This window comes from Mirounga angustirostris, unplaced genomic scaffold (genome assembly GCF_029215605.1).
Source record: "Mirounga angustirostris isolate CCGP_5_RB_7025 unplaced genomic scaffold, mMirAng1.0.hap1 SCAF_11, whole genome shotgun sequence".
Taxonomy (NCBI): Eukaryota; Metazoa; Chordata; class Mammalia; order Carnivora; family Phocidae; genus Mirounga; species Mirounga angustirostris.
In genome coordinates this window covers 63,916,404-63,988,492 of record NW_026991719.1, presented here as the reverse complement: position 1 = coordinate 63,988,492, position 72,089 = coordinate 63,916,404, and positions in this window count along the sequence as shown.

Here is a 72,089-nt window from a genome sequence, read left to right as displayed (position 1 = left end):
CAAAATTCAATTGCAAAGAGAAGTTTGAAAGCAGCAAAAAAAAAAAGCAACTCATCACATCACATCAAGAGAGCTTTCATAAGACTACTAGCTGATTTCTCAACCTAAAACTTGCAAGATAGGAGAGCGTAGGATGATATATTTAAAGTGCTAAAAAAAATAATCTGCCAACCAAAAATACTTCATCAGGTAAAATAGTTCTTAAAAAGTAAAAAAATATAAAGACATTCACAGACAAACAAAATATGAAGGAGTTCTTTACCACTACACATGCCTTACAAGAAATATAAAAGGGAGTTCTTCAAATTTAAACAAAAGAACTCTATGAAACAGCATAAAAAGAAATGAAAGTATGAAACTCACTGGTAAATGTTAATATATAATGAAATTTAGAAAATGTTGTATGGTGGTTTGTAAAACACTTAACTCTAGCATCAGAGTTAATGATATTAAAATAATTAGTTACAATAATTTGTTAACAAATACACAATATAAAAAGATGGAAATTGTGACATTAATAATATAAAATTTGAGGAGGGAGTAAAATAAAGTTTTTGTATACAATTTAAGTTATAATTAGCTTTAAATAGACTGTTAAAACTATAAGATGTTATGTAGGCCTCGTGGTTAAAGAACAAATAAAAAATGTACAGTAGATACCAAAAAGATAATTAGAAGGGAATCAAAGAATTACACAATGGAAAATTATCAGTCACAATAAAAGACAACAAGAGAGGGAGAGAGACAAAAGGTAATTACAAAATAGCCAGAAAACAATAAAATGATGTTAGCAAGTCCTAATATATCAATGATAAATTTAAATGTAAGTGAATCAAATTCTCCAAAGAGTATAGGGTGGCTAAATTGATTAAAAAGTAAAAGACAGAACTGTATATTGCCTACAAGAGACTCACTTCAATTTCAAGGACACACATCAACTCACACTGAAGAAATGGAAAACATTCTGTTCAAATGGAAACAAAGAGAGCAGCTATAGCTATACTTATGTCATATAAAACAAACTGTAAGTAGGGAGCTGGAATAAACAAAGTAGGTCATTGTATAAAGAAAAATAGATTAATTTATCGAGGATATAACAATTATAAATATATATGCATCTAACATATTAACACTTAAATATATAAAGAAATACTAACAGAACTGAAGGGAGAAATAGCAGGGAGTCCGCTTCTCCCACTCTCTCTGCCCCTCCCCCTGCTCATGCTCTCTCTCTGTGTCTCTTTCTATCTCTCTCAAATAAATAAATAAATTCTTAAAAAAAAAGAAATTGTATCAAGTATCTTTTCAATCATAATGGTATAGAACTAGAAATCAATAGCAAGGTAAATATAAGAAAATTCAAAAATATATGAAAATTAAACAAAGCGCTCATGACCAACCAATGGGCCAAGGAAGAAGTCAAAAGAGAAACATCTTAAGACAAAAATAGAAACACAAAATGTCTATGGGATTCAGTAAAATAAGTTCTAAGAGGGAAATTTATAGTGATAAAAGCTTATGGTAATAAAAAAGACAGATTTTATATATATATATTTTATTTATATATATATTATATATATAAACTGTTAGAACTAATACATTAATTCACTAAGGTTGCAGGATACAAAATGAACATTCAAAAATAGTTGCATTTCTCCACACTCACAACAAACTATCAAAAGAGTAAATGAAGAAAATAGTCCCATAGCATTAAAAGCAATAAAATACTTAGGAATAAGTTTAGCCAAGGAAGTGATGGATCTGTACACTAAAAACTATAAAATATTGGTGAAAGAAATTAAGTTAAAACAAGTAAATGAAAATATATTCCATGTATATGGATTGTAAGAATTAGTGTTGTTAAAATGCCCATAATACTCATGGTTATCTACAGATTCAATGCAATCTTTATCAAAAATCCTATGACATTTTTCACAGAAATAGAAAAACAATCCTACAGTTCATATGGGACCACAAAAATCCCTGAATTGTCAAAGAAATTTTGTGCAAAAGAAGAAAAGCTGGAGACATAACATTACCTAATTTCAAAATACATTACAAAGCTACAGTAATCAAAACATTAAGGTACTGCTATAAAAACAGTCATGTAGATTAATGAGCAGAATGGGCCCAGAAATAATCTACATATCTACAGTCAAATTATCTTTGACAAGGATGTCAAGAACACACAATGTGGAAATGGTAGCAGGAAAACTGGATATCCATGTACAGAAGAAAGAAATTGAAACTTTATCTCATACTATAAACAAAAATAAACTCAAAATGGATTAAAAACATAAAGGTGTATCCTGAAATGGTAAAAGTTGTACAGATAAAGCTTCTTATTTGTCTGGGCAATGATTTTGTGGATATAATCCCAAAAGTACAAGCAACAAATGCCAAAATAGACAAGTGGGTATGCATACAAGTAAAAAGCTTATGCACAGCAAAGGAAGAAATCAACAAGATGAAAAGACAACCTACAGAAAGGAGAAAATATTTGCAAACAATACATTTGATAGGGGATTAATAACTTAAAAAATGTATAAATAACACCTACAGCTCAGTAGCACTAAGACAAACAACCCACTTAAAAATATATGTAAAGGACCTGAATAGATATTTCTCCAAAGAAGACCTACAAATGGGCAACAGATATGTTAAAGACATGCTCATTTTACTAATGATCATGGAAATGCAAAGCAAAACCAAAATTAAATATCACCTCACATCTGTTAGAATAGCTTATCATCAAGAAGACAAAAGATACATGTTGAAGAGGATATAGAGAAAGAGAAACTTTGGTGCACCATTGGTGGGAATATAAGTTGGTACAGTCATTATGACAAAAAGTATGGAGTTTCCTCCAAAAACTAAAAATAGAACTATCAGCAAACCTACTTCTGGGTATATCCAAATAAAGTAAAATCAGTATCTCAGAGACATATACATCGTCATGCTTACTACAGTGTTATTCACAGTAGCCAAGATATGGAAATAATCTGAGTGCCTTTCAATGAATAAATGGATAAAAACATTAATATATATAATTTATCTCTAAAGAAACAAGCCCTAAGATCAAAAGTGAACACCCTGGTTTATCCACTGGGGATACTGGAACTATGCTAAAGCTTACATGAGGTATTTCCCTGGTTTATCCACTGGGGATACTGAAAAACAAATTGGGTGAAATATGGTCTGAGCAGTCAGCAAAAGATAAACAATATGAACAGAAGGCAGCTAACGGAGAAATATGAAATGGATATTGCTGTGTACCACACCATACACGAAAAAGGTGTAGTGGGAAAGAAGGGCCATGGCAGGCCTACAGGCTCAAAGAAGAATGAACCAGAGGATGAGGAGGAAGAGGAGAAAGAAGATGAAGATGATGAGGAAAAGGAGGAAAATGAAGAATAAATTGCTATCCTGTAATGATGTGTGTGGAGTGTGTGTGTGTGCTCAAGCAATTGTTTTGCTAAGAATGTGAATTCAAATGCAGCTCAATATTAGCTTCAGTAAAAAAGCTGTACAGATTTTGGTATAGCTGATAAGATTCTTTGTAGAGAAAATAACTTTTTAAAAAATGAGGTGCTACTACATACAGTTAGATTTTAAAGCTTTGATATTGAATGTTTCTAAATATCTAATGATTTTCTTAATTTCTTGACTTGTGTATTGTAGCACAGCAAACTTGTAAGAATTAGTATCAATAGTAAATTTGGGGCTTTTTTAGAATGCTGCGTTTTTAAAAAAATTTACAGCAAAATTATGTATATTAAAAAGAAAAGAAACAGGAAATGCCTGCCATTTGTGACATTATGGATAAATCTGGATGACATTATAATAAATGAAATAAGCCAGACACAAAAAGACAAATACTGCATAGTCACACTTTGATGTGGAATCTAAATAAGCTGAGCTCATAAAAGCAGATAGTAGAATGGTGTTTCCAGGGGCTGGATGTTGGGGGGAAATGAAGAGCTGCTGGTCAAAAGATAAAAAGTTTTAGTTATGCAGATTAATAATTTATGGAGATCTAATGTGCAGCATGTTGATTATAGTTAATACTGTACTGTATATTTCAGGTTTGTTTCAAAGTATAGTTCAAGTGTCTCATTATAAAAAATGTAACCATGTGTGATGATAGATATGTTAATTAGCTTGATTTGTGATCATTTCACAATGTACACATATAGCAAAACATCATGTTGTATACCTTAAACATATACAAGTTTTATTTGTCAATTATACCACAATAAAGCTGGAAAAATGAATTAAATTAATAATCAAAGAAAAATAAGAAATAGGTTTAAATCACAGTTCTGCCTCTTAGTAGTTCTATAAATTTGTGTGAGATTCTTAGACTTCCTGGGCCTCAGTTTCTTCCAATATAAATAAAGGTAATAATAGTACATTTCTTACAAGAAAATTGAGAAAATGAAATGAAATACCTCATGTAAGCTTTAGCATAGTCCAGGAACGTGGTAAATACACATTCTTTGCTAATAATAATTATATTATATAATTCATTAAACAAATATTTATTGAGCATCTCTTATTTACCAGGTACTGTGCTAAGCAGACTAAAATAAGACTTTCATGAAGTACACAACCTTGTGAAACAGATAGAAATTTATTTACCTAATAATCCCAAATATGAAAAGTGTAATTGTGGCAAGTAAGATGAAGAATAGATGCATTGTGCTCTGAGTTTTTAAATTGGGAGAATGACTGAGGGAGGGCTTCTTTAAGTAGCACAGTGCTAATGAGAATAAAAAAGATAGTTTTAATTGAAATAGATTTTGAAAAAAAAAGATCCATAGATTGACATTTTGGTGGATATAGTATATAAGATAGAGGGAGGTGTCAAAGATTACTTCCAGGTTCCTGGAGTAAGCAATGGGAAAATAATGGAGAATAGATTGAGGGACAAGTTGAACAAATGGACAGCAAATATTTAGCTTGGAAAATTTTCAGTTTGACTTACCTGAGATACATGAGATGCAGATATTAAGTAGGAAGTTTAATATTACATTCTGGAGTTTATGAACTGAAAGTACAGATTTTAAGAGTAAAGAGCATATAGACAGCACTTAAAGTTGCAAGACAGAATGGAATTTCTATGGAGAATTTCTATGGGTAGAAATTTACCTACCCAGTAAAGAAGCAAAGAACACTCAGAATGAAGTCCCAAAAAAACCCAGCATTTAAAGACCAGATATAAAATGTAAAAATCCTGGGGCATCTGGGTGGCTCAGTTGTTAAGTGTCTGCCTTTGGCTCAGGTCATGATCCTAGGGTCCTGGGATCGAGCCCTTCATTGGGCTCTCTGCTTGGTGGGAAGCCTACTTCTCCTTCTCCCTCTCCCACTCCCCCTGCTTGTATTCCCTCTCTCGCTGTGTCCTCTCTGTCAAATAAATAAATCAAATCTTAAAAAAAAAAAAGAAAATATAAAAATCCTGAGATAAAGTGGATGAAGTTAGAAGGACTTGCACCCAAATGTTTATAGAGGCATTATCTACAATAGCCCAATTATTGAAACAACCCAAATATCCACTAAGTGAGGAATGGATAAAGGAGAGGTGGTCTATCATCTATCTATCTATCTATCTATCTATCTATCTATCTATCTATCTATCTATGTACTATTCCCAGATATATATCTTGGAATATTACTCAGCCATAAAAAGGAATGAAATCTTGCCATTTGCAATTACATGGATGGAGCTAGAGTATATTATGCTAAGTAAATTAAGTCAGTCAGAGCAAGGCAAATATCATATGATTTCACTCACTTGTGGAATTTAAGAAACAAAACAAATGAACATGGGGGGATGGGAAAGGACAGAGGCAAGCCAAGAAACAGGCAGACTCTTAACTATAGAGAACAAACTAGTGATTACTGGAGGGGAGGTGGGTAGCATCAGTGGGTTAAATAAGTGATGGGTGTTTTGAGGGCACTTGTGATGAGCCCTGGGTGCTATATGTAAGTGATGTATCATTAAATTCTACACCTGAATCTAATATTGCACTGTATTTTAACCAACTGGATTTTAAATAAAAATGTGAAAAATAAAATACCAATACTACCAAAAGCTATCTATATATTCAATGCAATCCAAATCAAATTTCTAACTAAATTTTGTAGGAAAGTAAGAAAAAGTATTCTTTTTTTTTAAGATTTTATTTATTTATTTGAGAGAGAGAATGAGATAGAGAGAGAGAGCATGAGAGGGGAGAGGGTCAGAGGGAGAAGCAGGCTCCCCGCTGAGCAGGGAGCCCAATGTGGCACTCGATCCTGGGACTCCAGGACCATGACCCAAGCCAGAGGCAGTGGCTTAACCAACTGAGCCACCCAGGTGCCCCAGGAAAGAGTATTCTAAAATGTATATGGAACCACACAAGTTTCCAAATAGCCAAAAAAAAAAAAAAAAAAAAAAACCCTCAAAAAGAAGAATAAAAGAAGAGGTGTCACACTTCCTTATCAAATGATACCATAAATCTAGGGAGAGTAGTTAAGGTGTTGGAGGACTACAGGTACCCGAAGCTTGCCTCATCCTTCAAACACAGCTAGATAATTATCAAATCATTCTGAACACCCAAGGAATCAATGTGAGGACTGAGAGAACAAAACTGCAAATGTACAAGTGGAAAAGCTACTACCTTCTGGAAGGGAGGAGGTGCAGAGAGTTAATTTGGGTGAGATAAGAACTGTGGGTTCTGTGGAGGGAAGGGACATTTGCTTACAGAGACTACCACCAGGTATAAGCAGATGAACACAAAATCAGAGGTTTTAGAGGTCTGCCACTTCCGGGGTCATACCTGGCTTAAAGGTGCTCCAGGTGGGGAAGGAGGGCTGAGGCCCAGAAACGGATGGGGTAATCTGAGGATCCCCTGGGTCACAAGAGGAATGGTTAGAGCCAACGTGCTGCACTGTTCCCAGGCACAGGAGTAGGGACTCAGGCTTAGGGCAGTGAGCCTGGGTGCTGGTTCTCTGCTCCACCTTGCCATAAACTCTGACCCACTAGACAGTTGTGTGACCACTTTCTGGGTGCAGTATGGCAAATGGCAAAAGCACATCAAGAATATCAGCAAAACACCTTGTACACACCAAGTCTACTGATCACAGAGTGTTGCAAAGCTTCTGTTCTAAGAGAAATAGGATATACCTTCCTTTTTATTTTTATTTATTTTATTATTTATTTATTGTATTATTTTTTATTATTATTTTTAAAATTTTCATGTATACATTTTTTTATTTTCTATTTTAATATATTTCATTTAATATTTGTATCTAGCTTCTTTTAATAAGCAGACTAAAACACACCCAGTATCTAGTTTTTTGTTTGTTTTGTTTTTTGTTTTTTCTCTACAAAATGACAAGACAAAGGAATTCTACCCATAAGAAAGAACAAGAAGTAGAACTAACGTCCAGGAATTTAATCAATAGACATATATAAGTAAGATGACTGAACTAGAATTTAAAACAACAATTATAACGATATTAGCTGGTCTTGAAAAAGAAAGTCCTTAACCTACAAGGGAAGACAGATCATGTTTTCAGCAGATCCATCCACAGAAACTTGACAGGCCAGAAGTGAACAGCAGGATGTATATGACATGATGAATGGGAAAAAATATGCAGCCAAGAATACTATATCTGGCAAGGCTCTCATTCAGAATAAGAGAGATAGAGTATCCCAGACAAATGAACATTAAAGGAGTTTGTGACCATTAAACCAGCCCTGCAAGAAATATTAAGGGGCACTCTTTGAATGGGGAAAAAAAGACCAAAAGCAACAAAGACTAGAGAGGAACAGAGAACATGACCAGAAGCACCAACTCTAAAGGTAACAAATTGGCACTAAATTCATATCCTTCAACAATCACTCTGAATGTAAATAGACTAAATGCTCCAATCAAAAGACATAAGGTATCAGAATGGACTAAAAAAAAAAAAAAAAAAGATCTGTCAATATGCTGCCTACAAGAGATTCATTTTAGACCTAAATACACTTACAGATTGAAGGTGAGGAGATGGAGAATGAACTGTCATGCAACTGGACATCAAAAGAAAGCTGGAGTTGCCATACTTATATCAGACAAACTAGATTTTAAACCAAAGGCAGTAACAAGAGATGAAGAAGGGCATTATATCATAATTAAGGGGTCTATCCATAAAGAAGATCTTAATAATTGCAAATATTTGTGCCCCCAACTTGGGAACACACAAATATATAAACAATAACATACATAAAAGAACTCTGATAATAATACAATAGTAGTAGGGGACTTTAACATCCCACTCACAACAATGGACAGACCATCTAAGCAGATGATCAACAAGGAAACAATGGCTGTGAATGACACACTGGACCAGATGGACTTAACAGATATATTCAGAACATTCTATCCTAAAACAGCAGAATACACATTCTTTTCAAATGTGCATGGAACATTCTCCAGAATAGATCACATACTGGATCACAAATCAGGCCTCAACTGATACAGAAAATTGAGCTCATATCATGCATATTTTCAGACCACAATGCTATGAAATGTTAAGTCAACCACAAGGAAATAATTGGACAGACCGCAAATATATAGAGGTTAAAGAACATCCTACTAAAGAATGAATGGGTCTGCCAGAAAATTAAAGAAGAATTAAAAAAAATACATGGAAGCAAATGAAAATGAAAACACAACAGTCTCAAATGTTTGGGATGCTGCAAAGGCAGTCTTAAGAGGGAAGTATATAGCAATACAAGCATTCTTCAAGAAGCAAGAAAAGTCTCAAATACACAACCTAAACTTATATGTAAAGAAGCTGAAAAAAGAAGAGGAAATAAAGCTTAAATCCAACAGGAGAAGGGATTAATAGAGATGAGAGCAGAAATCAATGATATAGAAATCAAAAAGAGTAGAAAAAATGAGTGAAACTAAGAGATGATTCTTTGAAAGAATTAACAAAGCTGACAAACCCCAAGCCAGACTTATCAAAAAGAGGAGAAAGGACCCAATTAAATAAAATCATGAATGAAAGAGGAGAGATCACAAACTAACAACAAAGAAATACAATTATAATAGAATATTATGAGCAATTATATGCCAATAAATTAGGCAATTTGCAAGAAATGGATAAATTCCTAGAAACATATAAATGACCAAAACTGAAGCAGGAAGAAATAGAAAATCTGAACAGACCGATAACCAGCAAAGAAATTGAAGCAGTAATCAAAGATCTCCCAACAAATAAGAGTCCAGAGTCAGATGGCTTCCCAGGGAAATTCACAAAACATATTAAGAAGAGTTAATGTCTATTTTTCTCAAACTGTCCCAAAAAATAAAAATGGAAGGAAAACATCCAAACTCCTTCTATGAGGCCATAATTACCTTGATTCCAAAACCAAAGATCCCACTAAAAAGAATTACAGACCAATATTTCTGATGAACTTGGATGCAAACATTCTCAACAAGATACTACCTAATTGAATCCAACAGTACATTAAAAGGATGATTCACCACAATCTATTCCTGAGCTGTAGGGTTGGTTCAATATCCACAAATCAATCAAGGTGATACACCACATTAATAAGAGAAAGGATAAGAACCATATGATCCTCTCAATAGATGCAGAAAGAGCATTTGACAAAATACAGCATCCTTTCTTGATAAAAACCCTCCATAAGGTAGGGATAGAGGGAACATATCTCATTATCATAAAACCATATATGGAAGACCCACAGCTAATATCATCCTCAATGGAGAAAAACTGAGAGCTTTTCTCCTAAGGTCAGGAACATGACAGAGATGTCCACTCTCATTCAAAATAGTAGTGGAAGTCTTAGCCTCAGCAATCAGACAACAAAAAGAAATAAAAGACTTCCAGATCAGCAAGGAAGAAGTAAAACTTTCACTCTTCATAGAGGACATGTTACTTTAGGCAGAAAACATGAAAGAATCTACCAAAAAGTTGCTAAAACTGATAGAGGAATTCTGCAATGTCGCAGGATATAAAATCAATGCAAAGAAGTCTGTTGCATTTCTATACATAAATAATGAGGCAGCAGAAAAAGAAATCAAGGAATGGATCCCATTTACAGTTGCACCAAAAACCAAAAGATACCTAGGAATAAACTTAACCAAAGAGGTAAAAGATCTGTACTGTGAAAACTATAGAACACTTATGAAAGAAATTGAGGAAGATGCAAAGAAATGGAAAAACTTTCCATGCTTGTGGATTGCAAGAACAAATATTGTTAAAATGTCTATACTTCCCAAAGCATTGTACACATTCAATGCTATCCCTATCAAAATAACACCAGTAATTTCCACAGAGCTAGAACAAACAACTCTAAAATTTGTATAGAACTAGAAAAGACCCCAAATAGCCAAAATAATGTTGAAAAGAAAACCAAAGCTGGAAGCATCACAATTCCAGACTCCAAGCTCTATTACAAAGCTGTAATCATCAAGACAGTACAGTACTGGCACAAAAGCAGACACATAGATCAATGGAATAGAATAGAGAACCAGAAATGGACCCTTAACTCTATGGGCAACTAATCTTTGACAAAGTGGGACAGATTATCCAATGGAAAAAAAGACAGCCTCTTCAACAAACGGTACTGGGAAAATTGGACAACAATTTGCAGAAGAATGAAACTGGAGCACTTTCTTATACCATAAACAAAAATAAATTCAAAATTGATGAAAGACCTAAATGTGAGACAGGACAGTATCAAAATTCTAGAGGAGACCACAGGCAGCAACCTCTTTGACCTAGGCCATAGCAACTTCTTACTAGACACGTCTCTGAAGGCAAGGGAAACAAAAGCAAAAATGAACTATTGGGACTTCATCAAGGTAAAAAGCTTCTGTACAACAAAGGAAACAATCAATAAAACTAAAAGAAAACCTTCAGAATGAGAGAATATATTTGCAAGGGCTAGTATCCAAAATCTATAAAGAACTTATTAAACTCAACACTGAAAAAAATCTAAAAATCCAGTTAAGAAGTGGGCAGAAGTCATGAATAGGTATTTCTCTAAAGAAGGCATGCATTGTGTAAGACTGTTGAATCACAGACCTGTACCTCTGAAACAAATAATACATTATATGTTAAAAAAAAAAAAAGAAGAAGAAGAAGATAGTAGGAAGGGAAAAATGAAGGGGGGGGGAATCGGAAGTGGAGATGAACCATGAGAGACTATGGACTCTGAGAAACAAACTGAGGGTTTTAGAGGGGAGGGGCGTGGGGGGATATGTTAACCTGGTGGTGGGTATTAAAGAGGGCACATACTGCATGGAGCCTGGGTGTTATACACAAACAATGAATCATGGAACACCAAAAAAAAAAAAAAAGCATACAAATGGCTAACATACACATGAAAAAATGCTCAACATCACTCACTTCAGGGAAATACAAATCAAAACTACAGTGAGATACCACCTCACTCCTGTTAGATTGGCTAAAATTAACAACTTAGGAGGGGCGCCTGGGTCACCCAGTTGGTTAAGTCTCTGTGCCTTGATTTCAGCTCAGGGCATGATTTCAGGGTTGTGATTTTGAGCCCTGTGTCAGGCTCTGTGCTCAGCATAGAGTCTGCTTGAGATTCTCTCTCTCTTCCTCTCCCTCTGCCCCACCCCTGCTTGTATACTCTAAATAAATAAATAAATATCTTTAAAAAATTAAATTACAACTCAGGACATAACAGGTGTTGGTAAGGATGCAGAGAAAAGGGAATCCTCTTACACTGTTGGTGGGAGTGCCAACTAGTGCAGCCACTCTGGAAAACAGTATGGAGGTTCCTCAAAAAGTTAAAATAGTACTACCTTACACTGCAACACTTGCACTACTAGGTATTTATCCAAAGGATTCAAAAATAGTGATTCAGTGGGACACATGCACCCCAAAGTTTATGGCAGCACTATCCACAATAGCCAAAACATGGAAAGAACCCAAATGTCCATCAACTGATAAATGGATAAAGAAGTGAGATAGATGATAGAGAGATAGATAGGTAGATGATAGATAGATAGATAGATAGATAGATAGATAGATAGATAGATAGATAGATATAGATATAGATATAATGGAATATTACTCAGCTATCAAAAAGAATGAAATCTTGCCTTTTGCAACAACATGGATGGAACTAGAGTGTATTATGCTAAGCAAAATAAGTCAGTCAGAGAAAGACAAACACCATATGATTTCACTCATATGTGGAATTTAAGAAGCAAAACAGATGAACATAGGGGAAGAGAAGGAAAAATAAGATAAAGTTAGAGAGGAAGGCAAACCATAAGAGATTCCTAACTATAGGGAACAAACTGAGGGTTGCTGGAGGGGTGGCAGATGGTGGGATGGGATAATGGGGTGATGGGCATTAAGGAGGGCACTTGAAGTAATGAGCACTGGATGATCTATGCAACTGAGGAATCACTAAATTTTACCCCTGAAACTAATACTACACTATATGCGAACTATCTTGAATTTAAATAAAATCTTGAAAGAAAAAAAATAAAGCATTCTTACAATTAAACAACAAAATGATAATTCAGTTTAAAAAGATATACAAAGGATATAAATAGACCTTCTCTAATTAAGATAAACAAATGGTCAATAAGCACATGAAAATACATTCAATTTTATTTCTCATTAGGGAAATGCAAATGAAAACCAAAATGAGATACTACTTCACACCCACTGGGATAGCCATGTTAAAAAATAAATTAAAAATGATGAGTATTGGTAATAATGTAGAGAAATTAGAATCCTCTTGCCTTGTTGGTGGAAATGTATTATGATGCCAAGTTCTATGGAAATATTTTGGTGGTTCATCATGAAGTTAAACTTAGAAATACCATATGACCCAGCAATTCCATTCCTAGATATATACCCCCAAAACTGAAAACAATTATTAACACAAAAAACTAGACATGAACATTTATAGCAACACTATTCATAATAGTTAAGGTAGAAACAAACTCATTTATAAACTGATAAATAAACATAATGTGTGTAGCCATACAATGGCATATTGTTCAACCATAAAAAAGAACCATGTACTGACATCAGCTAAAACATGGATGAACTTTGAAGGAGGGGGGTTAAGGGGGCAGAGTAGTAGGAGGAACCCAAGGCTTGCCTCATCCCTTGAACACAGCTAGATAAATATTATATCATTCTGAACACCCAAGAAATTGACCTGAGGACTGACAGAACAAACTGCACAACTAGAGGGAGAGAAGAGGCCACATCGTGGAAGTTAGGAGGTGTGGAGACATAATTTGGGGGAGAAACAGTATGGATGTTCCTCAAAAAGTTAAAAATAGAACTACCCTATGACCCAGCAATTGCAGTACTAAGTATTTACTGAAAGGATACAAAAGTACAGATTCAAAGGGACACATGCACATGTTTATAGCAGCATTATCAACAGGAGCCAAATTATGGAAAAAGCCCAAATGTCCATCAACTGATGAATGGATAAAGATGTGATATGGAGATATATATATATATATATATATATATATATATATATATACACACACACCACATGTGGTATATATATAATGGAATATTACTCAGCCATCAAAAGGAATGAAATCTTGCCATTTGCAACCAACAGAGACTGAGCTAGAGTGTATTATGCTAAGTGAAATGAGTCAGTTAGAGAAAGACAAATACCTTATGATTTCACTCATATGTGGCATTTAAAAACCAAAACGTGATCATAGGGGAAAGGAAAAAAAAGCAAGGGAGTCAAACCATAAGAGACTCTTAATTCTAGACAACAGACTGAGGGTTGCTAGAGGGAATGTGGGCAGGGGGATGGGTTAAATGGATGATGGGTATTAAGGAGGGCACTTGTGATGAGAATTGGGTGTTATATGTAAATGATGAATCACTAAAGTCTACTCATGAAACCAATATTATACTAAATGTTAACTAACTAGAATTTAAATAAAAATTTAAACCTTAAAACAGAATTTAAAAATAAAATAAAAATAAAACATTGGTGAACTTTGAGAACATAATGGTAAGTGAAAGAAGCCAGAAAATAAAGGTCACTTATTATATGATTCCATTTCTATGAAATGCAAATCCATAGACACAGAAAGCAAAATAATGTTTTTCTGAAGCTGTGGAGAGGGTGGAATGAGAAGTGATCGCTTAAAATTTACAGAGATTCTGTTTCAGGTAGTTGAAATAGTTTTGACCTGATAGTGATGATGTTGTATTTAATTGTACTGCATTGTAAATGGATTTAAGACCATAGACTTATAAATTCTAAAATGGTTAAAATGGTAAATTTCATGTTATGTGTATTTTACTATAAGAAAGAATAAAGAAAGGATTGTTTTAGTACCAGTGGCCCCTTCATATTTTCCTCCCTGTGTCTATAGGATTAGCTGATCCCAGAGAACAGAACTTTAAGAAACAGACAACAGTCTGATATATTTTATGGAAAAAAAAAGACTTTGAACACTTCAATGTGTCAAAATTCTGTGATGACAGGTCTGTTGGCAACCCTTAATGGAAAAGAAAGGAACATCACTAGGAACCTGTGGTATATGATGGGACAAGGTCCCCAAAACAGGAAAGAGGGATATCTGAAAAAGAGGAGTGACTAAAGATGAACTCAACTCCTCTATTTTGCCAAGAACTAGTCTTGACAGGATGAAATTCTGATTTTTTTTTTACCATTTCCTGAAAAACTCTCAAATACTGTTCAACTCAAAAAGTTAGACATAGGCATTTTAAATTAGCCTTGAGATTTAGACACCTGCACCTAGAGGCTTAAGAATTCTGAAAAGAGTAAAGGAAAGAGGTTTTTTTCCCCCCACAAATAATTCTGTCATTAAACCATCCATTAGGCCTAGTACTTTTCCTCTATTAGATATTGATGCTATTTTGACAGAGCCTTTATGAATAACTATACTGTGATTCACATCATTTTAATTATTATATACATAGTGAGAATCCCACTGTAATTCACATTATTTTAATTAATATATACATAGTGGTGAGTGCATACAAAAACCCTTTCCTCTGCTAATATTTTAGTTTTGCTTTTCATGTGTCTTTCAACAAGCCAGGCCACTGATTATAGAATCCAATTCCTAAATCATATTTGACTTGAGAGCTACCCTGGAAAATTCCAGTATCCTGATGTCAGCTGGACCTCTCCTTTAGGGTTTTGGCCTCTGATTCAGACTCATTGGACTTTCATTTCTTATTGCATATTTTCACATGTGAAGGCAAAGAAGGCAGCAGGAGTATAAAGAATATATCAACAACAACAAATAATGAGGCAGTTAAGCCTAAGATAAATGAGATGTAGCAATAATTGAAGTTGCAGGAGGAAAAAAGAATGAAATAATATGAAAACAAGTTCATGAAATTATGATTCCTTAAATAAGGTGAATGTAAGAAAAAAGCCATAAAATACAGTTAGAAATTCAGATCTTTGGTAACAATGATTTATAAAACTTCCATAGCAAATCAGGCCCTACATGCCACATTATAGTGGGGTACTATTACCGATGGGCTGAAGATGAGTTAACATAAGGTGATTCAAGGGATATGAAGAAGTACCTCACCAATCTTTCCTAAAAATTCCTTCCTGTAATTTTCACATGCACTCTTAGCAAATTATGATTTTCTTTAAATAGTGATCTTTTGTAGAATTATCTTCTATAATGTAAGTATCTCAAAAGATACTTGCATAAGATGGCAAACTATCAGTGGTGTGCTGAAGACAGCTCTTACAGGTGCAAGAGATCCCATTGTATGCATACCTTACCAATTCCCCCTTCAGTGACTTTTCTTTGGTAGCTTTAAATCACTCAAAGTGGGAGTATATACACCATAGAAATCCACAAATAAATCACACTTATTTAGAAGTAGGCTCAATCATTTTAAGTTCATACCTGCAATTTCAAAAATTGTCTTATGTTATTTTGCCTTCATAAAAATACACTCTTACAGAAAAATAAACGTTGTTTTGTGTATTGTTTCATACACATCTATTCCAATGACTTGAATGTATTGTGTATGTTTGCCAAAAGAGACAAGAAAATGTGGAGAATGATCTTAGTGTGGGGTACACAAAATTATTATATAGGTTACAAGTGGGTTATGCTGTAACAGGCCTTAGAATAGGTGGGTTCTTACAGAGTATAATTTCAAAAACACAGGGAGATTAGTGAATCAAAAAAAAAAAATTCTGACATATCCACAACTTCTCCCCTCATTTACTATGGTTTTTAAAGGTCCAGAAACTCCCCTTCCACTATGAGAGATTAGGGTTACCTGGAATGCAGACATAAGGTCTCACATTCACAAATATTTCCTCTAAACAAGGATTAGAAAAAAAAAATCAGAAAGCAAAGAGGGGACATCTGGAAAAAAAGAACAACTAGAACCATCAAAGCTAAAACTTATCTTTTTTTCTTTCAGGAAGATGGTAAAGACAAAAATAAAAATTCAGAAAGAATGCAACTTGATACCTATCTTTTAGACATGGAAGAACATTAGGGTCATTACATTTGCAAATATAATTGGAATCTTTTTTTTTTTTTTTCATAGCAGCTTGCCTCTACATTATTCTACACTCAAAAGTTCCATTGCTGAGATCAATGGGCTCATTGCCTAAGTTTAATCACTTGGCATTTTTTGAGCCAAACCAAAGCCTCAAAGTAAATATTTCCTACATAGATCATTCAGGCCACAAATGAAAATGCAAGGAATAGCAGCAGGGAAAATATTGCTTTTAAAGTTCCTTGCAAACCATACTGCATGAATTAGTGACTAAAGAATGCAGCTGGCAGGAAACACAAAAAGAGGGGAAATGGTATGGAGAAGCATTTTAAGATTTTCACCAGTTTCATTTTGTTACAACTTCAAACCCCAAAAGTTGTCATGTTTCTTCACATGCTAACAAAGCTAAATTTCTGCTGCTTCCCAGACTGTAAATTTCTCTTCAATATGTTTCCAGGAACCACAGAGAGGAAGAACAACTAGCAGATAGCCCCTCAGGTTCCTTACTGCAGAGGGAAGAAATCTGCAGTAACTAATTAACTTCTAGCATATGTTGGGGTGAAACATGAGTAGGGACAATAGTTTCAGTAAATAAGTAATTTTTTTTCTGAATTAATTGCTCCAAAATGGCAGGTAATTGTTCAGAACACATTAATGCAGACATTTTTTTTGAAAGATTTTATTTATTTTTTTGACAGAGAGAGAGAGACAGGAGAGAGGGAACACAAGCAGGGGGAGTGGGAGGAGAAGCAGGCTCCCTGCTGGGCAGGGAGCCCAATGTGGGGCTCGATCCTAGGACCCTGGTTTCATGACCTGAGCTGAAGGCAGACACTCAATGACTGAGCCACCCAGGCACCCCAAACATTTGTGTTTTAAAAGCTATTCCCTTGGGGTGCCTGGGTGGCTCAGTCATTGAGTGTCTGCCTTTGGCTCAGGTCATGATCCCAGGGTCCTGGGATCAAGTCCCACATCAGACTCCCTGCTCAGCAGGAAGCCTGGTTCTCCCTCTTCCACTCCCCCTGCTTGTATTCCCTCTCTCCTGTCTCTCTCTCTCTGTCAAAAAAATGAATAAAATCTTTTTAAAAAAATAAAAACTACTCCTTTCTCTTTTCTCAGCTGATTCAGGCTGGACCTTCGGCTATGGGAGAATAAGCCCCATTCAGCTAAATTTATAGTCATTTCTTCCAAGCACACTTTATAATTGCTCAGAACTGAAACAAAGAGTTCTGACTCTCCTTGCCACTTCATCTGATAAATGTGCACTTTGTTTTTTGAGGAATATTTTTCTTTTTATCCATTATGGAAGCTGCAATCAAATGAGAAGCCAGGGGGTAATGCTGCTCAAATAGCCATTTTATTTTATTTTATTTTATTTTATTTTATTTTATATGTTATGTTAATCACCATACATCATTAGTTTTTGATGTAGTGTTCCATGACTCATTGTTTGTGTATAACACCTAGGTTCCATGCAGTATGTGCCCTCTTTAATACCCATCACCAGGCTAACCCATCCCCCCAACCCCCTCCCCTCTAACACCCTCAGTTTGTTTCTCAGAGTCCATAGTCTCTCATGGTTTGTCTCCTCCACCAATTTCCCCCCCTTCATTTCTCCCTTCTTACTATCTTCTTTTTTTTAACATATAATGTATTATTTGTTTCAGAGGTAAAGATAGGTGATTCAACAGTCTTACACAATTCACAGCGCTCACCATAGCAAATACTTTCCCCAATGTCTATCATGCAGCCACCCCATCCCTCCCACCCCCCACCACTCCAACAACCTTCAGTTTGTTTCCTGAGATTAAGAATTCCTCATATCAGTGAGATCATATGATAGATGTCTTTCTCTGATTGACTTATTTTGCTCAGCCTAATACCCTCCAGTTCCATCCACGTCATTGAAAACGGCAAGATTTCATTCCTTTTGATGGCTGCATAATATTCCATTGTATATATATACCACTTCTTCTCTATCCATTCATCTGTCAATGGACATCTTGGCTCTTTCCATAGTTTGGCTATTGTGGACATTGCTGCTATAAACATCGGGGTGCGCTTACCCCTTCAGATCCCTACATTTGTATCTTTGGGATAAATACCCAGTAGTGCAATTGCTGGGTCATAGAGCAGCTCTATTTTCAACTTTTTGAGGAACCTCCATACTGTTTTCCAGAGTGGCTGCACCAGCTTGCATTCCCACCAACAATGTGGGAGGGTTTCCCTTTCTCCACAACCCCGCCAACATCTGTCTTTTCCTGACTTGTTAATTTTAGCCATTCTGACTGGTGTGAGGTGGTATCTCATTGAGGTTTTGATTTGGATTTCCCTGATGCTGAGCAATGTTGATTGAGCACTTTTTCGTGTATCTGTTGGCCATTTGGATTTCTTCTTTGGAAAAATGTCTGTTCATGTCTTCTGCCCATTTCTTGATTGGATCATTTGCTCTTTGGGTGTTAAGTTTGGTAATTTCTTTATAGATTTTGGATACTAGCCCTTTATCTGATATGTCATTTGCAAATATCTTCTCCCATTCTGCCAGTTGTCTTTTGGTTTTGTTGACTGTTTCTTTTGCTGTGCCAAAGCTTTTTATCTTGATGAAGTCCCAATAGTTCATTTTTGCCCTTGCTTCCTTTGCCTTTGGCGATGTTTCTAGGAAGAAGTTGCTACAGCTGAGGTCGAAGAGGTTGCTGCCTGTGTTCTCCTTTAGGATTTTGATGGACTTTTGTCTCACATTTAGGTCTTTCAACAATTTTAGGTCTATTTTTCTGTGTGGTGTAAGGAAATGGTCCAGTTTCATTCTTCTGCATGTGCCTGTCCAATTTTCCCAGCACCATTTATTGAAGAGACTGTCTTTTTTCCATTAGACATTCTTTCCTGCTTTGTCGAAGATTAGTTGACCATAGAGTTGAGGGTCCATTTCTGGGCTCTCTATTCTGTTCCATTGATCTATGTGTCTGTTTTTGTGCCAGTACCATACTGTCTTGATGATTTCAGCTTTGTAATAGAGCTTGAAGTCCGGAATTGTGATGCCACCAGCTTTGCTTTTCTTTTGCAACATTCCTCTGGCTACTCGGGGTCTTTTCTGGTTCCATAGAAATTTTAGGATTATTTGTTCCATTTCTTTGAAAAAAGTGGATGGTATTTTGATAGGGATTGCATTGAATGTGTAGATTGCTCTAGGTAGCATTGACATCTTCACAATATTTGTTCTTCCAATCCATGAGCATGGAACATTTTTTCATTTCTTTGTGTCTTCCTCAATTTCTTTCATGAGTATTCTATAGTTTTCTGAGTACAGATTCTTTGCCATTTGGTTAGATTTACTCCTAGGTATCTTATGGTTTTGGGTGCAATTGTAAATGGGATCGACTCTTTAATTTCTCTTTCTTCTGTCTTGTCGGTGTATAGGAATGCCACTGATTCGATACTTTATGTGGAAAACCCAGAACTCTCCACCACAAAACTGCTAGAACTCATACAGGAATTCAGTAAAGTGGCAGGATATAAAATCAAATAGCCTTTCATTCAACATCTAGTCAAAGAGTCATTCTGGTCCTATTGCAAATAAAAGTATTGATTTGATAAACTTCAAGAGAGAAACACTAACTTGCAAATTCCAGATGAACCTGGTCACCAGTTCATTCAAATTTTCAATCACATTTATTGAGCAATTATTATGTACCAGGAAACTGTATTAGACACACATGACACAAAGATAATGCTGGATGGTAAAGTACAAATTATCTTTCTATAGGCAATTTACAATATGTGTCTATATTTTTGTCACTGGCATTCTTAGGAGATATTTAAGAAATATAAAACTTATAAATCAAGTATATGAATCCTACAAATCACTATTAGGATCAACTGTCATAAACTCACACCTGAGAAATAAAGTTATAATACAAAACTAACACAACTGCAGGTGTAGTAAAATTGTAATAAAGGAAAACACACACACAAAAAAAAAAACATCTGATATCAGTGATTTAGTAATAACAAAAGAAAGCCTGTCAGATGATATTTTGGACTCAGTACACAACAGAGTTGGCTTACTTGTTTCCACCATCTGCTATCAGCAGTTCTCACTGGAAACTGATGCTCAAAATAATGACTCCAAGGTCCTGAAAAATCAGCAACAATTCAATCATGGTCACCAGACTATCTTGAATAAGTTAAGTAATATATTCATGCATTTTTTGAAGTTTTCAAGTAAAAAAAAGGATTTTAGTTAACTTTTAGTTAAATGTAAATCTAAACGAACTTTAACAGAACCACCATAACCTCCAAGTATGTTGGCTAAACATGGCACTTTAGTGGTATGATTAAATGTCAGTCTGAAGGACCTCTTGTATAATCACTACCACCACTCAAGTTCATCTTCCTTAAGAGTAATAAAGGACATTTTTAACTTTTAATGCTTCTGGGCCCTGCTCCTGGGCTCCCAGGGAAACTATACTTTAACATTTACCAAGGTCAAAATGACTCAGGAAAAACTCAAAGCATGGGCTTTATTTCTGCCCAAACACACATTGTACATCTGCTTCATTAAAGCAAATAATCAAAAAGGAGCATTCTGAACACAAAGGATAAGAAAAAGTAAGAAACTTCCCTGGTTCCCATAAAATTGAAATCACACAACCTTGCATATACTAGAAACCTAAGATAAGGTCTGCAACTTTTTGAAATGTTCTTTATCTAATAATTTATAAATTTTATGTAAAAATGTATATAAACCTGGGACACCTGGGTGGCTCAGTTGGTTAAGCATCTGCCTTCGGCTCAGGTAATGACCCCAGGGTCCTGGGATCGAGTCCTGCAACGGGCTCCCTGCTCCTTGGGAACCTGCTTCTCCCTCTCCCTGCTGCTCCCCTTGCTTGTACTCTCTCTCTGTGTCAAATAAATAAATAAATTCTTTAAAATATATATATAACCCTACACCAAATATTCCCTTACCAGAGCATTCTCCTTTCTGTTTTATTTTTCTTTCAAATTTTTATTTAAATTTAATTAAATTCTAGTTAGTTAACATACAGTGTAATGTTAGTTTCAGGAGTAGAATTTAGTGATTCATCACTTGCATACAACACCCAGCGTTCATCACAAGTGCCCTCCTTAATACCCATCACCTATTTGACCCATCACCCCACCCATAAAATCTTTGTTTAAATCTCTGTTTTATGGTTTGCCTCTCTTTCCTCCACTCTATGTTCATTTGATTTGTTTTGTTTTGTAAATTCCACATATAAGCAAAATCATATGGTATTTGTTTGAAAGGGATGACCTTTTAAATCATTGAACATTCAGTAACATTACAATAAAAATTAATTAACCTGATTTGTTAAGTATCATCTTATAGACCCTAAGGGAATGTGACATTAAAGAATTAAAGAGCTCTGGCTCATAAAAAGATATCCAGAGCCTAAGGCATTGGCCAGAGAAGGAAGGCCCAGGCTGGTCCCTATGTGTAAACCTTGGGAAGCAGTATCAGGATCGGATGGTGTAGTAGGCTAGTCCAGAGCACAGGATGCTAATGCAGGTTAAACTGTTGTGGGAAAGGAGGAGCTGTATCAGACTAGCAGTATAAAGTTGTCATGAGAGTAGAGCTTAAATGTTCTCACCCTAACAACAACATATTGTACACCTGAAATTTACACAATGTTATATGTCAATTGTATCTCACTAAAGCTGGGGGAAAAGTCTGAAGATATCAAATACAGTTATCATACAGATAAAACGTCACTTTTATACATTGCTGATGGAGTTAAAAATGGATAGAGCCAATTTGGGAAGTGATTTGCTAATACTGAGTAATATTGGAAATGTGCAGACCTTAATGATCCTGCAATTACACTTTAGGTATATATTTTATATAAATGCACTGTACATAAGGACATATGTGTAAGAATGCTGAAGTCAGTATTGATTTTAATGACAAAAATTAGAAACAAATTATTTGTTAGCTGGAGATTAGATAAATATAATACAGTCCATTTATATGCTGGAATGCTAAATAGCAGTTAAAAGACATTAATTTATGTGTAATTAATTAATTACATAGAAAATGTATGTTCATATACATATATGTGTGTATATAAACACATGCACACATATACATATATATATATACACACAAATAGGTATATATCTAAAATAACAAGATATGTTGTTACCTTTAATTTTTACAATTAAAAAATAACAAAATATACTATCCAGTGTTACTATTATTTCATAAGAGAAAGTGTATGTTTTTAGTGCAAATAAAAATGTGAGGTGGAATAAAGCTAGTTTTAAGAAAACCTTAGTACAGGGGCACCTGGGTGGCTCAGTTGGTTAAGCAACTGCCTTCAGCTCAGGTCATGATCCCAGGGTCCTGGGATCGAGCCCCACATCGGGCTCCCGGCTCAGCGGAAAGCCTGCTTCTCCCTCCCCACTCCCCCTGCTTGTGTTCCTGCTCTCGCTGTCTCTGTCAAATAAATAAATAAAATCTTAAAAAAAAAAAAGAAAAACTTAGTACATTATCCAAAAATGCAACTTAGAGAATTATCTTTTTTTAAAATAGATTGTTGAAAGTTTCATCACACACTGGTATTTGAAACAAACACTTCATGAGAAATAGTTTATTAAATGATCATTCATTGTTTATCTGAAATTCAAATTTAACTGGGCTTCTATTATTTGCTAAATCTGGTAAGTCTAACTAAGGAAACATTTGGCAGAGCAGTCCCAGATCTTTATATGCCACCATACTATATATTTTATACTACTATGTGCACTTGAAGCTATTGTAAAACCTGAAATTTGGCAGGGACCAGGTCTCTATTTCTGTTGATTTCCATCTATGACTTAATACAGAGCTCTGTGCATCTGGTGGTGTCTAAAGAACATTTATTTCAGATACATAGTTGCTTGCACTTTACATTACTCACTTTGTACTTAATATTTTGGTGAATCCACATGTTCAGCTTCTCTTCACAGTCTTAGAATCTGCTCCATTATTGCTATTTGTACAAAGGCTTCACTTAATAAGCCTTCACTGTAGCCCTTAGAACAAGCTTGGAGTTGGTATATAATTTTGGGAAATGTAACTATTTTCTCTGGCATACTATACACAATACATTGGGAGCTCATCATATATGTTGTAATTATTCCAATTTCCATTTAAACTATGAAAGACACAAGAAGGAGAATATCAGTGTGTCTTATTAAATATCTCTTTTGATTTGCATACCACAATTTGTTGTGCAAAATCCAATTACTCTATTACTGTTGTAAATGTATTTTTTTCTTTAAAATAGTAAGAAAGCATAAGAGTTTACTTCCATAAGAACAACCCAGAATTTCTTAAGATATCAACCTTTATGATATGGTAATATAATTATAAAACTAACTGAGGAAATTTTTAAAAGAATAACTTAAACCTAAATGTACTAAAAAGTAAACCATTTCAGTTTTTAAGAGCCTTCTGAGTTTCTCCTATAGATTACCACAAGGGGGCATGTGAAGATCAATACAAGAATACATTTATAAAAGGTCTTTGATTTAAAAAATTACAGTTGTTTTTAAACTTTTTGAAAAGGTGATTTATTTCACCATGGGTATGTTTATTTTGTAAAACAGTTTCACTGAACATTAGAACTGGCTAAATATTAAGTCATTCCATATTCTTTCCTGAATTTGGAACCGAGAAAATGGTTTCGTTGTTTTATGAAACAACTTAGCCCTCTTGACTTGTTGGATGAGGAAAAAAGTTAACAAGAACATGCCCCTGAAGCTGTCACTTTACCAGGCGGGTATTTCATGGTGGACAGGAACACCTTTTGTGAAACTGGGTGTCTTAGGAAACTGATAATATTTGGGAGATGTTCTTCCTTTTTACTATTTCATACAGTACAGTTTTTACTATATTAAATTTCTTTTTAATGTCTTTATTTAAAATAATTAACCTACAATTGTTACATTAGTAATAAATATCTGTACTCCATCGATTATCATTCTTTAAATCACACACATGCACACACACATATACACACAGAATGAGCCCAAACTTGCACGTCTCAATAGAAATATAATTTTATGCAAAACAGATATAAACAAATTATATTTTCATAAATTCATGGGGTATTACCTTTAATTCTCTAAATATTGGTCACAATTTCTCAAAGAGAGAATGTCACTTAGAAAAGGGAAAAGTGACAACTATGCAAAACAGAATTTCAAAATGGAAAAATGTTTCAACAACTTTAAAAGCAGATATTTCCCAAGTGAAATATATTCCATTTAAAATATTATACAAGCCCAAATTCAGGCAAATGGTTTTCAACTTTAGGTAAAAGTTGGAAACAAATGTAGATATATATTCTACATTTTAGTCAGTTCACTATTGAAGTCTGCAGCAGTTCTTTTTGTAAGGTTTATGGGAACAAGGAGCCAAAGTTTTGGAATTCCATACAGGGAATATGACAAGCAAACAAATATTCCAAACCTATACTACATTCACATGAAGAATATGGGAAGCTAAAGCAATTATGAACTGACATGGTGATGTTCTCCTTGTGTCATTTCTATAATTTAAAGTTGGAACCATTACATTATTTACAGTGAATTCCCAAAGCACTGTGTATTAGAAGCCAGAGCAAAGAATTATTTTCCAGAATATCAGTTCTAGCTTATAAAGTTCATTATTATGTTCTTTATGCCTTTTTAAGTGTGTCGGACAATTTCCTTATCACCTATAGGTTAGCAACTTTGGGAATATTAAGTCTTCTATGTTAAAATGCCATCTTATTGAGTTCGTAAGTGTATTTATTCAACACATATTTATAGAATGTCTGCTATGTGCAAGGAAACTATGCTTTGGGAAATAAATACAAAGAAATATGCCATAATCTTGGTGTGGGAGAAATCTTTGCCTAGTTGGGGGAGAACGATCATGGAGCCAAAAAATGTTTAAGTCATAATATAAACAAGACATATTATGGAACATACCAAATAGATAGTAAATGCTATTAGATTTCAGATATGGGTTGGAGTGGAGAAATTAAAGAACATATAATGTGGATTAGAAGAGAGGAAGGAACTGAGTATTTCAGTTAGCCAAATGAGTATGAACAAATCAGGAAAGAAAAAAAGTATTTACATGATGACTTGGTGACAGGGAATACATTAGTTTGCCTGAACTAGAGATTTCATATTTGAGAAACAAAGGGCACTAAAATTTGAAATGAAAATAATAATTGTATCTATATAATAAGTCTATTGAAAGGGTTAGATAAGTCAACTTAAGTACCTAATGGTACCTCTAGTACCAAGATACATCTAAAACTCCTTAGTATATAGTTAATGTACCTAATGGTAGTTTATTTAATCATTCTTGGTGATCTAGAGTTAAATGCTCAAGAAAAATCAGAACTGACGTCTTTGAACAAACTTGCCTGCATGAATGCAGGAGGCCAGATGAGATATTTTCTTATGGTTCCTCCCAGTACAAAAATCTCATATTCTACATAATTAGAGCCCTAAACCAGATTATTCTCAAGAGAAATCCAAGGAATATGACTCAATCTAAGAGCTCAAAGTGTAAATTTTGATGCAGAAAAATAAGACTACACATGATCTAATATTTTTTTATTTATTTATTTTATTTATTTATTTATTTATTTATTTATTTATTTATTTAAGAAAGGCAGACTGTCACATGCAGTACTTAATTTGGATGTGTCTGGAATCTTGGAAGCTTGAGCACCCTACGTTGTCTTACAAATGGAACTTGAGAGCTTGTTTGGAAGTGCTAGGAGGGGAGCACAGCTACTCATATACCCTTGAATGATGAATGGTCCTCCTCTTTTGGGAAGGGTCATCCTCTTCAACAAGATGGTCCTCCTCTATTGGGAAAGGTCATTCTCTTCAACCAAGCATGCTGCTTAGGGAGGGATGCACATGGAGCAGTGAGGGAGGAACGGGACACCCACCTAGCCAGCCTGTTCTGCTGAATCAACCCTGACAATCAATGGGTTGACAGATGTTGCAGCCAGACCACCCTCACAATCTTGAATGCATTTTTAAATGTATATAATATAATCTCTCATGACTGATGAGCTATAATTCATCTAAAAATTTATTTTAACAAAGGGTACTTTCAGGGAGGTCTCTATAGTAGAACCACAATACTGTTGATATCTTTGGGGGTTTTGTTTAATATTATTATGTAGAATAAGATCAGCCTTCATGTTATGATTTGAACACATTTCTGTTTTATCCAGGGGCAGTAGATGATTCTGAAATAATCTAATAATTGAAAAGATAATTATGGCCTTTAAGTACTTTAGTGAAGTTTGTGGTGTTCAGCCCTGGATCATTCCCAAAGACCCATTGTCCCTTCCTAAAATGATAATTATCCATGAATTGCTGCTGCTGTTCTATTATTTTGTTACCAGTAATCATTACCTGTATGTAAAGGATGACAGGGGAAAAAAAGGATGACAGAAATATATGCTATTCAGATGACCTTGAATGACTCCTGAATATCCAATACCTAAGCACTTTCAGCAGCCAAGACTCTCATAGGTGTATAGGTTATATACTCAACTGAGGGCTTGACATTAACAAATGAAGGATGAGCAAACTCTTCAAAATATATAGAGAAATTGGAAGCAGATTTATGTGACTATTCTCAGTGGACTGAACTTTTCTGTCTTATATTCAGGTACCCTGTTTCCTGAAGCACTTTTGGAGACAAAATGAATAAGGGAAAGAATAACTTAAAATATGGATCTGTACCAGAATCATCAGTCATCCTATCCTCCTAGAACTATCATCTGGCAAAGAAAGTAGAGGACATTCTTGCATTTGGCAGATGAGAGAGCCAGGAACAGGGGATGAACCTGATGACCTTTAAAGTGTTTCTAACTTGAGATTGGAAATGTGAAAGACTCTAAGGATTCTAAAACATATTGTTCCTTGGCATTTGGGGGATAAATACCAATCTGTGAATGGAAGCAGACAATGAATGAATGCACCATTTGTTAAAATAAATTTTTAGACATTCCATTGATTCACTATTTTTCAACTACATGTTTGACTGGACAAGCCCACAATTTTTTGGACAGAGAAAAAAACAGTCTTCATGTCCTTGTTTTTTAACTCAGCATTTGAGCTGAGTTCATAGGGAGAGAACCAAAGATTTAACATGAAACCTCCATGAGACAGTATTTCCCAAGCAGCTCTGATTGATTATATGGCATACACTTTTTTCTTAAGGGTGAGAAGTATGTTGTGTCATGTTACATTTAGAATAAGAGTCTCTGGGTGCCTTCTTTTCCTGATCATTTTCACGACTGGACCTAAACTTTCAAATATGCAAATGAAGAGGTTAGACTAAGGTATCTCCCGGACCTAATATTCCATAATTTCTAATAGGGACTGGCCAAATATCAGTGTTGATAAGATTATTTGATGATGTTATCTTTGAAGTCTTCCTTAATCTGTCCCCTCTCAAAGGAAGTTGCCCTCTTTTGTCCCTGCATCTTCATGGCATTTATTGTTTGTATCACTTGCCTTGTTACTGTTGTGTGTTACCCTGACATTTGCTTTTGCTGCCATGTCCCCATTGGGAGCTTTTTGAAGATATGTTATGTCCTAAGCTTCTCAAACAAAAAAAGTTCATTTTAACTGAAAATCTTTATCCCTTTTACATGGAAAATATTTTAATAAATTCTACAGGGGATAAGTCCATCAAGAAACTTTTCTTTCATCACTATTAATTAACCAGGAATGTAACTAATGAACAGGCAAACCTTAGTTTCTAAGCCAAGTTTAGGGAAATTGTTGTTCTAGACTAAAAAGGTAAAATTAAAGAAAGATTAGAATAAATTAGTGACATAGTGTAATGAGATAAGATGACATTCAAAATTGTCTGACATAGTCTGATTTTTTCACCTACATGTCCTTATTTTCTGGATCAGATCTGGGTACTTGACAAAAAACACAGTTGCCAGACAGGAAGTTCTGCCCCCTACTAGAAGAATTGGGGGGGGGGGGGAAGATAGCAAAATTCAATGTTTAAAGACAAAGAAAAAAGAACAATGGACAGGTCCAAGCAAGGAAGAAGAGAATAATGAAGAATGACAGGGAAAATGACTTCTTTACTTAGTTTGGTGAAACATTTGCTAAAATGGCTCAGGCACTCTTTGTACATGTTTACTGAGGGTGTTATAGTAGATAAAGGCAAGTCTGTGAAGCCTTAAAGATCTTCAGGGATTTCTATAAAGTTAAGATATTCATTTGCATAGACTTTAACTTGGGGCATTCAACAAATAGTACCATATCCCCTTTACTAGGAACCAAATTTTAAAGAGCTAAGATTTCTGGACTTATATCTTGATTCCCAGAAGATGGTGGAAGATTAGGAGGACCCTCGGCTTGTCTTGTCCCACAAACACAACTAGATAACTATCAAATCATTCTAAATACCCCAGAAATCAACCTGAAGACTGACAGAACAAACTCCACAACTAAAGGGAGAGAAGAAGCCACATTGAGGAAGGAAAGAAATGTGAAGATGTGGTTTGGGGAAGAAATGGATTGTGGGTGCACAGACAGGAAGGAGCTGTGGTTGCAGAGAAAGGTACAGGAAAGAGAGGCACACATTAAAATACACTAGGAGAACAGTTCCCCAAAAGCCATTGGCTGAAACAAAGGGGGCTGATGGTCATGAGTTCATTCAACCAGCAAGGCTTAAAGACTGGAGTTTCAAAGGTCAGTGGGCTTGGCAGGGTCAGAACCCTGAGGGCACTGCCTTACTCCTGGAGAGAAGGCAGACAAAAAACATGGGGGCAGATGGCCTAGAAATGGTTCTCTGAAGAACACCTGGGGCAAACAGTGGGGAGATTATTCAATATTTTTGAAGCACATACCTGAGAAGCAGCTTTCATGAAGATGCTTCTCCACAGCAAATGAGATGGAAAGTACCATTTCCTTTCTTTGTTCCTCAACATAAAACACAGAGCCACCTGCAGAAAGCAGCTCAGCCCCAACACTGGCTGTCTGACTTGCTTACACCAAGTCCCACACCCCTGTGCTCCGGCAGGACTACCCTTCTTGGTCAAGCCTGCCTCAATCCCAGTGAGGCAGAGCCCTCCCCCAGAGACCAGTGCAGGCTTCTGCACACACCACAAACCTGAAGCCTGGAGTTTAAAGGCACAGGCTTGGCTGGGATAGAGCCCAGAGAGCACTGTGCTGCTCCTGGAAAGAAAGCAGGCAAACAATACAGAGACAGACAATGTGAAAACAGCAATTTGAAAAACATCTGGGACACAAATGGGGGAGATTATTCCCTTGCCTCCAAGTGATTCCCTGAGAGGCAGGATTCAGGGAGCCACTTCTCTGGGGACAAAGGATCTGGCTAGCACCATTTCCCTCCCTCATCCCCCAGGATAAACCTGGAGACACCTGCTGAAATCAACCCAGTGCCCTCACTAGCTGCCTAACCTGCTTACACCCCTGCATTCTGGCAGGAATGCCTTTCTTGGTCAAGCTTGCCTCAGTCTCAGCACAGTGGTCCCCTTTCCCAGAAGACCAACAGAAATGCCTACCCACACCACATTTCCCAATCAGAGAGTTTGCCAAAGTTTCAGTTCTAGTGGAAGTACTATCAGGTTTTATGTAACAAGCAGACCAGAACACACCTAGGTAAACCTTGCCACATTTTGGCCAAGGACAAAACACTGCCCAATGCAGGTAAGGAGAGCCTCTGTAGATGGCTGACCTGAAGGACAGAGTAGCCAAAACACAAGAGCAGAGCACACACACATAGCAGAGACACTCCCTGAAGTGCCAGGCCCTGGACACTATATAACCTCTCCTTCATAAAAGCCGTTATTCTCAGAAGCAGGAAACATAATGGGATTTTTTAACACAGAAAAGGATACAGAAACTTATAAAAAATGCCAAGACAGAGGAATACATCCCAAATGAAAGAACAAGATAAGGTCATACCAGAAGATCTAAGTGAAACAGATATAAGTAACATCTCTGATGGAGAATTTAAAGCAACATTCATAAGGATACTACCTGGGCTTCAGAAAAGAAAGGAAGACTTCAAGGAGAACCATGCTGCAGATTTGAAAGAGCCAAAAAAAGATGCATCAGAAATGAAAAATACAATAACTGAGATTGGGAAAAGGCTTGTTACAATGTTCTTTCAACAAGGCTGAAAGAACAAAGCAGTGAATAAGTGATATAGAACAAAAAATAATGGAAAATAATTAAGCTGAACAAAAGAGAAACAGAAAAATTATGCAACAGCAGCATAGACTTAGGGAACTCAGTGACTCCATCAAACATAATAACATTCATATTATAGGAGTCCCAGAAGAACAAGAGAGAGAAAAGTGGGCAGAAAGATTATTTGAGGAAATAACAGCTGAAAACTTTCCTAATCTGGGGAAAGAAAGAGACATCCAGATCCAGGAGCCACAGAGAACTCCCAACAAAAACAACAAAAGCAAGCCAACACCAAGACATACTGTAATTAAATTTGCAAAAACATAGTGATGAAGAAAAAAATCTTAAAAGCAGCAAGATGAAAGAAGGCCTTAACTTGCAAGGGAGGACCCATAAGGCTAGCTGCAGATTTCTCAACAGAAACATGGCAAGCTAGAGGGAGTGGCATGATATATTCAAAGTGCTGAATGTGAAAAAATCTGCAGCCAAGAATACTCTATCCAGCAAAGCTATCATTCAGGGGGCGCCTGGGTGGCTTAGTTGGTTAAGCGACTGCCTTCGGCTCAGGTCATGATCCCGGAGTGCCGGGATTGAGTCCCACATTGGGCTCCCTGCTCAGCGGGGAGTCTGCTTCTCCCTCTGACCCTACCCCCTCTTGGGCTCTCTCTATCTCACTCTCTCTCTCTCTCAAATAAAATAAATAAAATCTTAAAAAAAAAAAGCTATCATTCAGAATGGAAGGAGGGATAAAGTGTTTCCCAGACAAACAAAAACTAAAGGAAAAAATGACCACTCTATCAATCCTGTATGAAATATTAAAGGGAACTCTTAGAGTGGAAAGGAAAGACCAAAAGTGACAAAGACAAGAAAGGAACAGAGAAAATCTCCAGAAACAATGACAAAACAAATAATAAAATGTCACTAAATATATATCTATCAATAATCACTCTGACTGTAAATGGGCTCTAAATATTCCAATTAAAAGACATAGGGTGTCAGAAAGGAAAACAAAACAAAACAAAACAAAAACAGAAAACAAGGTCTATCAATATGCTGCCTATAAGAGACTCATTTCAGACCTAAAGACTCCTGTAGAATGAAAGTGAGGGGATCGAGAAATATTTATCATGCAAATGGATATCAAAAGAAAGCCAGAGTAACAATACATGTATCAGACAAATTAGACTTTAAACCAAAGACAGTCACAAGACATGAAGAAAGGTACTATAGCATAATAAAGGGGACAATCCAACAAGATATAACAATTGTAAATATTAATGTCCTCAACATGGACCACCCAAATATATAAAACAGTGACAAACATAAAGGAAGTCATTGATAAGAATACAATAATAATAGGGGACTTTAACAGCCCTCTTACATCAATGGACAGATCATCTAAACAGAAAATCAACAAGGAAGCAATGGCTTTGAATGACACACTGGACCAGATGGACTTATAAGGTATATTCAGAACATTCCATCCTAAAACAGAAGAATACACATTCTTCTCAAGTGCACATGAGTCATTCTCCAGAACAGATCATGTACTAAGTTACAAATCAGACCTCAGCAAATGCAAAAAGACTGAGATCATACCATACAGTGTTTCTGATAACAACACTGTGAAATGTGAAGTCAACCACAAGAAAAAATTTAGAAAGATCACAAATAAATGGAACTACTAACCAAATAAACATGCTACTAAACAATAAGTGGGTCAACCTGGAAATTAAGGAAGAAATAAAAAAAAAATACATTGAAACAAATGAAAATGAAAACACAACAGCCCCGGAATCTTTGGGATGCAGCAAAACTTGTCTTAAGAGGGAAGTATATAGCAATACAGGCTTACCTCAAGAAGCAAGAAAAATCTCAAACAACCTAACCTTACACATGAAGGAACTATAAAAACAACAAATGAAACCTAAAACCGAGAGAAGGAAGGAGATAAAGATTAGAACAGAAATGATACATAAACAAACAAAAAATAACAATAGAAGAGATCATTGAAATCAGGAGCTGGTTTCCTGAAAAAAATTAATAAAATTGATAAACCCTTACCAAACCTATCAAAATGAAAAGACAAAGGACGTAAATAAAACCACAAATGCAAGAGGAGAAATAACAACCAACACCACAGAAATACAATTATAGGAGAACATTATGAAAAAGTATATGCCAACAAATTGGATAACCTGGGTGAAATGGATGAATTCCTAGAAACATATGAGCTACAAAAACTGACAAAGGAAGAAATAGAAAATTTGAACAGACCAATAACAAGTAAAAAAAAATGAACCAGTAATTGAAAAACTCCCAACAACAAAAGCCCAAGTCCAGATGGCTTCACAGGTGAATTCTACCAAACATTTAAGGAAGAGTTAATACCAATTCTTCTCAAACTATTCCAAAAAATAGAAAAGGAAGGAAAACTTGCAAATTCATTCTACGAGGCCAGCATTACCTTGATTCCAAAACCAGACAGAGACCCCCACTAAAAAGAATTATAGACCAATATCCCTGATGAACATGGATGCAAAAATTCTCAACAAGATACTAGTGAATTGAATCCAACAGTACATTAAAAGAATCATTCACCACAATCAGCTGGAATTTATTCCTGGGCTATAAGAGTGGTTCAATATTCACAAATCAATCTACATAATACACCATATTAATAAAAGAAAGGATAAGAACCGTATAATCCTTTCAATAGATGCAGAAAAAAACATTTGACAGAGTACAACATCCATTCATGATAAAACCCTCAAAAAAGGGGTGCTTGGGTTGCTCAGTTGGTTAAACGTCTGCCTTCGGCTCAGGTCATGATCCCAGGGTCCTGGCATCAAGACCCACATCAGGCTCCCTGCTCAGTGGGGAGCCTGCTTCTCTCTGTCCCTCTGCCACTCCCCCTGCTTGTGCATGTGCTCTCTCTCTCTCAAATAAATAAATAAAATCTTAAAATAAAACCTCATAAAAGGAGTGAACATACCTCAACATAATAAAGGCAATATACAAAAAACTCACAGGTAAATTCATCCTCTATCGGGAAATACTGAGAGTCTTTTCTGTATGGTCAGGAATAAGACAAGGATGTCCACTCTTACCACTGTTATTTAACATAGTATTGGAATTCCTAGCTATAGCATCAGACAACAAAAAGAAATAAAAGTCATGCAAATCTGCAAGGAGAAAGTAAAACTTTCACTATTTGCAGATGACATGTTACTCTATATAGAAAACCTGAAAGGCTCCACCAAAATAATTGCTGGAACTGCTCCACAAATTCAGTCAAGTTGCAGATACAAAATCAAAGCACAGAAATCTGTTGCATTTCTCTACACCAATAATGTAACAGCAGAAGGAGAAATCAAGGAATCAAATCCATTTACAATTTCTCTAAAAACTATAAGATACATCAGAATAAACCTAACCAAAAAGATAAAATATGTCTACCCTGAAAACTATAAAACACTGATGAAAGAAAGTGAAGATGACACAAAGAAATGGAAAGACATTCCATGCTCATGGATTAGAAGTTAAAATGTCTATACTGCTCAAAGCAATCTACACATTTAATGCATTCCCTGTCAAAACACCAACAACATTTTTCTTTTTTTTTTTTTTTTTTTAAATATTTTATTTATTTATTTGAGAGAGAGAGAATGAGAGAGAGAGCACATGAGAGGGGGGAGGGTCAGAGGGAGAAGCAGACTCCCCGCCGAGCAGGGAACCCGATGCGGGACTCGATCCAGGGACTCCAGGATCATGACCTGAGCTGAAGGCAGTCGCTTAACCAACTGAGCCACCCAGGCGCCCCACAACATTTTTCACAGTTAGAAGAAACTATTCTAAAATTTGTATGGAGCCACAAAAGACCCCAAATAGCCAAAGCAACCTTGAAAAAGAAAAATGAAGGTGGAGACATCACAATTCTGGACTTTATGTTGTTACAAAGCTGTAGTGATCAAGACAACATGGCACTGGCACAAAAATAGACACATAGATCCGTAGAATGGAATAGAAAGCCCAGAAGTAAATCGACAACACATATGGTCAATTAATCTTCAACAAAGCTAGAAAGAATATCCAATGGAAGAAAGTCTCTTCAACAAATGGTGTTGGGAAAACTATAGCAACATGCAAAAGAATGAAACTGGACCCTTCCTTATACCATACACAAAAATAAATTCAAAATGGATTAAAGACCTAAATGTGACAACTGAAACCATACAAATCCCTGCTTTAGAACCAGCACTCTGAACCTAAGGTATTTTTGCCCAAACCTAAAACTGAATCATCAGGTTTTTTATAACTGGAAATACCCTTAGAATTGGAAGAAATCAGAGAGGGAGACAAACCATGAGAGACTCTGGATTCTGGGAACCAAACTGAGGGTTACAGAAGGGAGGGGGGATGGGGAATGGGGTAACCTGGTGATGGATATTAAGGAGGGCATGTGTGGTGATGAGCACAGGGTGTTATACACAACTAATAAGTCATTGAACACTACATCAAAAACTAATGGTGTACTGTATGCTGGCTAATTGAACATAATAATAAAAAAAAATGAAAAAAACTGAGAACCAAAAGGGAAAAGGGACTAGAAATTATTTAGACATAGAAAGCCTAAATCTAAATACCACCTTTAAATCATTTTCAAATTACTATTCTTTCTTTTTGTCTCCATCTTGACTTTTGATTTATTCAAAATTATTCAAAAATATATATATTTATATATATTTATTTAAAAATATATAATGAGTTTGAATTGCATGGTGCACTTATATGTGGATTTTTTTCAATAAATATGCATACAGTATTATAAATTTATTTTCTCTTCCTTATAATTTTAACAATTTCTTTCCTCTAGCTTACTTTATTGTAAGAATACAGTAATAATATATATAACATACAAAATATGTGTTAATTGATTATGTATTAGTAAGGCTTCCAGTCAGTTAAATTTTGGGGGAGTCAAAAGTTATACATAGATTTTTAGCTGTGTGGGGGAGTTGTATCCCAATCCCCAGTATGTTTCAATGGTCAGCTATATATATTTTCAGTCAGTAAGTCAATCAATCATCTTCCTGTTCTAACTGACTCTTCATCCCATATTCTCTCTTAGATCAAGTCCTCAAGCTCCTGACAGAATTCATTCAGATGTGGGCTACAGAATTCCAAGTGTCATGCAAAGGCAGACAACTGCAACAAAATCAAATCAATAAAATGGTAGAGAATCATACCCAATTTAGTGTATCTTAGTGTATGAAGGGTTACCTCCCTTCATGTCAAGAGAGAGAAATAGATCTATATTTTTTAAGAATTTATTTATTTATTTGTGAGAGAGAGAGGCAGTAAGAGAGAGCACGAACAGGGGGAGGGGCAGAGGGATAAGGAGAAGCAGGCTCTCCACTGAGCAGGGAGCCCCACACTGGGATCAATCTCAGGACTCTGGGATCATGACCTGAGCCGAAGGCAGACGCTTAACTGACTGAGCCACCCAGGCGCCCCAAGAGAGAAATATATTATCAATATATTGATAAGATATTGGAAACTTTTCCCCCAGATTTCCATGTAAAATTATGGTGATCAAAAACTTTTAGTATTCCCAATGCTCTCCCCATCCCCCAATCCTGAAAGCTTTAAAAAATATGTTTTAAGTAAGTACCTATTCTCAGAGTTCAAAACAAAATGTTATTTCATTGCTCCAATGAAGGAGGAAGGAAACTGAAAGCTATATACAGTTTTGAAAGCAAGGAATAGAATCTGAAATGGGCCAATATAAAGAGAAACATATGGTTTATCTCAGGAAGCTCTACACAACTCTGTTTTCATGTATGGATGAGTGAGAAATATGAATTGTATGTTTGAAACATAAGTTTGAATACTGAAAATAAGCTGTATTGAAATTAATATTTAAATATATACCTTATCTTCAAGTTGCTCTTTTTTGTGCACAGAGATTTGTGGGGACATACTTGGCTCTTATTTTAAATATTGTGATTAAATAAAACAATTATTTTGGATGAAGTTAAAGTTACCACTGATATTAGTACTTTTTAAAAATTATTAGCCTTGGGCATAAACAATAAAGGATTTTACAAATATATATTTTATGGGAAGCTATCTCATTTTAGGGCAGCATTTAAGGTGCTGAGGGAATTATGCCTTAAGCATGCACATTTTTACATAATTTCTATAAAATCATAATGATGCCGTGGTCTGAAATTCCATTGCAATCTAGTAATTAAAACACTTTCTAGAATGCCTTTGTTGTTAGCTCCCTATGTAGTTAACCTGAGACCAAATTGTCTCACATTCTCCATTAACACAAATTCCATCCACACACATACATATTCCAGTCTTACTGAACTCTCCCATGTGCCTTTGCTCCTATGATATTTTATATTTTTATTATTTTTTATTTCAATTCCAGTATAGTTAACATACAGTATTATATTAGTTTCAGGTGTACAATATAGTGATTTGACAATTCCGTACACAACCCAATGCTCATCATGACAAGTGCCCTCCTTAATACCCATCACCTATTTCACCCATCCCCCCACCCACTTCCTCTCTGGTAACCATCATTTTGTTCTCTATAGTTGAGTCTGTTTCTTGGTTTGTCTCTCTTTTTTTCCCCTTTGTTCATTAATTTTGTTTCTTAAATTCCATATAGGAGTGAAAACATATGGTATTTGCTCTTCTCTGACTGACTTATTTTGTTTACCATTATACACCATAGCTCCATCTATGTCACTGTAAATTGCAAGATTTCATTCATTTTTATGCCTGAATAATATTACATTATATATACCACATCTTCTTTATCCATTTATCTAGCAATGGATAGTTGGGCTGCTACCATAATTTGACTGTTGTAAATAATGCTCCCATAAACATCAGGTAAATATTCCCTTTTAACATGAATCACTTTAATGTTTTTGCTTTATTTGGGTAAACACCCAGTAATTCAATTCCTGAATCATATGGTAGTTCCATTTCTCAGTTTCTGAGGAACCTCTGTACTGTTTTCCACAGTGGCTGCACTAGTTTGCATTTCCACCAAAAGTGCAAGAGGGTTTTTTTCTCCACATCCTCGCTAACACCTGTTGTTTCTTCTGTTGTTAACTTTACCCATTTTGACAGGTGTGAAGTGATATCTCATTGTAGTATTGATTTGCATTTCCCTGACAATGAGTGATGTTGAGCATCTTTCCTGGGTCTGTTGGCCATTTATATGTCTTCTTTGGAGAAATTTCTGTTCATGTCTTCTGCCCATTTTCAAATTAGATTAATTGGGTATTTTTTGGATATTGAGTAATATTAGTTCTTTGTATATTTTAGATACTAACCCTTTATCAGATATGTCATTTGCAAATATATTCTCCCATTTAATAGGTTGCTTTTCTTTTAAATTTTTTTAAAATTTTATTTTATTTTATTATGTTATGTTAGGCACCATATATCATTAGTTTTTGATGTAGTGATCCACGATTCACTGTTTTCCTATAACACCCAGTGCTCCATGCAATACATGCCCTCCTTAATACCCATCACCTGGCTAACCCATCCCCCCACCCTTTCTCCTCTAAAACCCTCAGTTTGTTTCTCAGAGTCCATAGTCTCTCATGGTTCATCTCTCCCTCTGATTTCCCCCCCTTCATTTTTCCCTTCCTTCTCTTAATGTCCTCCATGCTATTCCTTATGTTCCACAAATAAGTGAAACCATATAATAATTGACTTTTTCTGCTTGACTTATTTCACTTAACATAATCTCCTCCAGAACCATCCATGTTGATGTAAAAGTTGGGTATTCATCCTTTCTGATGGCTGAGTAATATTCCATTGTATATATGGACCACATTTTCTTTATCCATTCATCTGTTGAAGGGCATCTTAGCTCTTTCCACAGTTTGGCTACTGTGGACATTGTTGCTATCAACATTGGGGTACATATGGCCCTTCTTTCCACTACATCTGTGTCTTTGGGGTAAATACCCAGGAGTGCAATTGCTGGGTCATAGGGTAGCTCTATTTTTAATTTTTTGAGGCACCTTCACACTGTTTTCCAAAGTGGCTGTACCAACTTGCATTCCCACCAACAGTGTAAGAGGGTTCTCCTTTCTCACAACCTCTCCAATATTTGTTGTTTCTTGCCTTGTCAATTTTTAACATTGTAACTGGTGTAAGGTGGTATCTCAGTGTGGTTTTGATTTGAAATTCCCTGATGGCTAATAATGATGAACATTTTTTCATGTGTCTGTTAGCCATTTGTATGTCTTCTTTGGAGAAGTGTCTGTTCATGTCTTCAATTCATTTTTTGACTTGATTATTTGTTTTTTGGGTGTTGAGTTTGAGAAGTTCTTTATAGATCTTGGATATCAGCCCTTTGTCTGTAGTGTCATTTGCAAATATCTTCTCCCATTCTGTGGGTTGCCTCTTAGTTTTGTTGACTGTTTCCTTTGCTGTGCAGAAGCTTTTTATCTTGAAGAAGTCCCAAAAGTTCATTTTTGCTTTTGTTTCACTAAACTTTGGAGATATATGTTGAAAGAAAGAAGCTGCTGTGGCTGATGTCGAAGAGGTTACTGCCTATGTTCTCCTCTGGATTTTGATGGATTCCTGTCTCAGGATTTCATTCATTTTGAGTTTATCTTTGTGTGTGGTGTTAGAGAATGGTCGAGTTTCATTTTTCTGTATATAGCTGTCCAATTTTCCCAGCATCATTTATTGAAGAGACTGTCTTTTTTCCATTGCATATTTTTTCCTGCTTTGTCGAAGATAAGTTGACCATAGGGTTGAGGGTCTATATCTGGGCTCTCTATTCTGTTCCATCGGTCTATATGTCTGTTTTTGTGCCAGTACCATGCTGTGTGGTGATCACTGTTTTGTAATATAGCTTGAAGTCAGACAACATGATGCCCCCAGCTTTGTTCTTCTTTTTCAACATTTCTGTGGAGATTCTGAGTCTTTTCTGATTCCATACAAATTTTAGGATTGTTTCTTCTAGCACTTTGAAAAAAGTCACTGGTATTTTGATCAGGATGGCGTTGAAGGTATAGATTGCTCTGGGTAACATAGACATTTTAATAATGTTTATTCTTCCGATCCATGAGCATGGAATGTTTTTCCATCCTTTTGTGTCATTTTCAATTTCTTTCATGAATGTTCTGTAGTTCCTAGAGTATAGATCCTTTACCTCTTTGGTTAGATTTATTCCAAGTTATCTTATGGTTTTTGGTGCTACTGTAAATGGAATCATTTCCCTAATTTCTCTTTCTACAGTTGCATTGTTAGTGTATAACAAAGGAACTGATTTCTGTGCATTCAATTTGTATCCTGCCACATTACTGAAACTGTATGAGTTCTAGTAATTTGGGGGTGGAGTCTTTTGGGTTTTCCACATAAAGTATCATGTCATCTGTGAAGAGAGACAGTTTGACTTCTTCCTTGCCAGTTTGAATACCTTTTATTATTTTTTGTAGTCTGATTGCTGTTGCTAGGACTTCTAGTACTATGTTGAACAATAGTGGTGAGAGTGGGCATCCTTGACATGTTCCTGATCTTAAGGGAAAGGCTCTCAGCTTTCCCCCATTGAGGATGATACTCACTGTGAGTTTTTCATAGATGGATTTTATGAACTTAAGGAATTGTCCCTCTATCTCTCTTCTCTGAAGAGCTTTAATCAGGAAGGATGCTGTATTATGTCAAATGCTTTTTCTGCATCAATTGAGAGGACCATCTGTTTTTCTCTCTCCTCTTATTAATGTGTTCTATCACATTGATTGATTTGTGAATGCTGAACCACCCTTGCATCCCAGGAATTAATCCCACTTGGTTGTGGTGGATAATCCTTTTAATGTATTGTTGGATCCTATTAGCTAGGATTTTGTTGAGGATTTTGGAATTCATATTCGTCAGGGATATTGGTCTGAAACTCTCCTTTTTGATGGGGTCTTTGCCTGGTTTGGGGATTAAGGTAATGCTGGCCTCATAGAATGAGTCTGGAAGCTTTCCTTCTGTTTCTATTTTTTGAAACAGCTTCAGTAGAATAGGTATTATTTCTTCCTTGAATGTTTGGTAGAATTCCCCAGGGAATCCATCAGGCCCTAGACTCTTGTTTTTTGGGAGGTTTTTGATCATTGCTTCAATCTCCTTACTGGTTATTGGCCTATTAACATTGTCAATTTCTTCCTGTTTCAGTCTTGGCAGTTTCTAGGTTTCCAGGAACGCATCCTTTTCTTCCAGATTGCTTAATTTATTGGCATATAGTTGTTGATAATAACTTCTAATAATTGTTTCTATTTCCTTGGTGTTGGTCGTGATCTCTCCCCTTTCATTCATAATTATATTAATTTGGGTCCTTTCTCTCTTCTTTTGGATAAGTCTGGCCAGTGGTTTATCGATCTTATTCTTTCACACAACCAACTTCTAGTTTCATTGATCTGGTCTACTGTATTTCTGGTTTCTAATTCATTGTTCTCTGTTCTAGTCTTAATTATTTCTTTTCTAATGCGTGGCTTAGGAATTGTTTTTTGCTTTTACTCTAGTTCTTTAAGGTGTAAAGTTAGTTGGTAAATTCAGGATTTTTCTATTTTTTTGAGTGAGGCTTGGATGGCTATGTATTCTCCCTTATGACCGATCCCATAGGTTTTGGACCAATGTGTTTTCGTTCTCATTGGTTTCCATGAATTGTTTAAGGTCTTCTTTGATTTCTTGGTTGACCCAAACATTCTTGAGCAGAGTGGTCTTTAGCTTCCAAGTGTTTGAATTTCTGCCAAATTTTTTCTTGTGATTGAGTTCCAGTTTTAGAGCATTGTGGTCTGAGAAGATGCAGGGGGGAATAATCTCAAACTTTTGGTATCAGTTGAGACCTGATTTGTGACCCAGTATGTGATCTATTCTGGAGAAAGTTCCATGTGTGCTTGAGAAGAATGACTATTCTGTTGTTTTAGGGTGGAATGTTTTGTATATATCTATGAGGTCCATCTGGTCCAGTGTGTCCTTCAAAGCTCTTGTTTCTTTATTGATTTTCTGCTTAGATGATCTTTCTGTTACTGAGAGTGGAGTATTGAGGTCTCCTACAAATAACATATTGTTATCAATATGACTCTTTATTTTGGTTAACAGTTGGATTATGTAGATGGCTGCTCCCATGTTGGGGGTGTAGATATTTACAATTGTTAGATCTTCTTGTTGGATAGACCCTTTAAGAATGATATAGTGTCCTTCTTTGTCTCTAAGTACAGTCTTCAACTTAAAATCTAATTTGTCTGATATAAGAATTGCTACCCCAGCTTTCTTTTGAGGTCCATTGGCATAGAAGATGGGTCTCCATCCCTTCACTTTCAGTCTGGATGTATCTTTAGGTTCAAAATGAGTCTCTTGTAGAAAGCATAGGGGTCTGTAGACAGGATGGGTCCTGTCCTTTTATCCAATCTGCAACCCTGTGCCATTTTTTAAAAAAATATTTTATTTATTTATTTGACAGAGAGAGACACAGCGAGAGAGGGAACACAAGCAGGGGGAGTAGGAGAGGGAAAAGCAGGCTTCCCGCTGAGCAGGAAGCCCAATGTGGGGCTCGATCCCAGGACCCTGGGATCATGACCTGAGCTGAAGGCAGACGCTTAACGACTGAGCCACCCAGGCACCCAACCCTGTGCCATTTTATGGGTGCATTTAGGCTGTTCACATTGAGAGTGATTATTGAAAGATATGAATTTGTTGTCATCATGTTGCCTGTGAAGACCTTGTTTTAGTAGATTGTCTCTTTAAATTTCTATTGTATATCACTCTTGGGGTCTTTCTCCTTTTATCGAACCCCCCCTTAATATTTCTTGCAGGGCCAGCTTAGTGGTCACATATTCTTTCAGTTTCTGCCGGTCGTGGAAGCTCTGCATCTCTCCATCCATTCTAAATGACAGCCTTGCCAGATAAAGTATTCTTGGCTGCATGTTCTTCTCATTTAGTACCCTGAATATGTCTTGCCAGGCCTTTCTGGCTTGCCAGGTCTCTGTGGATAGGTCTGACATTATTCTGATGTTCCTCCCTCTGTACATAAGGAATCTCTTCCCCCTAACTGCCCTTAAGATGGTTTCCTTGGTTCTGAGATTTGCAAGTTTTACTATTACATGCCGGGGTGTTGGTCTGTTTTCCTTGATCTTGGGAGGGGTCCTCTCTGCCTCTAGGACACGAATGTTTGTTTCATTCCCCAGATTAGGGAAGTTCTCAGCTACAATTTGCTCAAATATATCTTCTAGTCCTCTTTATCTCTTCACCCCCTCAGGAATCCCAAAAATTCTGACATTGGAATGTTTCATGGTGTCACTTATTTCTCTGATTCTATTTTCATGGCTTCTGAGTTGTTTTTCCCTAGCCTCCTCTTTTTCCTTCTTGTCTATTAATTGGTCTTCTATACCACTAATTTGTTCTTCTGCCTCGCTTACCATAGCTGTTAGATTATCTTGATTAGATTGGATCTCATTGATAGCATTTTTAAGTTCTTCCAGTTCAGCTTTCATTTCTGCCCTTAGAGACTCTGTGTTGCCATTAATCGATTTCTCCATTCTAGCTATTGTCTTCACAATTGCTACCCTAAATTCCATCTCTGACATCTTGGTTATATCTGTAACCATTTGTAAATCTGTGGCAGAATCACAGTCTCTGAGTCTTTCCTATTTTGGGGGTTCCTCCTCCTAGTCATTTTTTGAGGGGTAGTTGTGGGAATGTACAGAGTCCAAGTTATTGACCACAACCCAAGTAAGATGCACCTGTTTTATAGCGACCTTAGGGTTGTTAACCTCTCGTTCTCCAGCCTGTCTTCTGGGGGAGGGGTTTGCCGCACTGTTACTCAGGCAACCTTTTTTGGGCAGAGTTGCTTTGCCCCCTGTGGCGGGGGATGGGCACAGTGAGAACCAGTTTTGGGGGCTTTTGTTCTCTGGCGGCTTTCTTGGTGGCTTTCTGCATCTCTTCCAAGAGTCAGAGCAGAAGAGATTGTTTCCAACCCTCTGCCTCAGAGCAGAGAGATCTCAGTCTCTTCTTCAGTGAGCTCTCCAGGCCACACTAATCTCCATTTTGGTCTGTGCTGCTATAAACTGCAGTGTCCTGTGTTGTGCGCCCCTTAGTAGCACTTCCAGTCCTAGCCTCCAGGTCGGGCATGGGGGCAAGTCTCTGCCCTTTGTGCTTCTAAAACCGCCAGCAGCCCCCAGTTTGTGCACGTGCCCCACTGCTCTGGGTTTCAGTCCAGGGGGCTGTCCTAATGTCCTTTCCCCGTTATTACCATTCTGTGAGTCTGTGCCCTGTGCCCTGTGCCCAGCTTGGGAGCCTATCACTCACCAGCAGTGTAGGATCCCCACGGTTCCCTCCCCTTGCCATTTATCTTCTGATATCTGCCCATGGAATCACGACCCCCGTTTCATACCTCAAAACCAACTGCCTGCGATATTCTGTTTGTAGAGATCCAGATCTATCTTCTTACATCTCAGACTGATTTCATGGGTGTTCAGAGTGGTCTGGTAGATATCCAGCTCAATTCCAGGGACCAGTTGGAATAGGGTTCCCTACTCCTCCACCATCTTTTCCTTTCCCAAGAGGTTGCCTTTTAATTCTGTTCATTGGTTTTTTCACTAGGCAGAAACTTTTTTTATTTTGATGTAATCCCAAAAGTTTATTTTTGCTTTTCTTTCCCTTGCCTCAGGAGACATATCTAGAAAAATTTTACTAAGGGTGATGTCAGAGAAGTTACAGCCTATACTCTCTTCTAGGATTGTTATGGTTTCAGGCCTCACATTTAAGTCTTTAATCCATTTTGAATTTATTTTTGTTTATGGAGTAAGAAAGTGGTCCAGTTTCATTGTTTTGCATATTGCTGTCCAGTTATTCCAACACCATTTGTTGAAGATATTGTCTTTTTCCCATTGGATATTCTTTCTTCTTTTCTCAACAATTGGCCATATAATTGTGATTTCATTTCTAGACTTTATATTCTGTTTCATTGATCTATGTGTATTTTTTTTTTTTTTGCCAATAGCAAATTTTTTTATTGTTATAGCTTTGTAATATAAATTGAAGTCTGGAACTGTGACACCTCCATCTTTGGATATTCAGGGTCTTTTGTAGTTCTATACAAATTTTAGAATTCTTTGTTCTAGTTCTGTAAAAAATGAAGTTGGTATTTTGATAAGGATTGCATTAAATGTCTTGACTGCTTTGGGTAGTATAGACATTTTAATTTCCAATCCATGAGCATGGAATATCTTTCCATTTTTTTGTGTTGTCTTCAATTTCTTTTATCAGTGTTTTTTTGTTTTGTTTTGTTTTGTTTTAGTTCAGAGTACAGGTCTTTCATCTCTTTGGTTAAGTTTATTCCTAGGTATTTTGTATTTTATTATTTTTGCTGCAAGTATGAATGGGATTGATTCCTTAATTTCTCTTTCTGCTGCTTTATCATTAGTATATGAAAATGCCACAAATTTCTGTACTTTGATTTTATATTCTGCAACTTTACGGAACTCATTTATCAATTCTAGTAGTTTTTTTTTTTTTTTTTTGGTAATGTCTTTAGGGTTTTGTATATACAGCATAATGTCATCTGCAAATAGTGAAAGTTTTACTTCTCCCTTACCAATTTAGAAGACTTATTTCTTTTTGTTGCCTGGTTGCTATGGCTAGAACTTTGCACACTATGGTGAATAAAAGTGGTGAGAGTTGGTATCCTTGTCTTGCTCCTGACCTTAGGGGTAAAGCTCTCAATTTTATCCCATTGATTGTGATGTTTGCTGTGGGTTTTTCATGTAAGGAATATGTGTTGTGGTATGTTCCCTCTAAACCTATATTGTTGAGGGTGTTTTTTTTTTTTATCATGAATGGATGTTGTTCTTTGTCAAATTATTTTTATACATCTGTTGAAAGGATCATATGGTTTTTATTCTTTCACTTTTGATGTGATGTATCACATTATTTAATGTGAATATTGAACCATCCTTGCATCATGGGAATAAATCCCATTTGTTCATTTGAATAATTTTTTTCAATGTATTATTGGATTGTGTTTGCTAGTTCTTTGTTGAAGATTTTTGCTTCTGTGTTCATCAGGGATAGTGACATGTAGTTCTCTCTTTTTGTGTGTGTGTGTGGTGTCTTTACCTGGTTTTGGTACCAGGGTATTTCTGGCCTCATAGAATTTGGAAGTTTTCCTTCTTCTATATTTTGGAATAGTTTGGGAATTATAGGTATTAACTCTTCTTTAAATGTTTGGTAGAATTTACCTGTGAAGCCATCTGGACCTAGACTTTTGTTTATTAGGAGTTTTTTTGATTACTGAGTCATTTTCCTTCTAGTAATAGGTCTGTTCAAATTTTCTATTTCTTCCTGTTTCAGTTTTGGCAGTTTATATATTTCTAGGAATTTATCCATTTCTTCCCTGTTGCATGAGTTGTTGACATATAGTTTTTCATAATATCCTCTTAAAATTGTATTTTTGTGGTGTTGATTGTTATTTCTCCTCTCTCATTTGTGGTTTTATTTATTTGAATCCTCTCTCTTTTTTTCTTGCTAAGTCTGGATAGATGTTTATTAATTTTATTGAACCAGTTCCTAGTTTCATTAATCAGTACTATTGTTTTATAAGTTTCTATATCATTTATTTCTGTTCTAATCTTTATTATCTTCTTTCTCTTGGTTTTAGGTTTCATTTATTGTTCTTTTTCTGGCTCCTTTAGGTGTAAGGTTAGGTTGTTTTTGGAGATTTTTCTTGCTTCTTGAGTTAGGCCTGTATTGCTATATACTTCCCTCTTAAGACCAGTTTTGCTGCATCCCAATGATTTTGGGGACATTGTGTTTTCATTTTCATTTACTTTTTGTATTTTTAAAATTTATTCCTTAATTTCCTGTTGACCCACTCATTGTTTAGTAGCATGCTGTTTAACCTCCATTTATTTGTGGTCTTTCCAAATTTTTTCTTGTGGTTGACTTCACATTTCATAGTGTTGTTATCAGAAAAGACACGTGGTATGATCCCAGCCTTTTTGTACTTGCTGAGGTCTGTTTTGTAACTTAGTATGTGATCTGTTCTTGAGAATGCCTCATGTGCACTTTAGAAGAATGTGTATTCTGCTGTTCTAGGATTGAATGTTCTGAGTATATCTGGCAAGTCCATCTGGTCCAGTATGTCATCCCAAGCCATTGTTTCATTGTTGATTTTCTGTTTAAGTGTTCTGCACAATGATGTAAGTGGGTTGTGTAAGTTCCCTACTATTATTAATAATACTATCAATTAGTTCCTTTTTTAAAGATTTTATTTATGTATTTGAGAGAGAGATAGCCAGAGAGCAGGAGCAGAGGAAACAAGCAGAGGGAGAGGGAGAAGACTCCCCGCTGAGCATGGAGCCTGATGTAGGGCTCAATTCCAGGACCCTGGGGTCATGACCTGAATGGAAGGCAGATGCTTAACTGACTGAGCCATCCAGGCACCCCTCAATTAGTTCCTTTATATTTGTTATTAACTGTCTTGGGTATTTGGGTGGTCCCATATTGGGTGAATAAATATTTATAATTGTTATGTTTTCTTGCTGGATTGTCCCCTTTATTATTACATAGTTTCCTTCTTTGTCACTTGTTACAGTCTTTGTTTTAAAGTCTATTTTGTTGGATATAAGTATTTCTACCCTTGCTATCTTTTGACAGCCATTTGCATGATAAATATTTTTTCATCCCCCTCACTTTTAGTCTGCAGGTGTCTTTAAGTCTGAAATGAGTGTCTTTGGGCAGTGTATTGATTGTTCTTATTTTTTTATCCACTCTGTCACCCTACGTCTTTTGATTGGAGTGTTGTCCATTTACATTCAAAGTAATTATTGATAGGTATGTATTTATTATCATTTTCTTACTTGTTGTGTGTGTGTGTGTGTGTGTGTTTGTAGGTTTGTAATGATCCTTTCTTCTCTTGCTATCTTTCATGGTTTCCTGCTTTTCTTTAGTGATTTACTTAGATTCCTTTCTCTTTTTTCTTTGCTTATCTATTATTGGTTTTTGACATCTGGTTAATAGTCTGTATTAAGTTGATGGTTTCTTAAGTTTGAACATATTTACTCCTCTCCCACCCATGTTTTAGATACATTTTTTATTTTGTGAATCCCTGGATTGTTTTTTACTGATATACTCATTTTTTATAAGATGTATTTATTTATTTGAGAGAGGGGTGGGGGGCAGAGGGAGAGGGAGAGAGAGAATCTCAAGCAGACTCCCCACTGAGCAGAGTCCAATGTGGGGCTTGATCCTACAACCATGAGATCATGACCTGAGCCAAAATCAAGACTCAGGTGCTCATCTGACTGAGCTACCAAGTTGTACCTGATATGCTTATTTTTCATACTCTCATTTATGGTATTTCCTTTCCACTCAAAGTGCTCCTTTTAGTATTTCTTATAGGACTGGTTTAGTTTTCATGAACTCCTTTAGTTTTTGTTTGAGAAACTCTTTATGTCTCCTATTCTGAATGATAGCCTTGCTGAATAGAGTATTCTTAGATGCAGATTTTTCCCTTTCAGCACTTTTAATATATCATGCTATTTTCTCCTGGCCTGCAAAGTTTCTGCTGAAATATCAGCTGATAGACTTATGGGGTTTTGTTTGTATGTAACTGTCTTCTTTTCTCTTGCTGTTGTTAACTTTCTTGGTATATCACTACTTTTTGTCACCTTAATTACTATGTGTTTTAGTGTGGACCTCCTTAGTTTGATTTTCTTGGGGGAATCTCTGTGCTTCTGGGATCTGGATATCTGTTTCTTTCCCCAGATTCAGGAAGTTTTCTGCCCCCTTTTCTCTCTCTTTTTCTGGGATTCTTATAATCTGAATGTTGTTACATTTCATGGAGTCAATGAGTTCTATAAAACTATTCTCAATTTGACTAATTTTTTTTCCTCTCATTTACTCTGCTTACTTTCCATTACCCTGTCTTCCAGGTCATTAATTTGTTCGTCTGCTCCATTTAGCCTGCTATTTATTACAAGTGTATTTTAAATTTAATTTAATTTGTTCTTTATGTCTTATTAGTTCTTTTTTATCCTTTGTTAAGGTTCTCACTGATGTCCTCCACTGTTTCCTCAAGTCCAGTGAGTATCTTTATGACCATTACTTTAAATTCTCTATAAGGCATCTTACTTGTATCTGTCTCACTTAGGTGTCTTGCTTTGGCTTTCCCTTCACCATGTTTCTTGCTCCCTCCGGTCCACAAATGGCCACAGTCCCTTTATGTCTCAAATTATATCTCTGCCTTTCCTACCTTCTTTGATGTGGCCTCTTCTCTACCTTTGGTTGTGGAGTTCATTCTGCCAGTCTTCAGGTCATTTTCTGGGTTATTTACACTGATGTGAGTATTATCCAGTTCTATCTGGGAAAAGACATACTTAAGTTGCTCCTATTCCATCACCTTCCCCTCTCTCTGACATTTTATATTTCTTTTTTTTTTTAAGATTTTATTTATTTATTTGAGAGAGAGAGACTGAGAGAGAGAGCACATGAGAGGGGGGAGGGTCGGGAGGGTCAGAGGGAGAAGCAGATTCCCTGCGGAGCAGGGAGCCCGATGTGGGACTCGATCCAGGGACTCCAGGATCATGACCTGAGTCGAAGGCAGTCGCTTAACCAACTGAGCCACCCAGGCGCCCTGACATTTTATATTTCTAAAAGATTAAAAGGAACAGAAAGAAAAGAGAATCACAAAATCAGGTATGCAGGTGTAATTTTTTTCATGATTTCTTTCTTTTATGCGTAAATTACTTTTATTATGTTAGAATATTCCTTAATGAGCTGGCAATTATGCCAGAGTTCAGAAAACAGATTTATGACTGTATTAGCCTTGTCTTGATCAGAGATTTTTGAATCATACCAAAAAATATTATTTTCTAGAGGAGGTTACTCTAGAAGTAGTAGTAGAGAAGGTCCAAGAGGTTATGAACTTGGAAGATCTCCCTGCTTGTCTGGCTGTTCCAGTTTTTCATGATTTCACTAGAATAAGAGCTCTGGCTCTGAATATCTCAGTAGTTTAATTTTAGCATGTGATAAAATTTGAGCATATAGTAGTTCACTGTAATTGAATTGACCCTTTCTACCTTAGCTTCAGCTCCATATAATTTGGAAATAGAACTGAGAATTTTTAAGGATGTAATTTGTAAATATTCAGTTCAGAGTTAATCCTAAAATTAAGAGATTGAGTAAGAGTTGGAATGTAATTATTTGCTTAAAATGTCATAGTACATCTAAGAAATGAAGATACCTGGCACAAGGATATCACTTATTACCAAGGACAGAAGAAGCATATAAATGTCTTAGTTTATAGATAGTTGTGTGATAGAGTACATGGGTTCTAAATGATTGTTCTTTGGCTTAATTTTATTATTTTTTTCTTTTCACATTATGTCATCAAAGAGCTATTTATGATATGTGACATTTTCCACATTCAAGAAACATTCAATCTAAGGATCATTATTTCTACAAGAGCAACTAGAAAATCTAGATGTGGAGAAATTAGGTAATTGGCTAAGAATAGAAAACTCTAGCTATTCCAAATATATGAAGGGCGAGTATGGGGCAAACAGAAAATGCCCTATTATTTGTTTTTATTTTTTTTTCTAGAGCCCACAGTACAAGCATGCATGAAAACTTTGAGTACATGTTACCTTACATAATGTAAAATTTAATGTAAAAATTTGGAGAAAATGCTGGAAAGCAATTTCACCATAGAGCATTAAAATCGTTTATTTCATTGAGGTGAAAGGAAAGGTGGGAGAATAAAATTTAGTTTATTTATGTTAATAATTATATAGTTCACCTCTTTTGACTGATCTTTAAGCAAGACTTGGCAAATGTGTCTCCCTTTATCTTCATCCTATTTGCATCTTGATCCAGAAGTATGACAATTCTCCAATAAAGGAAGTACACATGAAGCTACAATTCACCACTGAAATCTCCTTCCTTCTTTAGAGTTTATTGACAAACGATATGAAATGATTGCTGTTTTGTGGCATTTAACTTACTCAAATTAAGTAGCATTTGAAATTTTCTAAGGGTAGAGTACACATATATTTTCAATAACACTAAATGTACTGGAAATATGCATGTCCAGGGATTAGAAAACCAGACTACTAGTCTTATCAAATGTTAATGTCTTTTGAAAAGTAAAAAAACTGTGATGTAGTCATAATTTTATAACTTTTTCAGATGTCTGTTTTCCATTGATTATAGATGTTGCACTTGCTTTCTCTTATCTACCACTATCTCTGTGCAGTAGATTCTGAAACCAGATGACAGATTTAAAGATACATTTGATTTGTATATCTCTGATAGCAAGTGATGTGGAGCATTTTTTTCACGTGTCTGTTGGCCATTTGTAGGTCTTCTTTGAAGAAGTGTCTGTTCATGTCTTCTGCCCCTTTATTGACTGGACTATTTGTTTTTTTTGGTTGTTGAGTTTGAGAAGTTCTTTATAGATCTTGGATACCAGCCCTTTATCTATAGTATCATTTGCAAATATCTTCTCCCATTCCATAGGTGGCCTTTTAGTTTTGTGATTGTTTCCTCTGCTGTGCAGAAGATTTTTATCTTGATGAAGTCCCAAAAGTTCATTTTTGCTTTTGTTTCCCTTGCCTTTAGAGATGTGTCTTGAAAGAAATCGCTGTGGCCAATGTCAAAGAGGTTACTGCCTATGTTCTCCTCTAGGATTTTGATGAATTTCTGTCTCACATTGAGGTCTTTCATCTGTTTTGAGTTTATTCTTGTGTATGCTATAAGAAAGTGGTCCAGTTTCATTCTTTTGCATATGACTTAGTCTTTATTAGTATTATCATTATTTTTGTATTTTCTGTGTATAGGGATGTCTGTGGGGTTTGTACTTCTGGTTTGCCTGCTTGGTGGAAGAAGGGCAGAACTATTTCTAAGGGACAAATTAAGTCCTTGTGTTTCTGCAGTGACTGACAGTGATTCTGGGACTTACTTTTGGTACCTCTGAAACAAATAATACATTATATGTTTTAAAAAAAAGAAGAAGAAGATAGCAGGAAGGGAAAAATGAAGGGGGGAAATTGGTGGGGGAGACGAACCATGAGAGACTATGGACTCTGAGAAACAAACTGAGGGTTCTAGAGGGGAGGGGGGTGGGGGGATGGGTGAGCCTGGTGATGGGTATTAAAGAGGGCATGTATTGAATGGAGCACTGGGTGTTATATGCAAACAATGAATCTTGGAACACTACATCAAAAACTAATGATGTAATGTATGGTGATTAACATAATAATAAAAAAATAAATAAATAAAGTAAAGCAATCCTTAAAAAAAAACGAATGAAGTAAATTTGAAGTGTATTTGTAATATTATCTTGTTTTATAGTCAATTACATGTACATGTACCTTTTACCTCTATTAGCCTCTAACTCACCTTTGAATCCTTAGCAATGTTTAGTCCTTTGTCTCTTAAGAGAGGAACCTCAATAAAATTGTTGAATTGAATTGAACCTGAAGTTCATAGACAACCAGACAAATTGTAAACACGATCCAGCAAAGCAGGTGGGACCAGTTTTATCGCCATACATACACTCCTTAAGATTCCCACATGGACTTTCCTTCTTCAGAGATGGCTCTAATTAATGCTTATGTGATTTCATCTGTATGCATGTATTTTTAAAACTTGATGAAACAGTACATAATATATAGTGCACCTTGCCTTAGAACCACACAGTACTGCCAGGAAGTCTTAAGCACAACCATCTCTTTGGGGTAAGTATGCAGCTGAAATTTGTTCACCCATTAAGTCTCACTTCCTCCATGGTGCTTTCTGGGAGCACCATTCTTCTTCCATTTTTTGACCTCCACCAACACTAATTTCATATAAACTCTTTCTTTTGTTGTCCCATGCCACTATATGCAATTTTGCTCCATCTCTCTAACTAACTAACTAACTAACTAACTAACTAACTAACTAACTAACTAATTATATATATTTCTAAAGGGCAAGTGCTGGGTCCCATGCTTTGTATTCCCATACTGTCTAACATAAGTCTGAGCAAATACCTAGTCAGTGTTCAAACAAGACTTACTGATTGTGTTAGTTGTTGACAATTTTTTCTTTAAGGAGAAAGAAAGTAATTGGAAAATTAAGAGGGCATTATATTGCCTCTACTCTCTTATGACTTCATTCTACCAATGAACAAATCTACAGTGATTTTCTTTTATGTGCCCAACTCTGTGTATGTAGAACATACAGTAATATAAAGAACACTATCTTCTGTAAAGATGTTTAAAGCTTCCTGCAATAGAAAAGTAATAGATTTAATCTATATAGACTAAATTTACTTTTACATCTTTTACTTCATTTGATTCTACACTCATCATGGCAGAGCTTATCAACTCTTTGTTTGTTTGTTTTAGAATCAGTAAAGCTATTTGGAGAATGTGCATGATTTTGGTGGACCAAAGGGATTTGCTAATATACCCCTCCTCCTGTATTGAAGTGAGCCTCTGGCAGGTCTCCTCCACAGAGCACACCTGCCTGAGAACAGACAGAATGCATTGTACCTATGGCTCTGAGATTTCGAGGAAGAAATGCACTCCTTAGCCTTGATTCACCAGTAGAGGAGTCACTCACTTCTCTCATTGAGAAGAAGGAAATAGGGAGTGGGTGAGGGTGAAAGGCAAGGAGTTCTTCTCTAGGGTATTCTTCCTCTCTACATGGAAGCAGGAGCACTGGGAAATAATTGTCCATTCCTAACACCTCCCTCATTGGATTTAAATTTTTTCAATGTGATTTTTTAAATGAAGTATAATTGACATATTATATTAATTTCAGCATACAACATAAAGATTCAATATTTGCATATACTGTGAAATGATCACCACAAGACTAGTTAAATTAGACACCACACATAGTTACAGATTTTTTTTTCTTCTGATGAGAATTTTAAAGATCTACTCTCTTAGTAACTTTCAATTATGCAATACAGTATTATTTTTTTATTTTTTTTAAAGATTTTATTTATTTATTTGAGAGAGAGGATGAGAGGAGAGAGAGAGCGCATGAGAGGGGGGAGGGTCAGAGGGAGAAGCGGACTCCCCGCTGAGCAGGGAGCCCGATGCGGGACTCGATCCAGGGACTCCAGGATCATGACCTGAGCCGAAGGCAGTCGCTTAACCAACGGAGCCACCCAGGCGCCCTGCAATACAGTATTATTAACTATAGTCACCATGCTGTACATTTCCATGACTTATTTATTTTATAACTGGAAGTTGTACCTTTTGAACCCATTTACACATTTCATCCTACCACTCCCCCCCAACTCTAGCAACTACCCAATCTGTTCTCTGCACTATGATCATCTTTTTAAAAATTCCACATATAAGTGAGATCATACATCTTTCTCTGTCTGACTTATTTCACTTAGCATAATGTTCTTGAGGTCCATCCATGTCATCACAAATGAAATAATTTTATACTTTTGTGCCTGAATAATATTCTTGTGTGTGCGTGTGTGTGTGTCTGTGTGTAAATTTTCTTTATTCATTTATTTATCAATGGACACTTAGGTTGTTTCCATATCTTGGCTATTGTAAATTATGCTGCAGTGAACATGGGTGTACATATATCTTTTTGAGATAATATTTTCATTTTCTTCAGATACATACTAAGAAGTAGAATTGCTGGATCATATGGCAGTTCTATATTAAATTTATTGGGGAACATTCATAATATTTTCCATAGTGGCTGCACCAATTTACACTACACAAATAGTGCACAAGAGTTCCTTTTTCTCCACATGCTCGCCAACACTTGCTACCACTTGCTCTTTTAAAATATTTATTTATTTGTTGTTTGTTTGTTTATATTTATTTTAAAGAAAGAGAGCAGAAGGGGGGAGGGGCAGAGGGAGAAGGAGAGAGAGAATCTCAAGCAGATGCCCTGCTGAGTGAAGAGCCCAACATGGGGCTTGATCTCACGACCCTGAGATGATGCCCTTAGCCCAAATCAAGAGTCAGATGCTTTACTGACTGAGCCACCTAGATGTCCCTTGTATTTTTGATAGTAGCCTTTCTAACAGGTATAAAGTGATATCTCATTATAGTTTTAATTTATTTCCCTGATGATCAGTGATGTTGAGTGTCTTTTCATGTACCTGTTAGGCATCTCTATGTCTTCCTTGGAAAAAATTCTACTCAGAATCTCTGCACATGTTTTAATCGCATTATATTTTTGCTATTGAATTGCATGAGTTCTTTATATATTTTGGATATTAACCCCTATCAGATAATGATTTGTAAATATTTTCTCCCATTCAACAGGTTGACTTTTCATTTTGTTGATGGTTTCCTTTGTTATGCAGAAGCTTTATAGTTTTATATAGTCCCACTTGTTTACTTTTGCTTTTGTTGCCTTTCCTTCTGATGTCAAGTCCCAAAATTCATCACCAAGATCTATGTCAAGGAGATTACTAGTCAAGGAGCTTACTACCTATGTTTTCTTTTAGGAGTTTTATGGTTTCAGGTATTACATTCAAATCTTTAATCTATTTTTGAGTTAATTTTTGTGTATGGTGTAAGATAGTGGTCCTGTTTTTGTTTTTGTTTTGCATGTGGCTGTCCAGTTTTCCAACCATTTTTTGAAGAGACTGTCTTTTCTTGTTGTGTATCTTTGGATCTTTTGTCATAAATTAATTGATCACGTGCGTGTGAGTTTATTTCTGGGCTCTTTATTTTGCTCCACTGACCTGTATGTCTGTTTTTATGGCAACACCATATGGTTTTTATTACTATACCTTTGAAATATAATTTAAAATCAAGAAGTGTGATGCTTCCAGCTTTGTTCTTTCTCAAGATTACTCTAGCTATCCAGGCCTTTTGTGATTCCATACAAATTTTAGCTTCGTCCTCTTTCTGTGAAAAAAAAAAATGCAATTGGAATTTTGAAAAGATTTGCATTGAATGTGGGTAGTAGGAACATTTTAATAATATTAAATCTTCTAATACATAAGTGTGGAGCATCTTTCATTTTTTAATGCCTTCAATTTCATTCATTGGTGTCTTTTTTAAAAGTTTTTTTTTTTTTAATTTAAATTCCAGTTAGTTGACACAGTTTAATACTAGTTTCAGGTGTTCCATATAATGATTCAACATTTCCATACAACACATGGGGTTCATGACAGCAAGTGCACTCCTTAATACCCATCACCTATTTAACCCATCCCCCCACCCACCTCCCCTCTGGTAACCATCAGTATGTTCTCTATAGTTGAGTCTGTTTCTTGGTTTGTCTCTCTCTATTTTTCCCCTTTGTTCATTAATTTTGTTTTTTAAATTCCACATATGAGTGAAAACTACCAAGTATTTACACAAAGAATACAACAATACTAATTCTGAAGGATGCACGCACCCTGATGTTTATGGCAGCATTATCTACAATACCTAAGTTATGGAAACAGCCCAAGTGTCCATCGACTGAAGAATGAATAAAGAAGATGTGGTATATATACAATGAAATATTACTCAGCCATAAAAAAGAATGAAATCTACCCATTTGCAATGACATAAATGGAGCTAGATAGTATTATGCTAAGCAAAATAAGTCAGAGAAAGACAAATATCGTAAGTGTCTTATAATTTTCAGTGTCCAGGTTTTCCACTCCTTGATAAAATTTATTCTTAGGTATTTTATCATTTTTGATGCAATTATAAATGGTACTATTTTCTTTTTAAAAATATTTATGTATTTATTAGAGAGAGAGAAAGGGCAAGTGGGGGGAGGAGCAGAGGGAGGGAGAGACAAGCAGACTCCACCTGAGTACAGAGCCTAATGCAGGGCTCAATTCTGGGACCCTGAGATCATGACCTGACTGAAATCAAGAGTCGGATGCTTAACCAAATGAGCCACCCAGGCACCCGAGGATTATTTTCTTAATTTCTTTTTTTGATAGTTCATCATTAGTGTATAAAAATGCAACAAATTTCTGTATATTGATTTTGCGTCCTTCAACATTACTGAATTCATTTTTTAGTTCTGACAGTTTTCTGGTGGAGTCTTTAGGGTTTTTTTACATATAATATGCCATTTACAAATAGCTACTATTTGATTTTTTCCTTTCCAATATAGATGTTCTTTATTTCTTTTTCTTGCCTAATTGCTGTGGTTAGGATATTTTATACTATGTTGAATAAAAGTGGCATGAGTGAACAGCCTTTCAACTCTTTCTGACAAATGAAGAAATTGATATTCTGAGGGGTTGCACACAGCCACATTATCAGGAATATGGCAGAACATGGGTGAGAACACAGGTCTCTTTACTTCAAGTTTAGTTTCTTATACACCACACCATACTGCCTCTGCATATAACAGATGTCCCCTGCCTTTCTCCACCAGTAATGCATATCAATATAGCAGTCTGAAAATATGACCTCTACTGCTTGCCATGTGAGGCTTGCATCTCACCAACAGATTTTACATAAACCAATTCCAATACCACGAAAATTTCAAAAGCAGTATATGAGAAAGTTTTATAAAAGAAATCTCACATATGGACATGAAGACACTTTTGTTGTCATTACAGTAGAGGTGCATGTAGCATCAACAGTAAAAAAAAAAAAGTTCCTTTGTTTAAGCAGAGGGTAGCAATTTCAGCCTTTCTTTATTTATCAAGAGCAGAAACAAACATATGTTGGAAGGAGGACCTAGTCAGTGCTCCTTATTTCTGTCCTTATCTTTTTTTTTTAATTTTATTATGTTATGTTAGTCACCATACAATGCATCATTAGTTTTTGATATAGTGATCCACGATCCACTGTTTTCGTGTAACACCCAGTCCTCCATGCAGTACGTGCCCTCCTTAATACCCATCACCGGGCTAACCAATGCCCCCTCCCCTCTCCCCTCTAAAACCCTGTTTGTTTCTCAGAGTCCATAGTCTCTCACGGTTCATCTCTCCCTCCAATTCCCCCCGCCCATTTTTCCCTTCCTTCTAATGTCCTCCATGCTATTCCTTATGTTCCACAAATAAGTGAAACCATATGATAATTGACTTTCTCTGCTTGACTTATTTCACTTAGCATAATCTCCTCCAGTCCCATCCATGTTGATGTAAAACTTGGGTATTCATCTTTTCTGATGGCTGAGTAATATTCCATTGTATATATGGACCACATCTTCTTTATCCATTCATCTGTTTAAGGGCATCTCAGCTCTTTCCACAGTTTGGCTATTGTGGACATTGCTGCTATGAACATTGGGGTGCATATGGCCCTTCTTTTCACTACATCTGTGTCTTTGGGGTAAATACCCAGGAGTGCAATTGCTGGGTCATAGGGTAACTCTATTTTTAAATTTTTGAGGAACCTCCACACTGTTTTCCAAAGTGGCTGTACCAACTTGCATTCCCACCAACAGTGTAAGAGGGTTCCCCTTTCTCCACAACCTCTCCAACATTTGCTGTTTCTTTCCCTGTCCATTTTGGCCATTCTAACTGGTGTAAGGTGGTATCTCAGTGTGGTTTTGATTTGGATTTCCCTGATGGCTAATGATGATGAACATTTTTTCATGTGTCTGTTAGCCATTTGTATGTCTTCTTCAGAGAAGTGTCTGTTCATCTTTTCTGCCCACTTTTTGACTTGATTATTTGTTTTTTGGGTGTTGAGTTTGAGAAATTCTTTATAGATCTTGGATACCAGCCCTTTATCTGTAGTGTCATTTGCAAATATCTTCTCCCATTCTGTGGGTTGCCTCTTTGTTTTGTTGACTGTTTCCTTCGCGGTGCAGAAGCTTTTTATCTTGATGAAGTCCCAAAAGTTCCTTTTTGCTTTTGTTTCACTAGCTTTTGGAGATGTATCTTGAAAGAAGTTGCTGTGGCCGATGTCAAAGAGGTTACTGCCTATGTTCTCCTCTAGGATTTTGATGGATTCCTGTCTCACATTGAGGTCTTTCATCCACTTTGAGTTTATCTTTGTGAATGGTGTTAGAGAATGGTCAAGTTTCATTCTTCTGCATGTGGCTGTCCAATTTTCCCAGCACCATTTATTGAAAAGACTGTCTTTTTTCCATTGCATGTTTTTTCCTGCTTTGTCAAAGATTATTTGACCATAGAGTTGAGGGTCCATATCTGGGTTCTCTATTCTGTTCCATTGGTTTGTATGTCTGTTTTTGTGCCAGTACCATGCTGTCTTGGTGATCACTGATTTGTAATATAGCTTGAAATCGGACAATGTGATGCCCCCAGCTTTGTTTTTCTTTTTCAACATCTCCTTGGTGATTCAGGGTCTTTTCTGATTCCATACAAATTTTAGGATTGTTTGTTCCAGCACTTTGAAAAATGTCATTGGAATTTTGATCAGGATGGCATTGAAGGTATAAATTGCTCTGGGTAGCATAGACATTTTAACAATGTTTATTCTTCCGATCCATGAGCATGGAATATTTTTCCATCTTTTTGTGTCTTCTTCAATTTCTTTCATGAGTGTTTTGTAGTTCCTAGAGTATAGATCCTTTACCTCTTTGGTTAGGTTTATTCTGAGGTATCTTATGGTTTTCGGTGCTATTGTAAATGGAATCGTTTCTTTAATTTCTCTTTCTACAGTTGCGTTGTTAGTGTATAAGAAAGCAACTGATTTCTGTGCATTGATTTTGTATCCTGCCACATTACTGAATTGCTGGATGAGTTCTAGTAATTTGGGGGTGGAGTCTTTTGGGTTTTCCACATAAAGTATCATGTTGTCTGCAAAAAGAGAGAGTTTGACTTCTTCTTTGCCAATTTGAATACCTTTTATTTCTTTTTGTTGTCTGATTGCTGTTGCTAGGACTTCTAGTACTATGTTGAACAACAGTGGCAAGAGTAGGCACCCTCGGGGCGCCTGAGTGGCTCAGTCAGTTAAGCGTCTGCCTTCAGCTCAGGTCATGATCCCGGGGTCCTGGGATCGAGTCCCGCATCGGGCTCCTTGCTCCACAGGAAGCCTGCTTCTCCCTCTCCCACTCCCCCTGCTTGTGTTCCCTCTCTGACTGTGTCTCTCTCTGTCAAAAAAATAAATAAAATCTTTAAAAAAAAAAAAGAGTAGGCACCCTTGACATGTTCCTGATCTTAAGGGAAAGGCTCTCAGCTTTTCCCCATTGAGGATGATATTTGCTGTGGGTTTTTCATAGATGGATTTTATGAGCTTGAGGAATGTTCCCTCTATCCCTATACTCTGAAGAGTTTTAATCAGGAAAGGATGCTGTATTTTGTCAAATGCTTTTTCTGCATCAATTGAGAGGACCATATGGTTCTTCTCCCTCCTCTTAGTAATGTGTTCTATCACACTGATTGATTTGAGATTGTTGAACCACCCTTGATCCCAGGGATAAATCCTACTTGGTCATGGTAGATGATCCTTTTAATGTATTGTTGGATCCTATTAGCTAGGATTTTGTTGAGGATTTTGGAATCTATATTAATCAGGGATATCGGTCTGAAATTCTCCTTTTTGATGGGTTTGATGGGGTCTTTGCCTCATTTGTGGATTAAGGTAATGCTGGCCTCATAGAATGAGTTTGGAACTTTTCCTTCTGTGTCGATTTTTTGAAACAGCTTCAGTAGAATAGGTATTATTTCTTCTTTGAATGTTTGGTAGAATTCCCCAGGGAATCCATCAGGCCCTGGACTCTTGTTTTTTGGGAGGTTTTCGATCACTGCTTCAATCTCATTACTGGTTATTGACCTATTCAGGTGGTCAATTTCTTCCTGTATCAGTCTTGGCACCTTATAGGTTTCCAGGAAGGCCTCCATTTCATCCAGATTGCTCAGTTTATTGGCATATAGTTGTTGATAATAATTTCTAATAATTGTTTCTATTTCCTTGGTGTTAGTCGTGAACTCTCCCCTTTCATTCATAATTTTATTAATTTGGGTCCTTTCTCTCTTCTTTTGGATAAGTCTGGCCAGTGGTTTATCAATCTTATTAATTCTTTCAAAGAACCAACTTCTAGTTTTGTTGATCTGATCTACTGTGTTTCTGGTTTCTAATTCATTGATTTCTGCTCTAATTTTAATTATTTCTCTTCTAATGTGTGGCTTAGGCGTCGTTTGTTGCTTTTTCTCTAGTTCTTTAAGGTGTAGAGTTAGTTGGTGAATTCGGGATTTTTCTATTTTTTTGAGTGAGGCTTGGATGCCTATGTACTTCCCCCTTAGGACCGCCTTTGCAGTATCCCATAGGTTTTGGACCAATGTGTTTTCATTCTCATTGGTTTCCATGAATTGTTTAAGTTCTTCTTTGATTTCTTGGTTGACCCAAGCATTCTTGAGCAGAGTGGTCTTTAGCTTCCAAGTGTTTGAATTTCTGCCTAATTTTTTCTTGTGATTGAGTTCCAGTTTTAGAGCATTGTGGTCTGAGAATATGCAGGGAATAATCTCAATCTTTTGGTATCGGTTGAGAACTGATTTGTGACCCAGAATATGGTTTATTCTGGAGAAAGTTCCATGTGCATATGCAAAGAATGAGTATTCTGTTGTTTTAGGCTAGAATGTTCTGTAAATATCTATGAGGTCCATCTGGTCCAATGTATCATTCAAAACTCTTGTTTCCTTGTTGATTTTCTGCTCAGATGATCTGTCCATTGCTGAGAGTGGAGTATTGAGGTTTCCTACAATTAACGTATTGTTATCAATATGACTCTTTTTTTTGGTTAATAGTTGGCTTATGTAGATGGCTGCTCCCATGTTGGGGGCATAGATATTTACAATTGTTAGATCTTCTTGTTGGATAGACCCTTTAAGAATGATATAGTGTCCTTCTGTGTCTCTTATTACAGACTTTAATTTAAAATCTAATTTGTCTGATATAAGAATTGCTACCCCAGCTCTCTTTTGAGGTCCGCTGGCATGGAAGATGGATCTCCATCCCTTCACTTTCAGTCTGGATGTATTTTTAGGTTCAAAATGAGTCTCTTGTAAGCAGCATATGGATGGGTCCTGTCTTTTTATCCAATCTGCAACCCTGTGCTGTTTTATGGGAGCGTTTAGGCCATTCATGTTGAGAGTGATTATTGAAAGATATGAATTAATTGTCATCATGTTGCCTGTGAAGACCTTGTTTTTATAGATTGTCCCTGTAAATTTCTGTTGTATATCACTCTTGGGGTCTTTCTCCTTTTACAGTACCCCCCTTCATATTTCTTGCAGGGCCAGCTTAGTGGTCACATATTCTTCCAGCTTCTGCTGGTCATGGAAGCTCTGCATTTCTGCATCCATTCTAAATGAAAGCCTTGCTGGATAAAGTATTCTTGGCTGCATGTTCTTCTCATTTAGTACCCTGAATATGTCTTGCCAGGCCTTTCTGGCTTGCCAGGTCTCTGTGGATAGGTCTGACGTTATTCTGATGTTCCTCCCTCTGTACGTAAGGAATCTCTTCCCCCTAACTGCCCTTAAGATGGTTTCCTTGGTTCTAAGATTTGCAAGTTTTACTATTACATGCCGGGGTGTTGGCCTGTTTTCCTTGATCTTAGGAGGGGTCCTCTCTGCCTCTAGGACACGAATGTTTGTTTCATTCCCCAGATTAGGGAAGTTCTCAGCTACAATTTGCTCAAATACATCTTCTAGCCCTCTCTCTCTCTCCACTCCCCGGGATTCCAATGATTCTGACATTGGAACACCTCATGGTGTCACTTATTTCTCTGATTCTCTTTTCATGGATTCTGAGTTGTTTTTCCCTGGCCTCCTCTTTTCCCTTTTTATGTATTATACTGTCTTCCAGATTGCTTATTCTCTCTTCTATCTCAGTTACCCTAGCTGTTAGATTATCTAGATTGGATCGGATCTCATTGATAGCATTTTTAATTTCTGCCAATTCACCTTTTATTTCTGCCCTTAGAGACTCTATGTTGCCATTAATTGATTTCTCTATTCTAGCTATTGTCTTCACAATTGCTAGCCTGAATTCCATCTCCGACATCTTGGTTATATCTGAATCCATTTGTAAATCTGTGGCATAAGTCAGAGTCTCTGAGTCTTTCCTGTTTCGGGGGTTCCTCCCCCTAGTCATTCTGTTGATGGGTGTTTGAGGGAATGTATAGAGTCCAAATTATTGACCAGAACCCAAGCAAGATGCACCTGTTTTCTTGGGACCTTAGGGTTGCTGGCCTCTCATTTTCCCAGCCTGTCTTCTGTGGGAGGGGCCTGCCGCGCTGTTACTCAGGCAACCCTCTTTGGGCGGAGTTGCCCTGCACCCCTGTGGCAGGGGATGGGCTCAGTGGGAATCAGTCTTTGGGGCTTTTGTTCTCTGGTGCCTTTCCCTGGGGGCTTTCCATGTCTCTTCCGCAAGTCAGAGCAGAAGAGACCGTTTCCAACCCTCTGCCTCAGAGCAGAGAGACCTCAGTCTGTTCTTCAGTGAGCTCTCCAGGCCACACTGTCTCCGTTTTTGTCCGTGCTGCTATAAACTGCAGCGTCCTGGGTTGTGCGCCCCTCCGCAGCGCTCCCAGTCCTGCCTCCAGGTCCGGGCACGTCTCTGCCCTTTGTGTTTCTAAAACCGGCAGCCGCTACCAGTTTGCACACATGCGCTCATGCGACTCCACCACTTGGGGTTCTATCCCGGGGACTGCAGTTTGCGTGTGCATGACTCCGCCACTCGGGGTTCCCACCCCGGGGGTTGCAGTTCATCAGCGGGACCCGGCGCACCGGGTTTCCATCTCGGAGGCTTCAGTTCACTTGCGCGCGACCGTCGTTCCGGGTTTCTGTCCGGGTGGCTGCAGTTCGCATGTGCGCGACCCCGCCGCTCTGGTTTTCCACCTCAGGGGCTGCCCTAAAGTCCTTTCCCGACACTACCGATCTGCGATTCTGTGCCCCGTCCGCAGCGCACAAGGCTGTCACTCACCAGCGGTGTAGGATCCCCATGGCCAGGCACCCTCCGGCTGCCATTTATCCTCCGATATCTGCCTGAGGAATCAGGGCTCCCCACTTCATACCTCAAAACCAACCGCCTGCGATATTCTGCTTGTAGAGATCCAGATCTTCTTACATCTCAGGCTGGTTTCATGGGTGCTCAGAGTGGTCTGGTAGATATCCAGCTCAATTCCGGGGACCAGTTGAAATAGGGTCCCCTACTCCTCTGCCATCTTTCCCCCGGTTCTGTCCTTATCTTTGAGAGAGTCAAGAGTAATGGTTATAAACACAGACTCTGGAATCTTTCCCAGAGTCTACTCAGCAGACTTCTGCTGATGTCTAATTGGCTAGGCTGTACCATATACTGGTTCTTAAATAAATTATTGGAAAGAAGAATGAAAAGAATACTTGTGATTGGCTTAGTCTATTCAAAATTCCCTTCAGTCTGAACAAAGACCAGGTTTTGTGGGGTAAATAAAATTGGGTGTCTTATAACTAGAAGAAAGAAGAGGATTCACTATAAGATAGGCAACCAATAGTACTCCTATACTTCTTTCCCAAAGGAAAAAAAATGTATAAACACTGTATTCAGTGAAATCCTATTAAGTTTTATTGGTAGATTACTGCAACTTTGAGACTCTTCAAAGCAGAGAAACTATTCAGAAATCCTTCTTTTAGACTTCAGCTTTAGATCTTTCTATTTTGTGTATATATAAACCACTAATTGTAATGAGGCTTATTTTAATGAACCTGAAATAGCCATCATTCTTCAATTCATTGAACATTAGTACTTCCTTGTTTACAAATACAGCTACAAGAAATACAGAGAACTGAGGGAATAGAGCTGTGTTTGGCTTCAGAAAAATTGTCCAAATAAGTTTTCAGACTCGAGTTTTCAATAATTTCAGCCATACAAAATATCTACATTAGGGGCGCCTAGGTGGCTCAGTCATTAAGCATCTGCCTTCAGCTCAGGTCATGATCCCAGGGTCCTGGGATTGAGTCTCACATCAGGCTCCCTGCTCAGTGGGAAGCCTGCTTCTCCCTTTCCTACTCCCCCTGCTTGTGTTCCTGCTCTCGCTATCTCTCTCTCTGTCAAATAAATAAATAAAATCTTTAAAAAATATATCTACACTGTGTTCTGTAGCAGTCCATTTTTACAACTGCTGTTTTCTTCAAGAAAGAGAAAAGGGAGCAGAAAATATATTTGTGGAAATAATAGCTGAAAACTTCACTAGTCTGGGGAAGGAAACAGATTTCCAGACCCACAAGGCTGAGAGAACTCCAAACGAAATCAACAAAAGCAGGCCAAAACCAAGACATATTGTAATTAAATTTGCAAAAACATAGTGATGAAGAAACAAATCTTAAAAGCAGCAAGATGAAAGAAGGCCTTAACTTGCAAGGGAGGACCCATAAAGCTAGCTGCAGATTTCTCAACAGAAACATGGCAAGCTAGAGGGAGTGGCATGATATATTCAAAGTGCTGAATGTGAAAAAATCTGCAGCCAAGAATACTCTATCCAGCAAAGCTATCATTCAGAATAGAAGGAGGGATAAAACATTTTCCAGACAAACAAAAACTAAAGGAGAAAATGACCACTAAACCAGCCCTGTATGAAATATTAAAGGGATCTCTTGAAGTGGAAAGGAAAGACCAAAAATGACAAAGACAAGAAAGGAACAGAAAAAATCTCCAGAAACAATGACAAAACAAACAATAAAATGCCACTAAATACATATCTATCAATAATTACTCTGACTGTAAATGGGCTCTAAATGCTCCAATTAAAAGACATAGGGTGTCAGAAAGGAAAAAAACAAAACAAAACAAAAACAAAAACAAAAAACAAGGACCATCAACATGCTGCCTATAAGAGACTCATTTCAGACCTAAAGACTCCTGTAGAATGAAAGTGAGGAGATGGAGAAATATTTATCATGCAAATGGATATCAAAAGAAAGCCAGAATAGCAATACATATATCAGACAAGTTAGAGTTTAAACCAAAGACTGTCACAAGACATGAGGAAGGGCACTATATCATAATAAAGGGGACAATCCAACAAGATATAACAATTGTAAATATTAATGTCCCCAACATGGACCACCCAGATATATAAAACAGTTAGTGACAACCATAAAGGAAGTCATTGATAAGAATACAATAATAATAGGGGACTTTAACAGCCCTCTTACATCAATGGACAGATCATCTAAACAGAAAATCAACAAGGAAGCAATGGCTTTGAATGACACACTGGATCAGATGGACTTATAAGGTATATTCAGAACATTCCATCCTAAAACAGAACACACATTCTTCTCAAGTGCACATGAGACATTCTCCAAAATAGACCACATACTAGGTCACAAATCAGGCCTCAATAAGGACAGAAAGGTTGAGATTTTACCATACATCTCTTCAGACCACCACACTATGAAATGTGAAGTCAACCACAAGAAAATATTTGGAAAGACCACAAATACATAGAGGCTAAACAACATGCTACTAAACAATGAATGGCTCACCCAGGAAATCAAACAGGAAATTTAAAAATACATGGAAACAAATAAAAATGAAAACATGATATCCAAAACTTTTAGATGCAGCAAAAGTGGTCACGAGAGGGAAGTATATAGCAATACAGACCTCCTTGAACATGTAAGAAAAATCTTAAATAAACAACCTAACCTTATACCTAAAGGAGCTAGAAAAATAGCAGTAAAGCTAAAAGCCAGCAAAAGGAAAGAAATAATAAGGGTTAGCACAGAAATAAATGATATACAAACTATAAAAAAATTAGAACAGATCAATTAAACCAGGAGCTCATTACTTGAACAATTAATAAAATTGATAAACCCCTAGCCTGACTTGGCAAAAAGAAAAGAGAAAGGACCCAAATAAATAAAATCACAAATGAAAGAGGAGAAATAAAAACCAACACAACAGAAATACAAACAATTATGAGAATATTGTGAAAAACTATATGCCAACAAATTGGACAACTTAGAAAAAATGGATAAATTCCTAGAAACATATAAACTACCAAACTGAAACAGGAAGAAATAAAAAACTTGAATAGGCCAATAATTAGCAAAAAATGAAATCAGTAATTAAAAAACTCCAAACAGACAAAATTCCAGGTCCAGATGGCTTCACAGGTGAATTCTATCAAAAATTTAAAGAAGAGTTAATACCTATTCTTCTCCAACTATTCAAAAAAAAAAAAAATAGAAAACTCCAAATGCATTCTATAAGGCCAGCGTTACCCTGATACCAAAGCCAGAAAAAAAAAAATTCCACTAAAAAAGAAAACTACAGACCAACATCCCTGATGAACATGGATACAAAAATTCATTTGGATGCAAATCGTATCCCAAAAGAATCATTCACTACAACGAAGTGAGATTTATTCCTGGGTTGCAAGTGTGGTTCAGTATTTGCAAATCAATCGATGCAATACACCATATAAATAAATTTTAAAAAAGGGTAAGAACCATATTGATTCTTTCAATAGATGCAGGAAAAGCATTTGACAAAGTACAACATCCATTCATGATAAAGACCCTTAGCAAAGTAGGTGTAGATGGAAGATACCTCAACATAATAAAGGTCATATATGAAAAAGCCAGAGCTATTACCATCCTCAATGGGGAAAAACTGAGAGCTTTTCCTCTATGGTCAGGAGCAAAACAGAGATGTCCACTCTCACCACTGTTATTTAACATAGTACTAGAAAACCTAGCCTCAGCAATCAGATAACAAAAAGAAATAAAAGTCATCCAAATTGGTAAGGAAAAAGTGAAACTTTCACTATTTGCAATGATAACATACTACATATACAAAACCCAAAAGACTCCACCAAAAATTGCTAGAACTGATACACAAACTCAGTAAAGTGCAGGATTGAAAATCAACATACAGAAATCTGTTGCATTTCTCTACACCAATAATGAAGCACCAGAAAGAGAAATCAAGGAATCAATCCCATTTACACTTGCACTAAAAACCATAAGGTAGCTAGGAATAAACCTAACCAAAGAGGTAAAAGACTTGTACTATAAAAACTATAAACTACAGATGAAAGAAATTGAAGATGACACAAAGAAATGTAAAAACATCCCATGTTCATGGATTGTAAGAACAAATATCATTAAAATGTCTTTACTACCCAAAGCAGTCTACACATTTAAAGCAATCCATATCAAAATACCACCTGTATATTTCACAGAGCTAGAACAAATAAATCTAAAATCTGTATGGAACCACAAAAGTCCCCAAATAGCGTTTCTTGAAAAAGAAAAGCAAAGCTGGAGGCATCACAATTCTGGACTTTAAATTATAGTACAAAGCGGTAGTGATCAAGACATTATGGTACTGACACAGAAATAGACACGTAGATCAGTACAGTGGAATAGAAAACCCATAAATGAACCCATAACTATATGGTCAATTAATCTTCAACAAAGCAGGAAAAATTATCCAATGGGAAAAAGTCTCTTCAACAAATGGTGTTGGTAAAACTGGAGAGCAACATGCAAAACAATGAAATTGGACCACTTCCTTATACCATACGCAAAAATTAATTCAAATGGATGAAAGACCACAAAGTGAAACAGGAAACCATTAAAATCCTAGAGAAGGGCACCTGGGTGGCTCAGATGGTTAAGCGTCTGCCTTCGGCTCAGGTCATGATCCCAGGGTCCTGGGATCGAGTTCCACATCGGGCTCCCTACTTCTTGGGAGCCTGCTTCTCCCTCTGCCTCTCTCTCTCTGTCTCTCATGAATAAATAAATAAAATCTTTAAAAAAAAATCCTAGAGAAGAACAGAGGCAGTAACCTCTTTGACATCGGCCATAGCACCTTCTTAATAGATATGACTACTGAGGCAAGGGAAACAAAGGTAAATATAAAGTAAAGTCATAAAAATAAAAAGCTCTTCACAGTGAAGGAAACTATCAAAAAAAAAAAAAACTAAAATGAAATGAAATGGGAGAAGACATCTGTAAATGACATATCTGATAAAAGGTTAGGATACAAAAACTGTAAAGAACTTATAAAACTCAATACCCAAAAATGAATAATCCAATTACAAATTTTAAAATCCAATTAAAAATTGGGAAGAAGACATGAATAGATATTTTTCTAAAGAAGACATACATGGGACGCCTGGGTGTCTCAGTTGGTTAAGCATCTACCTTCAGCTCAGGTCATGATCCCAGTGTCCTGGGATAGAGCCCACATCGCACTCCCTGCTGAGCAGGGAGTCTGTTTCTACCTCTGCCTGCCGTTCCTGCCACTTGTGCTCTCTCTCTCTCTCTCCTTCTCTCTCTCTCTGACAAATAAATAAAAATCTTTTAAAAATTAGAAAAAAAAACAAAGAAGACATACAGATGGCCAACAGACGCATGAAAAGATGCTCAAAATCACTCCTCATCATGGAAATGCAAATCAGAACTACCACAAAATATCACTTCACACCAGTCAGAATGGCTAAATTTAACAACAAAAGAAACAACAGGTGTCAGGGAGGATTTAGAGAAAGGGGAACCCTCTTGTACTGTTGGTTGAATTGCAAACTGATGTAGCCACTGTGGAAAACACTATGGGTGGTTCCTCAAAAAGTTAAAAATAGAACTACCCTATGATTTAGCAATTGCACTACTAGGTATTTACCCAAAGAATACAAAAATACTAATTCAAAGTGATACATGCACCCTGATGTTTATAGCAGCATTATCTACAATAGCCAAATTATGGAAAGAGTGCAAATGTCCATCGACTGATGAATGGATAAAGAAGTATTATATATATAAAAGGGAATATTACTCAGCCATAAAAAGAATAATTCTTGCCATTTTCAATGATGTGGAGGGAGCTCGAGAGTATTATGTCAAGCAAAATCAGTCAGAGAAAGACATATACCATATTATTTCACTCATATGTGGAATTTAAGAAATAGAACAAATGATCATGGGGGGGAAAGAGAGAGGCAAACCGAGAAACAAACTTAACTATAGGGAATAGACTGATGGATACCAGAGGGGAGGTGTGTGGGGAGATGGGTTAAATAGGTAATGGGGATTAAGGAGTACACTTGTTGTGGTGAGCACCAGCTGTTCTATGTAAGTGATGAGTCACTAAATTGTACACCTGAAGCTAATATTACATTGTGCGTTAACTAGAATTTAAATAAAAACTCAAAAAAAAATTTTTTAAAGTGCTGTCTTCATAAATTATTTTATAAAAGCTTTTAACCATGTGAAATTTTGATCAGGTTTTTCTTTGTTTTCTTTTGTCTTTTCCTTGAAAGAAGAACTAGTGCTTTACTAATAGCAACTAAAATTAAAACAACAAAATACTCCATTTGGCTTCAAATAAAAGAAAAAAAACATTAAATTTGTTTTTAAAAGTGGCAACATACGGGACACTTGGGTGGCTCAGTAGGTTAAGTATCTGCCTTCAGCTCAGGTCATGATCCCAGGAGAGTCAAGCACTGGGCTCCTTGCTCAGCAGGGAGCCTGCTTCTCCCTCTGCCTGCAGCTCCCCTTGCTTGTGCACTCTCTCTGACAAATATATAAATAAAATCTTTTTTTTAAAAAAAGTGGCAACATTTCAACTATCTACAGATACTGTTGGTAACAGCTTCTGCTTTATTTAATTTTGTAACCCAGAAAAAAATTATTTTTTCTCTTACTAGTGGCTCAAATAAATTAGCCTAATGTGGACTTTCCTTCCTTGACCCTAGGAGAAGTATAGTGGGAAAACAAGGAATACATTGAGGACCAAAGCACCTAAGGAGTCAGACTGTTTTGTCTAAGACAGATCATTTAGTTTGGTATAAGAACATTTCTACCCAAATTGGTTTTGTCGTCAAGGCTGAGAAAGTCTTTTTGAGTAGAGATTCAATTACATTAATATTAAAATAAAATCTTTGTACAAGTTGGAAGCTTTAATTTGGAATCAAATGGCTGAGGCCTGCTAGCAACAGCCCAGATGCTACAGAGAGCCCAGATTTAAGGGTTTCCTCTGTAAGCAGATATTATCATTATTGTATGAATTCTATGACTTTGCACAGGCTAATATTCAGCTGGTAATAAGATTATGGGATGTGATATATTACTCTTATGATATCTTACCTATTAATTGGATAAAAAGCATCTTGTGGTATTTTCAGAATCTTCTCTTAGATGGACAAACTTTCTGAAGCAGGACAGTAGATTTAGGAAGATTCTGTACCTCTGAAACAAATAATACATTATATATTTTAAAAAAAAAAGAAGAAGAAGAAGATAGCAGGAAGGGAAAAATGAAGGGGGGGAAATCGGAGGGGGAGACGAACCATGAGAGACTATGGACTCTGAGAAACAAACTGAGCGTTCTAGAGGGGAGGGGGGTGGGGTGATGGGTTAGCCCGGTGATGGGTATTAAGGAGGGCACGTACTGCATGGAGCACTGGGTGTTACATGCAAACAATGAATCATGGAACATTACGTCAAAAACTAATGATGTAATGTATGGTAATAAACATAACATAATAAAATAAAATAAAATAAAATAAAATAAAGGAAGATTCTAAAGTAGACAGTGGAGGAGGTCAGAACATGTAAATATAATGTCAGAGAACTAAAGCAGTAGAAATTAGAGGTCACCATCAGAGAGGCCTGGGAGCAGTTCATGAGGACAGGGTGCTTGTGTAAGTTATGTTTGTTCAATCTGTACATCAACTGGGATATTAAATAGCAGATCTTGGCCTCAGTCTTTATAAGCTGCACTTTCCATTATGTCACAATACCCCAAAATATGAAGAACTATAGTATTGACAGGGATAGGGAAATAAGAGAGGTGCCCGATTCTGGGATGTAAGCGATATAAGAACTGACGACCAAGATCAGTTCAGGAATAACAACCAGCCTGCCTTGATGCTATTTGACTTGATTCCAGCTACTAAATGATACTAAAACAAACAAACAAACAAACAAACAAACAAAACCAAAACAAACCTCAAATAATTGACTGGAACCTCCTGGTAGACTATTGTTTAATAGAAAGAGGAGCTAAGGAATTTTTCACTTCCTTAAGTTTTGTCCTCTTAAGCTATAACACCCTTATTTTCCTTTTGACCTTGAAGCCTCTAAGCCAAATGCACAAATAAATGTAACTTCTTTGATCTGTGACTCATTTAGGAAATAATACCTTAACCAGAAACTTAGTGTCTTTTTTCTTTATATATATTTACCATTAGACAGACCCTCCCACCCTTCCCCTACACCCAACCTAGCAAATCTTGATTATTCACTGACATTCATTAGAAAATTAGAGTCATGTCTTTGGGGGAAAAAGTTGGCATCAAGGCATAATGAAATCCCAGTTTCCCCCTTTTCCTCCTCTTTCCAGGTATATCGTAAGAAAGAACCATCGTGTGCCCCCCCTTTT